Source organism: Apium graveolens, chromosome 4, assembly GCF_009905375.1.
Source record: "Apium graveolens cultivar Ventura chromosome 4, ASM990537v1, whole genome shotgun sequence".
In the NCBI taxonomy this organism is placed as follows: domain Eukaryota; kingdom Viridiplantae; phylum Streptophyta; class Magnoliopsida; order Apiales; family Apiaceae; genus Apium; species Apium graveolens.
Window position 1 is genome coordinate 107,167,459 of NC_133650.1, and position 72,089 is coordinate 107,239,547.

The 72,089-nt window shown below is 36.5% G+C and overlaps 4 protein-coding genes and 1 non-coding gene across 7 annotated transcripts; 3 read left to right on the top strand and 2 right to left on the bottom strand.

The window, feature by feature from the left end:
- The first annotated feature begins 22,223 nt into the window (after positions 1–22,223).
- LOC141718833 (receptor-like protein 54) lies at positions 22,224–24,881 on the top strand. Of its 3 annotated transcripts, none has more exons than XM_074521212.1 (2): positions 22,224–24,237; positions 24,448–24,881. In XM_074521212.1, the coding sequence occupies exons 1-2, from the start codon at positions 22,266–22,268 to the stop codon at positions 24,792–24,794; spliced, it is 2,319 nt and encodes a 772-aa protein (XP_074377313.1). In that variant the 5' UTR covers positions 22,224–22,265; the 3' UTR covers positions 24,795–24,881. The 3 variants fall into 3 exon arrangements, with proteins under 3 accessions (XP_074377313.1, XP_074377314.1, XP_074377312.1); XM_074521213.1 differs by having other exon boundaries at positions 22,224–23,459; positions 24,021–24,881; XM_074521211.1 differs by having other exon boundaries at positions 22,224–22,527; positions 22,633–24,881.
- Positions 24,882–28,936: 4,055 nt separating this feature from the next.
- Positions 28,937–31,393, top strand: LOC141718834 (serine/threonine receptor-like kinase NFP). The gene is made up of 2 exons (XM_074521214.1): positions 28,937–29,073; positions 29,168–31,393. The coding sequence occupies exon 2, from the start codon at positions 29,181–29,183 to the stop codon at positions 30,537–30,539; it is 1,359 nt and encodes a 452-aa protein (XP_074377315.1). The 5' UTR covers positions 28,937–29,073; positions 29,168–29,180; the 3' UTR covers positions 30,540–31,393.
- LOC141718829 (lysM domain receptor-like kinase 4) lies at positions 30,842–32,674 on the bottom strand. The gene has a single exon (XM_074521207.1). It carries the CDS (start codon positions 32,672–32,674, stop codon positions 30,842–30,844), a length of 1,833 nt encoding a protein of 610 aa, XP_074377308.1.
- Positions 32,675–48,849: 16,175 nt separating this feature from the next.
- LOC141718836 (lysM domain receptor-like kinase 4) lies at positions 48,850–51,120 on the bottom strand. The gene has a single exon (XM_074521216.1). It carries the CDS (start codon positions 50,979–50,981, stop codon positions 49,065–49,067), a length of 1,917 nt encoding a protein of 638 aa, XP_074377317.1. The 5' UTR covers positions 50,982–51,120; the 3' UTR covers positions 48,850–49,064.
- Positions 51,121–65,775: 14,655 nt separating this feature from the next.
- LOC141722888 (small nucleolar RNA R71) lies at positions 65,776–65,882 on the top strand. The gene has a single exon (XR_012575886.1). It is a non-coding gene; the product is annotated as a small nucleolar RNA R71 (small nucleolar RNA).
- The last annotated feature ends 6,207 nt before the right edge of the window (positions 65,883–72,089 follow it).

The window sequence follows — 72,089 nt, forward strand, 5'->3', positions numbered from 1 at the left end:
TATATCTAACCTTGTCTCAACGTTTTTCTGAGAATCTTTGTCATGCATAAGACAATTATTAATTAGATATAAGTTTAAAAGATGAGGTTACCAAATACCCCAATATACTTATATCTTTCCCAAATACTACTTGAACTACCACCGTTCAAGTTATAATCAGTTTTAAGAAAACATCCCATAGATGAGACCACAAGTTAAGACTTGAATAGATTCAATCTTTGAAATATTATTGAATGAAAAGGTTATGAGATACTTTATTTAGCCCCGATATATATATATATATCCACATATATATATCCCTTTAAACATTTCCTGGAACCTCTGTTATGCAAAGTATGAACAGAGTTTGAAACATCCAATGAATTTTGGAAAGGAAAAGAATTTTGGCATAAACCCGATATCTCGCTGATCAGGCAAAGATACCAATAAGTAACCTTTTCTACTGTAGATGGATGAATTCCTCACCGGTCATCACCCTGGCCGCATTAGGACCTCGCGCTCGACCGTACCCCGGCCCCTCACGCGTTGATGGACTGCCACCCAGCCACTTACACAATAATAGACCGTACCCCGGCCTGTCGCTTATGCCGACTCAATCAAATGGACTTACTTCCCGAACATTGGGCAAGTAATCAAATTGTTTTCTCAAAACAGCAACCTCGTTGTGAATATAAAATACACCACAGAGCCGGATTCCCCAGGTTTTGAGCGAGTATTTAAATCCCCTTAAAAGGAAGATCTTAAATATAAAAAAAAAGAGTTTTGGGATCCGCTCTGACTTTTAAAAATCATTTTGAAGACTCGAAAACACTTTAAAGAGTGTTTGGAGTAAAGCTGATTTAATGAAATAAATCAGTCCCCAGAATATTTAGAAAATGACCGAATATTATTATTTAATTAATATTCCCATAAAGAATAATCTTTATAAAAATAATTGAAGTAGAAGTATTAAAACTTATACTTGAAACGAGTATTAAATAACCAAAGATATACTTATATGAAAGTATTATCTTTATTTGAATAATCGAAAATAAGTTTGATTATTAACACCTTATTCTTTAATAAAATACAGAATATATCTCAGCAAATAATCAGAGTCATAGATCCTCAAATGAATATTCAAATAATATTTATTAAATAATATAAACTGAGTCATAAGTCCTCGAATGAATATTCAAATAATATTCAATAAATAATATAAAAGGAGTCATAAGCCCTCGAATGAATATTCAAATAATATTCAGATAAATAAATAAAAGAGTCATAAGCCCTCGAATGAATATTCAAATAATATTCAGATAAATAAATAAAAGGAGTCATAAGTCCCCGAATGAATATTCAAAATAATATTCATTAATAAAATAAAGGAGTCATACATCCTCAAATGAATATCCAAGTAATATTCATTTAATATAAAGGAGTCATACACCTTCGAATAATATTCGAAATAATATTCAATAATAAAATAAAGTTAAAGTTATCGAATAAACCTTATTCGATTTATAGTTTTGAAAACTATGACCATATATATATATAAATATATATATATATATCCATATCCATATATATACAAAATCTACTCGGGATCCTCGACTCCCGGTTTTAGAAAATATTTTCACCTTTGGGTCCCTATACTAAGGGTATATGCAATTTACCGCTATCCTCTAGCATAGGTATTATCAACTGAACCAACAGATATATATTTCAAGAATATGAAACAGGCATGCATATATACCATATCACATGCTACAATATATCGCAAGAATTTGCTAAATAACCAACATGCATCTATCGCAAGATAATGCATATACAAGTGTATACATCACAACAACAGTATAACGGATAGAATACTTGCCTGAGTGCTCCCGGACAGACTTACGCTTAGAGTGGGTCCGATAACCTATGAACAACAACATAAGTCGGAATTAAACCCCGGTCGCTTAAGAAACTAGACTTTAACCATTTAGAGTCCTAATGTTCGCTTTCGCGCTTAACGGTTTACTTAAGTCGCTCGAGTACTCTCGGCTCCACCATTTTTAATAAATTAACCATTAAGGGTTTTATGGAGATTCTTTCGCGAGTACCTTACCAACTACCTAATCCACCTTACATAATTGTTTCATACTCCAATTAGTCCTTTAAGGTCTTTAACCAAGGTTTCAAAGTAAGGCGAGGGGAAATGTTTCGTTCGCGAAACGCCATTACTTAAAACGGTCGTTTCTCCTAAACCGTAAATCGGAATCGGACGAACTACATATCAAAACGAAGCTCGTAACATGAGCTATCTAAACATGGAAGTGGTCACAATCTAGCAGGGGGTTCTCGGGTTCTAATGCTATGCACAAAAACAGTCCAAAGAAAATCGGCCGTTACGACGGCTATGTTTACGCGATTTCCAATTTTTTAAACCATCCACAATCAACCCAAATCAACCTCAAATCCAACATACAACCATCCTCCATCCTTATCACATCATAACCACCCCAACCAATTCAATTTAATCTTTCATACTTATGCTTAAACTTAACTTTAATCATTCTTAAGTTTCTTTAAATCAAAACCACAAAATTACCATTCCATTACACTACCATTCCAAATCTCAAACTCTAAATCATAACAACAACTACAACATCAACCCACTACTCAAAATCACCTTATAATATATATGAACCTAGGGTTTGGAAATGGTATACCTTCCTTGAAGTGGTGGGTGGAGCTAGGAAGCCTTAAGAAGCTTTGAGAAGCCTTAGGAAAGCTTGGATCTTCAAGAAAAACAAGAAAAAGTTCAAGTTAAAAACTTGAAAACACTATTCATTGTCTTCTTCCTTGATTAAATGAAGAAGTTAGAGAAAGAATTAATGGCTTAAACTCATGATATAGCCATAACTAAGCATAAAGATGATTAGGGAATTTTCTTACCAATTTAGGATGCTTGGATCTTGATTTTGAAAATTCTATGCCTTGAAAATGTGTAAAAGCCGTGAGCAAGATGAACTCATGCCTTGGTTGTTTTGATTTTTTTGATGGAAATGATTTTTACTTGGCTTGGTTGACTTGATTTGTATTTGATTTAGCAAATTACTACCTTGCCCTTGAATTTGTGTGGTTCTTATTCAACCACACCTCCTTCCTTCCCATGTCATGCTTACCTCATCCTCATGATGTCATCCTTCCTTCCTTGTCTTCTTTCTATTGGTTGGATGACATCATTCCCATTAATCCCTTTGATTAACTTCCTAATCGTTGCCTAATGACCGCTGATCTGTTATACGGTTCGCTTAACTTTCGCTTTCATTTATCGTTTGAAGGATCATACCCGGGATCTTATTACTTAGGTTCCCTTAACCTTTCTCAATACATTGTATTCCTTTTATGATCCTCTCTTATAATCCTTTAATTTAAATCCTTTTTATCCTGTTACCTTATACTCAATTCTCTCCGTATATTGTGGATTTCCGGGAAAAATCAAAGTGTTCGGAATTGGATTCTGACGATCTTTACATACACTTATATACCACATAGAGTACTAATAATATCCCATAAGATCAATAACAGAACCCCTACATAGCGTGGCATGAAAAGTTTTCTCATTCAGCAAAAACACTATTCATAAGGGTTTCAAAAATTTCCAAAAATTGGGGTTATTACAGTCTCCCCTCCTTAAAAGGATTCCGTCCCGGAATCAGATAGAAAGCAAATGGGAATACTTGCTTAGCATTACACTTTCTAACTCTCGAGTCAATTTTCCCACATTGTGGTTCTACCACCAAACTCTGCCTAGTTTGATAATCCTTCTCCTAAGCACTTGTTCCTTTTTCACTCTATAACCCTTCCTGGTTGCTCCATATAGGTTACGTCGGGTTGCATATCTATGCGCTCATATGCCTCTATTTATCTGGCATCTGAATTACACTTCCTTAACATTGATACGTGAAACACGTTACGGCCTGCTACATGTTCGGGGTTAGGGCTAGCTCATATGCTAACTTCCCAAACATCTTAATATATCCAAGGGTCCAACAATTTGTGGACTTAGCTTCCCTTTCTTTCCGAACCTCATCCTTCCTTTCCAAGGGAATACCTATAACAACACTAGGTCCCCCACTTCCTATTCCTTGTCCTTTCGTGTCAAATCAACATACTTATCATGTCCATCTTGGGCTACTACCAGCCGTCCTCTGATTAGATCTATCATATCCTTGGTCCTTTGGACTACTGCGGGTCCGAGCATCTTGCGCTCTACAACTTCATCCTAACATAAGGGAGATCAACATTGTCTTCCCTCAAGGATCTCATAAGGCGACATCTCGATAATGACATATGATCTATTGTCGTAAGATAACTCAATCCGAATTAAGTGATCATTCCAAATTCTTTCAAGTCTATTACACAGACTCTCATTATTGCTTTTAGCATTAGAGCTTCTGCTTCTCAATACCCATTCTTTTCCAGTTCGTAATCGCTAATACCTTCCGTTCCTAATATTATACTGGTTATACTTTTGCTCGTTAGCGTTCTATAACCTTTTAATAACCACGTCAACCTTAGTATCACGAATGTGTTCCCATTCCGCATACTACCACCACTTTATTACTCCTTTTTCAGTTGTTTCTATTTTCCAAAATTTGATCAATCAAATAGAAGTAAAGGAATTTGTTGAGAGATCACTACGATCATGAACACTTGTTATATCGCATAGTTAGTACAGAAGGTGGCCAGCCTTTAGTACTTGACAAGCAATTAAACAATAGATGGTATCCTACTAGGCTTCTATCACGCAGATAGATAGTCATTCGGCAATACCTCCCCTTATGGAAGGGTTGTTCTTCTCAGCTTACATGAAATGAAAAGAAGAGAAAAGAACAAATTGAAGAGAATTGTATAAAAAAAAAATATATACTGCCACAAAATATCTGGCTTGGAACCTACCTCTGGATTATAGAGGTTTGTCATAGGAGAACAAAACATAAATGTATTTATATCAGCATCAAGTATTATAGCATCGTATTTCCCATGCCTAAATATTTCTATTCCGTCCATCATTCTATGGACCCATGCTCTTCCTCGAGTTTAAACACAATCACCTTTGAAACTCCCTCGACATCGAAAATCGAATGTGGGATCTCATTCTATACATCATCGCTACTAGAATTCTATGCTTGCACCGCAACCTTCCTCGTATAATAATACGACTCTCTATTGATAAGAAAGAATAATAATTCACTAGGTAGATACTCTACTTAATTAGTCTATCAATGATAACTTATACCCTACCACGACCCGATTAGTGGTACTCAATCTCAACACCCATTCCAATACAACTCTCATGGTTGTAATCAGCTCACTACTCGCAGAATCATTGCTGCCTTACTATGGTCCACCACTGACCCACTGTAGTCATTCATTTTTCCATAAAATCTTAATATCTAACCATACGGAGTCTATACATGTTGTATCAAATTCTCCTAAGGAGTTAACATAACCACCAATCACAATTCATGAAGAACACTCCAAACTCTGACGTACTTTCATGACATGAAGTAGATAAAATTGCAAAAGAGTTTCGCTCAAAGCAACGATAGCAGGTTAATACCATTCTTAATCATATGCCTTCAATTGAAGACTTAACTCAAAGGTTCGTTTAGTCCTTTTTGAAACATGGTCCAGGCTCATTCTCAAGATAGGATCTTCTAAGATAGATAGCCCGTTTATGGCGATTACACGAATTAAACCTTTACCAACTACTATTACGGTTGGGTATTGCACAGTCATCAGAAGGAATGTCAATCTTCCAAACCATAATTCAACCTTCACATTTTTAACCATCAACACTGTATTCTTTTGGCACACGCGCCTATAATTATCCACTCACCTTTAAAGTGTCGGCCACCTCTTTGGCCTTTCCTGATAGTAAAATTTCCTTACAGTCAATGTCACATTAACCACCTCCAAATAAATTTCTACCTTATTTCAATCACAGCTTATGTGAAAATGCTTTCCTTAAAATCTGATGAGTAAAAAAAAAATCACTATTTTTCCATAAGTTATTGCCTCAGTCTTTTAGAGATTAATCACTGTCATGACTGACTCTCAATCATAATTAGAACATCTTTTATCTTAAGTCCTAATTGCCCTGAATAATTCCGACCATTACTGGTTCGATCCATACTTTCTCGTGGTTTAACACGTGCCCCACTTGGCAACATTATAATTACGTCATATTTCCTTTATCAACATTTCTATTCTTGAGAATTTTGAATATTACCTTTTTCCTTATAAAACCTCTAAGGTTATCCTTCAATCGTTCCTCCTGTATTCCCTAGATACAGGGCATATCACCATACCATTTACTAATAGTAGAACCATTGTCTATATACTTCTGCAAAATTTCTCCACTGATTCTTAAAGGTTGTTGTTACCTTAACCCTTTCCCAATCATACTGTCAAAACTCATACTGTCCCTATTAAGGGTGACATGCCAACCTTTATGCAGTCCCCTAGGATTCATTTTAAGTTACCAATGTTCTATCCTTAATTCCACCTTTAAAAGGTACCTGCATCCTTCCACGAATAAATCAAGTCATATTTCCTTGATAGATTATCATATTCATCATTCCCACCTCGATAGTCTATACCTAACTTCATAATAGCATCCTTATTCAAATTGAGGTCAATTCATATGGCCTCCAAAAGATAACAACGGTTATCCGCTTGTCTTGCCTAATTTGGTAACGATAACAAGGATGTTCTGGAAGATATTGGTCGTGTTCAACGTGAACTTCTTCTTAATAATTCCTTATTTACTTTTGTTGTTTATCTCAACAGTCATCTCAATGTTGGGATATCTTTCATATCTGGCGTCTCCCTTTCTGGGTATCATGCCACCGGTCTTACACTTTACCTTCTTGAAGGTCACTTCCTTCACCCAATTTTCTTAATTTCTTACTTTCTTGTCTCCTCAGTCTATCCGCGTCTCATTATTTATCCTTCGAATTATCTCAAGGTTTCCTCGAATCTTCCCAACTTACAGGGGATAAAATATATGTATCTCTTATACCTTCAACCATCAATTTAACTCATGGTGAATCACTCTCATCCGGAGGATTACCTACTTTTCTATTTCTATTTCTACGAGTCTTTAGGGTTTCCTCATACCCAACTCCCTTATCATTCCTCAAACTCTCTTGCCTTTATATTCCTTTCTCTTATCATTATTTCATGAACCATCACAACATAAGCATTGATTCCAAACATCCCGTCATTCTGGATTCGTGTCCTCAGAACGAATCTTGACAACTTTTACAACTTAGATTCATAATTTATCATACTCATCCACTTTTGTTCTAGCTCCAAAGCTTTTACACTATCTCCATAACCTTGGGAATTACTTTCCCGAAAACATTTGACTGAACTTTAAGCAGTTTATTCTAACCTCTGGCTCCGTGCCTTTCTTAGTCTTCACCAGCGAGTGGTCTCTCTCTTAGGAGGGTAAGTGACAAAAACAGTCTTTGGTGATTCGTCAATCATTTAGAATCTCCAATGATTCCTATATTTCCTTTAGCCAGGCTCTTGCCTCGACTGGGTCAACCTGTTCCTTGGAACTCTGAGAGCTTAGCGACTTAAAGGTCATGAAAGAATTTCCTACCGCATTGTTTCCTCAAGGTGGTGGTTGGGGATAATAGTCTAAGTTCTTTTTAGACAGGTCCATGAATTTCCGTATAGGAGTACCGTCTCGGGTCTCCTTATCTCGCTCGACTTTTGTTTTCTCAGTCTAAATATTTCTTCCTACTCCCCATACTTGGGGTTATCTTATACGTTAAAATCCTCATTTTCCACTTCATTATGTTATGGGTTCCTTCTATCTTGATGGCGTCCTCCCTGACTATCACATTCAGGGTTTGCTCTAAATCTTATTCCTCAAACTAGCTTTCATCTAAGATCTCATCTTTAAGCTCTTGAACATTTGGAACCCAAATTCTGTAGGAATACCTCATTATTCCCTTCTCATCTTTCTCGGTATTAACCTCTTATCTATTTGTTGGCTCTCTGCCTTCATTCATCACTCTTTCTGGCACAATGTGTTCTTTTCAGATAATTCAGACTGTATTGCAATCTCAAACAGCCTTTCGGTACCGGCTCCGGTTACCTTCACTACTATTTCCATTTTCTCAAAATCTCTTATAAACTCTCCAAAAGACATCATCATCTTGAGTCTCTCCTTTTTACTAAGGGCATCAGCCACCATATTGGCTTTCCCCGAATGATAAAGAATCTCCCAATCATAATTCTTGATTAGCTCTAACCGCCTCCTCTGGCGTATGTTGAGCTCTTTCTACGTAAAAATGTACTAGAGCACTTATGGCTTAGGTAATTCTCGCACTTCTCTCCATACAAGTAGTGCCTCCAATCTTTAGGGTAAACTATTGCCACGAGCCTAAGCTCATGAGCGGGGATATCGAATTTCATACTACCTTAATTGTCTTGACATGTACGCGATTACCTTACCGTGCTGCATAAGCACGCACCCTAAGCCCTTGTGCGAAGCGTCACTACACTTCACAAAATATCCTTTTCCATCCGGCAACGCCAGCATAGGGGCCATCACCAACCTCTGCTTCAGTTTTTGAAAGCTGTTCTCGCATTTCTCTGTCCATTCGAACTTCTCAGTCTTACGAGTAAGCCGCGTTAAAGGGGCTACTATCTTTACAACTTGAACGAACCTCCGGTAGTGACCGGCCAATCCTACCTCTGGTAGTCGACCAAACCATGGTCATCAATTCATCAGTGGTCCTTTATCCAATCCTGTCAGGATCCTCCATGGGATCCTCCTCAACAACTATCCCTTCTAGGACAACATCCTCAACCGCTAAATCCTCAATATCAACATCATCCGGTCCCGCATTAGGACACTCTATCGGATCCACAATCCGATCTCCAATTAGTAATAAAATATCATCGCGATGTTGCTCCTCAACCTCAGGGTTCGGAGTCCCGCTACCATATACGATAACGAACTACGCTCCTATCACGATATTTATAAGGGTTCCCATAAGGGTTTTAACTGTCAGTGCTACGTTAGGTAGCCCGACTATGAACTTGGCAAGAGTTCTTATTATCTTAGTTAACTTATTATCTTAACGTCCCATCATCTCTGAGGTTTATAACGCTAGGCTCTGATACCATTACTGTAACACCCCCAAATCCGGGGTCGGGGATCCGGGTTATCACGAGTTTCATTTCCCTTAATAACACCCAATCTTAATAATTACTCAACTACTCTGTACTGTGACCCCACAATAAACACACACACCACACGTTATAGTCTCAGAGATGAACATCCAAAAATAATCACAAGTCGTTTTATTCCACAATTATATGCCAATACACCTTAAACAGGTTTCTGAATAAATTTACATTTCTTTGCCATTATTACAATTCATAAATATACATAATCTGATACATCAAAAGTTGAAGCCTAGTCTATTGGTAGTTCCCTACCTCAGCTACAGTGACTTCAATGCCTATAGGAGGCTGCGGAACGCTTCCTATCCGCTCGCGAATTGGGAGCTTGGTCCTGTTCATCTTATCTATCTGATGTTGTGTGATGAAAGAAGAAAGCAAGGGTGAGCAGCAAGCCCACCAAAATAATATGTATAATGATTAACAATATATGAGTCTACTCATAATACTCATGAAAGTCTTGGTCAAAAGAAATGAACCAAGTTGATAACTTAATGCGATGAAGTCGCAAAATATTCAGTATATATATATATACATATATACTTTTCAAAATATTGGAAGTCCTCTTCCATGCATAATATACACAAAGTCCCAGTGTATAACTGTATATAAAAAATATCGTTGCAAGGTGATCTCATATATCTAACCTTGTCTCAATGTTTTTCTGAGAATCTTTGTCATGCATAAGACAATTATTAATTAGATATAAGTTTAAAAGATGAGGTTACCAAATACCCCAATATACTTATATCTTTCCCAAATACTACTTGAACTACCACCGTTCAAGTTATAATCAGTTTTAAGAAAACATCCCATAGATGAGACCACAAGTTAAGACTTGAATAGATTCAATCTTTGAAATATTATTGAATGAAAAGGTTATGAGATACTTTATTTAGCCCCGATATATATATATATCCACATATATATATCCCTTTAAACATTTCCTGGAACCTCTGTTATGCAAAGTATGAACAGAGTTTGAAACATCCAATGAATTTTGGAAAGGAAAAGAATTTTGGCATAAACCCGATATCTCGCTGATCAGGCAAAGATACCAATAAGTAACCTTTTCTACTGTAGATGGATGAATTCCTCACCGGTCATCACCCTGGCCGCATTAGGACCTCGCGCTCGACCGTACCCCGGCCCCTCACGCGTTGATGGACTGCCACCCAGCCACTTACACAATAATAGACCGTACCCCGGCCTATCGCTTATGCCGACTCAATCAAATGGACTTACTTCCCGAACATTGGGCAAGTAATCAAATTGTTTTCTCAAAACAGCAACCTCGTTGCGAATATAAAATACACCACAGAGCCGGATTCCCCAGGTTTTGAGCGAGTATTTAAATCCCCTTAAAAGGAAGATCTTAAATATAAAAAAAAAGAGTTTTGGGATCCGCTCTGACTTTTAAAAATCATTTTGAAGACTCGAAAACACTTTAAAGAGTGTTTGGAGTAAAGCTGATTTAATGAAGTAAATCAGTCCCCAGAATATTTAGAAAATGACCGAATATTATTATTTAATTAATATTCCCATAAAGAATAATCTTTATAAAAATAATTGAAGTAGAAGTATTAAAACTTATACTTGAAACGAGTATTAAATAACCAAAGATATACTTATATGAAAGTATTATCTTTATTTGAATAATCGAAAATAAGTTTGATTATTAACACCTTATTCTTTAATAAAATACAGAATATATCTCAGCAAATAATCGGAGTCATAGATCCTCAAATGAATATTCAAATAATATTCATTAAATAATATAAACTGAGTCATAAGTCCTCGAATGAATATTCAAATAATATTCAATAAATAATATAAAAGGAGTCATAAGCCCTCGAATGAATATTCAAATAATATTCAGATAAATAAATAAAAGAGTCATAAGCCCTCGAATGAATATTCAAATAATATTCAGATAAATAAATAAAAGGAGTCATAAGTCCCCGAATGAATATTCAAAATAATATTCATTAATAAAATAAAGGAGTCATACATCCTCAAATGAATATCCAAGTAATATTCATTTAATATAAAGGAGTCATACGCCTTCGAATAATATTCGAAATAATATTCAATAATAAAATAAAGTTAAAGTTATCGAATAAACCTTATTCGATTTATAGTTTTGAAAACTATGACCATATATATATATAAATATATATATATATATATCCATATCCATATATATACAAAATCTACTCGGGATCCTCGACTCCCGGTTTTAGAAAATATTTTCACCTTTGGGTCCCTATACTAAGGGTATATGCAATTTACCGCTATCCTCTAGCATAGGTATTATCAACTGAACCAACAGATATATATTTCAAGAATATGAAACAGGCATGCATATATACCATATCACATGCTACAATATATCGCAAGAATTTGCTAAATAACCAACATGCATCTATCGCAAGATAATGCATATACAAGTGTATACATCACAACAACAGTATAACGGATAGAATACTTGCCTGAGTGCTCCCGGACAGACTTACGCTTAGAGTGGGTCCGATAACCTATGAACAACAACATAAGTCGGAATTAAACCCCGGTCGCTTAAGAAACTAGACTTTAACCATTTAGAGTCCTAATGTTCGCTTTCGCGCTTAACGGTTTACTTAAGTCGCTCGAGTACTCTCGGCTCCACCATTTTTAATAAATTAACCATTAAGGGTTTTATGGAGATTCTTTCGCGAGTACCTTACCAACTACCTAATCCACCTTACATAATTGTTTCATACTCCAATTAGTCATTTAAGGTCTTTAACCAAGGTTTCAAAGTAAGGCGAGGGGAAATGTTTCGTTCGCGAAACGCCGTTACTTAAAACGGTCGTTTCTCCTAAACCGTAAATCGGAATCGGACGAACTACATATCAAAACGAAGCTCGTAACATGAGCTATCTAAACATGGCAGTGTTCACAATCTAGCAGGGGGTTCTCGGGTCCTAATGCTATGCACAAAAACAGTCCAAAGAAAATCGGCCGTTACGACGGCTATGTTTACGCGATTTCCAATTTTTTAAACCATCCACAATCAACCCAAATCAACCTCAAATCCAACATACAACCATCCTCCATCCTTATCACATCATAACCACCCCAACTAATTCAATTTAATCTTTCATACTTATGCTTAAACTTAACTTTAATCATTCTTAAGTTTCTTTAAATCAAAACCACAAAATTACCATTCCATTACACTACCATTCCAAATCTCAAACTCTAAATCATAACAACAACTAAAACATCGACCCACTACTCAAAATCACCTTATAATATATATGAACCTAGGGTTTGGAAATGGTATACCTTCCTTGAAGTGGTGGGTGGAGCTAGGAAGCCTTAAGAAGCTTTGAGAAGCCTTAGGAAAGCTTGGATCTTCAAGAAAAACAAGAAAAAGTTCAAGTTAAAAACTTGAAAACACTATTCATTGTCTTCTTCCTTGATTAAATGAAGAAGTTAGAGAAAGAATTAATGGCTTAAACTCATGATATATCCATAACTAAGCATAAAGATGATTAGGGAATTTTCTTACCAATTTAGGATGCTTGGATCTTGATTTTGAAAATTCTATGCCTTGAAAATGTGTAAAAGCCGTGAGCAAGATGAACTCATGCCTTGGTTGTTTTGATTTTTTTGATGGAAATGATTTTTACTTGGCTTGGTTGACTTGATTTGTATTTGATTTAGCAAATTACTACCTTGCCCTTGAATTTGTGTGGTTCTTATTCAACCACACCTCCTTCCTTCCCATGTCATGCTTACCTCATCCTCATGATGTCATCCTTCCTTCCTTGTCTTCTTTCTATTGGTTGGATGACATCATTCCCATTAATCCCTTTGATTAACTTCCTAATCGTTGCCTAATGACCGCTGATCTGTTATACGGTTCGCTTAACTTTCGCTTTCATTTATCGTTTGAAGGATCATACCCGGGATCTTATTACTTAGGTTCCCTTAACCTTTCTCAATACATTATATTCCTTTTATGATCCTCTCTTATAATCCTTTAATTTAAATCCTTTTTATCCTGTTACCTTATACTCAATTCTCTCCGTATATTGTGGATTTCCGGGAAAAATCAAAGTGTTCGGAATTGGATTCTGACGATCTTTACATACACTTATATACCACATAGAGTACTAATAATATCCCATAAGATCAATAACAGAACCCCTACATAGCGTGGCATGAAAAGTTTTCTCATTCAGCAAAAACACTATTCATAAGGGTTTCAAAAATTTCCAAAAATTGGGGTTATTACACACAGCTTCATCATCTCTTCATCAGCATCTACTTCAGGTAGACTTTTAGTTTCTGAATCATCATCATCAGAACTTGATGATTCTGAATCAGACTTTATGATGAAAGCCTTTCCTTTTCCTTTCTTTGAGACAGCCACTTTGGGGGATTCCTCCTCAGCATTAAGAGCAACTGTCCTTGACTTTCTCCCATGTCTCTTGCTTCTTTGATCCATCTCAAGTTCATAAGTCTTGAGCATTCCATAAATTTCATCAAGAGTAGTTTCATCAAGAGCATAGTTGTCTCTTATAATAGTAGCTTACAAATCCCAACTTTTAGGAAGAGCTAAAAGGAATTTTAGATTTGAATCTTCAATGTCATATTCCTTGTCCACCAGTGAAAGATCACTCAAGAGTTTGACAAACCTATCATATAAGTCAGTTAATGACTCATCACTTTTTGAGTCAAAGTGCTCATACTCTTGAGTGAGTATAGTCCTCCTGTTTTTCTTGATTGCATCAGTTCCCTGACAGCTTGTCTCTAAAGCATCCCATATCTCATTTGCAGTCTTGCATTGAATTACCCTATTTGACATGACATTATCAATGGCACTATGCAGCAAATGCCTTACCTTTACATCCTTGGCAATAGATGAGATATTTTCAGCTGTGTATTCACTTTTCTCCTTTGGTATGGTCTTTGCTGGTTGATCTACAACTACAACAGAGAGCTTGGTTTTATGCGGTCCTTCATAAATTCTGTCAAGGTATTCTGGATCTGTAGCTTCCAGAAATATAGCCATCTTCACTTTCCATATGGGATACTCAGAAGGTCTCAGCATGGGAACCCTGATAGTCTCATATCGACTATGAGTTTGAGTCTTTGGAGTTTCTTCAGTTTTGACGGGCTTGGTTGGATTTTCTGCTTCTTTAGACATGATTGTTTTGGATCTTTACTGTATGTGTGTTAACAGATAAGCTCTGATACCACTTATTAGGTCACACAACACTGTAGAAGGGGGTTGAATACAGTGTAAAATATAATCAAATCGATTTAAAGCACAAATAACGGAAAACAAATGTATTCGATATAATAAACTCTGTTACAATGGAACTGTTCTCTCTCAGTGATGAACAAATATCACGAGAGCTGCTAGGTTACAATGTATGATCTTCTCGATGATTATAACTCTTATAGAGTAAACCTATGTATGTGTTTATATAGACACACAGTTACAAGATAACTTCTAATTGATATGGAATATAATTCTGTCTCCTAAAATATATCAATCAGATATCTTATATAATTCTTCTAGTCATCTAACTCTTTCCATGCATATCTTCTTTTTGTATTAGTCTCGATCTTCTTTCCTGTAAATCAGCTTCCTTCCTTAACTGTTAGTCCTCCAGTACTTAAGTTCTGATATTATCTTCTGATAATCTAAGTCATGATATCCTTAAGTCCAAACTTCCATTAAGTCCTGATTCCAGTAAGAACTGATATTTCCTGTTAGTTAAGATCTGAAAACTAAACATGAAACATATTAGACATGGCATCTCAAATATATCCAACTGTTAGTTCTATTTAGAACTATACCCAACAATCTTAAAGAGATTATCTGTATTATATATTAATTAGCAAGATGGTTAACGAAACTGAAGTTCCTAAGACTGTTGAAACTGGTTCTGGTGATACTGTTTTTATTGATTGGACTACGTACCGTTTTCCCAGCCAATTGATTTATCGGGTATGCCTGATAAATTCGGTGGTGGAGTTTCTTTTTCTCGTTGGCAGAAAAAGATGAAGCTCTGGTTAATGGTTAAGGGTCTATGGCCAGTGGTACAGTATGATCCTCCTGTGTTGGATCAAGAGAAAGCTGAATCTGTTAAGGCTTATGTTTTATGGGCTAGGAAGGATAGGTGGCTAGGGCAGCCATTTTGGCAGCCTTGGAGAACACTTTGTTCGATGTTTATTCATCATATGCCTATACTGCTAAAGTCTTATGGGATAAGCAGGACCAAACCCATAATACTGACTCTCAAGGTCTTGAGAATTATTTTATGGCTAGGTTTCTTGATTTCAAATTGGTGGATGGGGGAAATCCATGACTGAACAGGTTCATGAGTTTGAGATGTTGGTTCATGCTTTGGGTGAGTCCGATATGGTCTTGCCTGAGAAGTTTCGAGTGATGTCTGTGATTGAAAAGCTCCGTAAGTCTTGGGAAGAGTTTGCTCTCTCCCTGAAAAGACAGAAAGGAGAGATAACATGGACTAACTTGATGTTGGACATCTCTGTACATGAGCAACACAATTCCAAACAGGGACATGTGTTGCCTGTGGAACATAGGATCTCGAAGGTGAATGTAGTGACTGTAGGAAAGAAAAGAAAGGTAGTCACTAAGAAGGCTAACACTAAACGTGACAAGAACAAGGCTAAGAAACCAAAGGTGAACAAACCATGTTGGTCTTGTGGACAGGTTGGTCATTGGAGCAAGGACTGTCCAAGTAAGAAAGCTAAGAAAGCTGGAGTGGTAGCTCAAGCAAATACTGTGCTTGGACTTGGAACCACGAGTGGGCCAGTAGCTAACATTGTCATTGGTGAGGTTGTTGCCTCTGGAAGCGATGACGGGTATGTTACTTACAACCCTGTACTACTTTCCACTTATCTGTCACATGAGTGGTTGATTGATATTGGAGCTAATGTACATATTTGTGTTGATACTAGCTTGTTTGTATCTTATCAACAGAGTCATGGAGTGAAAGTGACGATGGGGAATACTAGTGATGCACAAGTGCTTGGAATAGGAAACGTGGACCTGAAGTTTACTTCTGGGCGGATTCTATCTCTCACTAGAGTGCATCATGTTCCCTCTATTCGTAGAAATATTATAAGTGGAAGTTGTTTAGTTAAAAACCGCTTTGAACTTTCAAGTGTAATAAAGTAGTTATTACTCATACTGGTACATTCTTTGGCAAGGGTTACTTGTCTGATGGTTTATTTTTAATAAATGTTGAACCCGTTTTGGGTGGTTTTATTAATGATAGTGTTGCACCTTTTGTTAATTGTGTAGAATCATCTGATTTGTGGCACTTACGACTTGGTCATTTAAATTTTGGTGCTCTAAAGAATAAGATGAATTTAGAGTTGATTCCAAAGTACGCCATTGATAAGAAATCTAAGTGTCAAGTGTGTGTAACTGCTAAACAAACAAGGAAACCCTTTCATAATGTTGTTAGGGATTCAGACTTCTTAGATTTAATGCACTTAGAAATATGTGAATTTGGTGGTGTGTTGACTAAGGATCACTGTAGATATTTCATTACCTTTATAGATGATTGTAGTAGATATTGTTATGTTTATTTGCTTAAACATAAGGATGAAGCACTAGATAAATTCATTATGTATAAAAATGAAGCTGAAACACAAACTGACAAAGTACTTAAACGTTTGAGGTCTGATAGAGGTGGTGAGTATACGAGTACCTTGTTTAATGAATTTTGCGCAAGCAATGGTATAGTTTATGAGGCTACTCCACCATACACACCTGAATCTAATGGGTTGGCAGAACGAAAAACATAACTTTTAAAGAGATGATTAACAGTATGCTAATTAATTCTGGGTTGCCTAAGTACATGTGGGGAGAGGCTCTGAATACGGCTTTCCATATTCTGAATAAATTCCCTCTGAAACATATGGACAGGACACCATATGAATTATGGAGAAAGCGTAGGACAAGTTTGAGTTATCTTCGTGTATGGGGGTTCCTTGCTAAGGTGCTTGTCCCTGAACACAAGAGAAAGAAACTGGGTTCGAAAATTGTTGATTGTATCTTTCTGGGCTATCTTGAAACCACAACTGCTATGAGATTTTTAGTATTAAAATCTGACATAGATGGTATTGTGGTGAATACGATAGTTGAGTTTCGTGATGTAACTTTCTTTGAGGAAGTATTCCCAATGAAGACCGGTATACCTTTAGGTAGTTCTGAGGATGATCTCACTCACACATCGACTTCTATTCCTGATCATGTAGAAAAGATGACAAATGTGGGGGTGGATCCTGGTAGTAGCTCTACTCCTAACGAAGTAGAGGACTCTAGAAGGAGTAAACTTGCAAAGGTAGTCAAGGACTTTAAAAGTGACTTTTTCACTTACAATGTCGAGGATGAGCCTTTAACTTTCCGTCAAGCCATGGATTCTTTAGAGTCAAGGCATTGGAAAGGCGCTATAAAGAGTGAAATTGACTCAATTGTTTTAAACGGAACATAGGAGTTAGTTGATCTCCCTCCTGGGTGTTCTACTATTGGATGTAAATGGATCTTCAAGAGGAAGCTAAACCCTGATGGCTCAATAGATAAGTACAAGGCTAGGCTAGTTCCTAAGGGCTTTAGGCAAAAGAAAGGCATCGATTATTTTGATACATATTCTCCAGTTGCCTGAATGACAACAATCAGAATATTTATTGCATTGGCTTCTGTACGTGGTCTTATCATCCATCAAATGGATGTAAAGACAGCTTTTCTTCATGGTGACCTTGAAGAAGAGATTTATATGGATCAACCTGAGGGATTTGTTGCATCTGGTAATGAAAGGAAAGTATGTAGACTAGTCAAGTCCATCTATGGCCTTAAACAAGCACCTATAGACTGGCATAAAAAATTTGATGAAACTGTTTTAGACTTCGAGTTTTTAGTTAATGAAAGTGACAAGTGTGTCTACTATAAGGTTAGAGGTAATGATTGTGTGATCGTGTGCTTGTATGTAGATGATATCTTGTTGTTTGGAACCAATATTGGGATTATTAATGAGACAAAGAGTTTCTTGAAGAGGCACTTTGAGATGAAGGATATGAGTAAGGCTAGCGTGATTCTTGGGATCAAGTTGACTCAGTCAACTGATGGCATAACTTTGTCAAAGTCTCATTATATAGAAAAATCTATACTTGAGATGTACAGTTATTCAAATTGTAGAATCGCTAGTACACCATATGATTCAAAAGTTGCCTTAGTCAAGAATAGTTCAGGAGTTCCTGTATCTCAGTTAAGGTATTCTCAGATTATTGGGAGTTTGCAATATCTTGCTAATGTGACTAGGCCAGATATTTCTTATTCTGTGTCTAAGTTGGCTAGATATACAAGCTGTCCAAAAAAACTCATTGGGAGGTACTGGATAGAGTTCTTAGATATCTGAAGGGAACTATTTCCCTTGGCTTGCATTACCGGAGATTTTCGGGGGTACTCGAGGGGTACAGTGATGCAAGTTGGATAGCTAAGAAATATGATTTCAATGGAGTGACTGGATATGTGTTTACCCTTGCGGGTGGAGCAGTGTCCTGGAATTCTTCTAGACAGACTTTGATTACTCGGTCTACATTTGAGGCTGAGTTGTGTGCACTTGATGCCACGGGGACGGAGGCTGAATGGTTACATGGACTCATGAGTATGTTACCTGTAGTAAGCAAGCCGCTTCCTGCCATTTCTGTTCATTGTGATAGCCGTACAACTATCGACAAAGTCAGAAGTGTAAAGTATAATGCTAAAATAAAGAGACACATCCAAGTTAGACTAAAGTCTATAAGGGGTCTTGTGTCTGACAGGATTATTGCTATAGAGTTCATAGGAACTCAGGATAATATAGCTGATCCGTTGACTAAAGGGCTTGAGCATGTTGTAGTCCTTAAGTCGAGGTTGGGGATGGGACTAATAACCCATCATAATTCATCAACATCGGGAACCCAATACACCTGAGAGGAGATCCCTCGAAGTGTATTCAATGTGGTAATAACAAGTTGTAAGGATGAATTGGTTGTACCTCTACCATATACTTTTAGATACTTATATATCTGAGTTTATCCCCTGTAAACCTTAAGAGGTACTTGGACTGCTAGTTAGCAAGATTTTTAACAAACCGTGATTGTAACAGTTTTGGATCAGGATTTGATAAATTCTGATGGACAAAATACTGTGTCAGAATTTGTAAACTCTGAATGGGGTCATGTTGAAAGACGAGATGTTAACAGTACATCTTTGGAGATGCCCAGCTAAGCGAATGCAATTGTGTGGTCGCAATTAGAGGAATAGGTTATTCCTTGAAGCATTCGACGAACAGGATCGAGACAAGACCATAACGTCTCAAAGCCGTAGATCTGCACCATAGCCTTTTGACTTGTCGTCGTCTATGGAGTGTGGTTACACCAAACGGATAGAGATCCAAGGTGAAACATTCCATCTATATCCGGTAGCCATCGGAGTAGGGGACTTAGGAGGGTTCAAACTCGGAAGGGTACCGACTCTGAAAAATAAGTCATAATAAAATCTGATATGCATTTCTGTATAGATTTGTGGGAGATTGTTAGAAAATGGAAATTTGAGGACACATGTAATATGTCTTCTTGATGTAATTTCCGGTTAATAACAAGTGGAGGTTGTTCCTTGCTATAAGTACATAAACTTTCATATTTTGATCTAAGACATTTTTTTAGTAAAATCCATGTAGAAATAAGAGCAAGAATGCTTATTTGTATAAGAGTTGTTTCGGTTTTAGCTGAGAATCATATTGTGAAATTTATGCAATGTTCAGGACCTGAGGCTAGAGGTTCAGGGCCTGATGATGTGCTGAAATAAGTTTCTGTAATGTTCAGGGCCTGAGGTTGGAAGCTCAGGACCTGTGGTATGCTGAAAAAGTTTCTGCAATGTTCAGGGCCTGAGGCTAGATGTTCAGGTCCTGAGGTGCTAAAAAGTTTTGGTTTGTTTAAGTGTGTGAAAATCTGAGAGGGAGATAGATTGGGGAAAATAGATAGAAACCCTAAAACATCATCTCTCTGGCTCTCTCTCACATATACATACATATATTCATTGATTTTCTTGGTGAATTGAGGTGCTGATCGTTGTTGAGCCTTCTCGTATTTGTGAACGGATCGTTCTGTGCTGTTTTATCCTATAAGTGATATTGCGGCAACCCATCACAGCGTAAGTGGGGCAATAATCTCTTCAATAACAATCAAGTCTTCTCGAGGGCTTGGCGACAACTGATTCTCTAATTTTGATTAAGCTTCATAGAGCTAAGTGATTTTCTCTAATTTCTTGTCAGTTCGGTCTCTAATTATATATTGTTTGTGCCTTCATGTTTGTTTCGTTACTTGGTTGAATTTACCTCTTCTTGTTAATTTGTTATATATAACCGTCCCATTATTGCGCGTAGTGTTAGTTCTATTTAGAATTATACCCTGACAGTTTGAATGTCCAAAACTTGGCAATCTTGTACAGCTCTAAGAGATAGATGTCTTTTATGCCTTCATTTGCACAATCATTTATGGTTGCCACGAAAATTCAAAACTTTACATTGCTTTTGTAAGTACTCTTGTTCCATATATTTTTGGGATTGAACGTATTTTTGGTTTCAAGCCAATGCTTCGCTGATCAGAAATCTTTGTTGTTCCAGTTCAAGAGTAGTCTCATTTTTAACTCAATATTGTCAACCAATTAAGTTAGTTCATTTGAATCAAAGTACAGACTGTTGTAATTAGGAAGGTGTGACCTGCATCATAAGGAGTAACACAAGTCATGTTATTGGCCTGGATAAGAATTCTGAGTTATAACAATGGCTGTTTTCTAGTAGATCACACCTAGAAAGCAACGTTGTTAATAGAAAAATTGCATTAGCAGTACGAGATATCTGGAAACTTCCCAACAAACATTGCCCTAGAGTAAATTATCTGTTAAAAACTTTGAACTCTATAAAGCCATCTTTTCCAGTAATTGAACTAGAAAGACGCCTGAGGCACTGACGATGTTATGCAGTCATGTTTGTTCACATTGTATGTTTTCGCATATTCAAACAGTTTTTTAAGCTCATGCTTTCCTAATAGGCTGTTTCTTTTCAGTTGAAAATTCTGGTCTCCAGACATTTTCTCTGGGGGACAGAGTTATGACATTTTCCAATTTCATCAAAAATTTGAGGTGCAATGAGAATTTCGAGCTGAATTTTTTGACACCTAATTGTTATTTACGATATTCCTTCTATGAGAGGACAATCTTTTAAAACAGTATTTAAAAAAACATGCAGCAGGAGGTATTATGACAGTTTACCTGATAGTTTATATGTGTTAGGTATTGCCTATGCACAGCTAACAAGATCAAAGACAATTCTGTGCGATTCTCAGTTGAGTTATTAAAATGAGTACTAATCTTCACGGCAAGCATTATAAAACCTTTCTTTAGCACCATCTGACAAAAATATTGTAATATTTTTATCAGATGATTAGGATGAACGAGATACAAATGTATTTAGAAATCTTACACATCAAAATTTTTATAGTGAAATATGTGTAAAGAACATTTATTTGTTCATGAATTCTAATTTATATTAGAAATTATTTACAAAATGGTACGAAATTTACTTCTCAATCATATTCTTCCTAACATATATCTTCAAGACTCTTCTTTGATTCTCTATGGTGTATCTGGTCTGTGTTATGTTGCTGAGTTCAACTTATATGACCTCCAGTCTGTTTAGGTTCAACTGATGTGGAGTTGAATATTGACCTGGACCAGACTAAATGTTTATGCGCAGCACGTATAACACTGATGTGAGGTTCAGATTTAACATGGTGAGGTTAAAATGGACTAAACCAACTTTTAGTCTTTGAACCAGTCGTCAAGGACTCTAGTATATATGATTTTTAATATCTTATCTAGTATGAATATATAGATGAATATCATGCCTTTTTTCTTAGTTTGTTCCTTTCTACAAATATTTCCTGCCATGAAAGTTCAACTCATTACAATACTCTTAGCAGTACCATTGCTCAACATCTTACAGGGGTTAGGCATACTATCAGTTTCAAGCCACTGTCTTGTCGATCAGAAATCATTGTTGCTCCAGTTCAAAAATAATCTCAAGTTTAACTCAACCTTATCCTCCAAGCTAGTTCTTTGGAATCAAAGTACAGATTGCTGTACTTGGGAAGGTGTGACTTGCAGCACAAGCGGTAATTCAGGGCATGTTATTGGCCTAGATTTGAACAGTGAGTCGATCTCTGGTTGTCTACAAAATAGTACTCTGAGTAGCCTTTCTAATTTTCAGTATCTAGAGAGCCTGAATCTCGCTTTTAACAACTTCAGTTCTTCAGAGTTTCCTGCAGGTATATTCAGCCTCACCAGTTTGAAATATTTGAATTTGTCAACTTCCGGTTTCAGTGGAAAGATTCCAAGTTCGATTGCCAATCTTACTCAACTTGTTTATTTGGATTTCTGGACCAACAACTTTTCTGGTACAATTTCTTCCATTCACTTCGAAAATCTTGTCAATTTGGAATATATTGATCTTGGACTGAATTTATTGAGCGGGATTATTCCATCAAGTTTGTTTGCTCTGCCATCATTACGGAAACTTTTCCTCTCGTACAATAACTTTCACGGTTCACTGCCTAACTTTACAAACACACACTCTTCTCAGTTGGATACATTGTATTCAAGTTGGAACAATCTGAGTGGATCAGTTCCCAATTCTTTGTTTGAACTTCAGAGTTTTAGCCGTTTAACTCTGTCTCATAACAAACTTAGCGGTGAATTTAAGCTACAAAATCTCCATAGACTCGGTAATCTCACATATTTCAACCTCTCATTCAACAACTTGTCACTGGATTCAAGGCATAATAGTTCAAGCAAATTTTTGCCTCCTATGCTCAAAGAATTGAAATTGGCTTCATGCAGACTGCGGCAGTTTCCTGAGCTGAGGAACCTCCCTAGTCTTATCACTCTAGACCTTGCAGAGAACCAAATTCCTGGAGATATACCAAACTGGATCTGGAATGTAGGAAATGGAGGTCTACAATACTTAAATTTGTCTGTAAACCGGCTAGAGAAACTTGAAGAGCCTTATGTTATTCATAATCTATCATGGATTGACTTGCGCTCAAACCACCTACGTGGAAAACTTCCAATACCACCAAAAAAGGTTTACTTTTTGGACTACTCTAATAATTTCTTTAGTTCAGCAATCCCTACTAATATTAACCTCCCCGCTGCCATTTTCTTTTCTGTTTCAAGCAATAGACTTAGTGGTAATATTCCTGTGTCATTGTGTAGTGCCACTAACCTACAGCTTCTAGATTTGTCCAACAATCATCTGACCGGAAATCTACCATCATGTTTATTTACATTTAGCGATTCTCTAGGGGTACTGAAACTAGGAAATAACAGTCTCACTGGAAATATATCTGGAATATTTGAGAATGAATGTGCTTTACAAACAATAGATGTAAGTGGAAATCTCTTAAGAGGGACTGTTCCGGAATCTTTAGCAAAATGTGTCAATTTAGAGGTGTTAAACCTGGGGAACAATCAGCTAAATGATAGCTTTCCATGCTTTTTGAAAGACTCTCCACGATTGCACGTCCTCGTTCTGCACTCAAATGCATTCCATGGGGGCATCATGTGTAGAGAAAGAAATGGCAGCTGGGAGAATCTCCAAATTTATGATATAGCCTCTAATTACTTTACTGGAAATCTGTCACAGAATTTTGCAGTTTGGAAAGCTATGAAGGATGGTAGGAATGATGTCAATATCCTGGGTTTTCAGTTTTCTAGTTTCGGAAATTCACGCAAGACTTACCAAGATGCTGTGACAATTAACATCAAAGGGAAACAGTTGGAGCTGGTGAAGATCTTGAATATATTTACCTCCGTTGACATCTCAAACAATCATTTTGAAGGGAACATACCGCACACAATTGGTGAGCTTAAATCACTAGTCTCTCTCAACTTGTCACATAACACACTGTCAGGCTCAATCCCAAAATCCATTGGAACCCTGAAACTGCTTGAAACATTAGACCTTTCGATGAACAAGCTAACTGGAAAAATTCCGGCAGAACTAGGAGACATGTCATTCCTCGCGGTTTTAGACTTGTCAGATAATCAACTCACTGGAAAAATTCCTACAGGTAATCAAATTCAGACTTTTTCGGATGCTTCTTTTGAAAGAAACAAGGGATTATGCGGGGCTCCATTGCAGTTAAAATGCGGTGGTGTTCCAGTTATAACAGTAAATTATGATGAAGAGGATCCTGGTGAGAACATAAAGTGGGAGTTCGTTGCCCCCGAAGTTGGCTTTGCTGTCGGCCTAGGCATTGTCATACTGCCCCTTATATTGAATAAGAGATGGAGGTCTTTCTACTATGAACGCGTAGATCATATGCTTTTCAAGGTTTTTAGGATAAAACATCAAAAAAAGAATATTCATGGAAGAATAAAAAGTCGAGGCAGTAGAATTCAGAGAGCAAGGAACTAAGTTTGAAAATTAGAAACCACGGGTTTTTCAGCATCATTGTAGTTCGTGTTTCCTGTTTTCTCCTGAATAACATATGTATGTAGGAAATGTTTTAATGCGTAGTACATTATTTAACTTTCTGGTATCTGGGCAGACCTATGTTAAGAAAACAATCCCGAGGCAAATTGAAAGAAACCATCAAAATAATACATTATTTATAAGCTTTTGTTCAGTAAAGCTATTAAACTAGGAGTTGTGCATCAAAAAACTAAAGTGGCCTCAACCTTGGCATAGTCTGGCCTTTCTCCGTGACAACCTTAGCAAGAATGTAGCCTGTGTTTCACTCAGAGTCTAAAAGTCCATTTCTTTGACCTGTTCAGTGATGGCACGGCATCTGAAATCAATGACCTTGAGGTTTCAATAATCATCGAGGACGAGATTCTCAGGTTTCAATTAATACTAGGCAACAATAAAAGTATTCATTTTCCAGTTCTGTTAGATCTTTTCTGCCTGACACTAAGTTTTCCTCCCCGCATATGATTTGGAAGCTCTAACGGAGTAAGCTCTAGTTAATTTGTTAGAGTTTGAATGTTGATTACTTAATTGTGATACAGAAACATACAATGCATACAATTTGATCAAGTATGTGTCTCAGAAGACAATTGTGGATCTCTGGTTCTTCTTTCACTTTCTTCTTTTACATTAAGTGCAACTGCACTTTTGCTTGCACATTGGTTATAGGTTTTGATTTCCAAAATACAGAACAGACTTCTTCTAAGTCAACTCACTTCGAGGACATCGAGAGGGACCAGGCTGGCCACAATATGCTGACTTTGACTGTTCCAATTTAATAGAATAAGCCAATAAGGTTTTATTTACACATTTTTAAAGATTCCCAGGCTGTGAAGAATAATATAAGTTAGAAATTGAGATGGACTTTAAAGGTTCAAATACACTCAAATGTCAGAGCAATTTTATTTTATTTTTTTATAATAAGGATGTCAAGTTTACATGCATATAAGAAACTCTTTTAGAAATTCCTAGTTACTTGATTGATTACAAAAAAAAAATGCATGCCATGAAAAATCAACTCTTTGCGCTGCTACTATTGGTGGTAACCTTGTTAGACATCGTACTGGTTTCTTGGCAATGTCTCAATGATCAGAAAAGTTTGTTACTTCAATTCAAGAATAGTCTGAAGTTCAACTTAACATCATCAACCAAGTTGGTTTCCTGGAATCAAAGTACAGACTGCTGTACTGGGGAAGGTGTGACTTGCAACTTAAGTAGTAATACAGGTATGTTGCTGCCTTAGACATAAACTCAGAGTCCATCTATGGATGTCTACTCAACAGTACTTCAAGTAGTCTTTCTGGTTTTCAGTATCTTGAGAGTTTGAACCTCGCTTTTAACAACTTTAATTCCTCAATATTTCCTGCCGGGATATTCAGTCTCACTAATTTGAAATATTTAAATCTGTCAACTGCTGGTTTTCGTGGAAATTTTTCTGAGTTCCATTTCCAATCTTACTCAACTTGCTGACTTAGATTTTTGGGCCAACAATTTTTCTGGTATAATCTCTTCCACTCGGTTCCAAAATCTTGTTAATTTGAGATATATGGACCTAGGATCAAATTTATTGAATGGGACTATTGCTTCAAGTTTGTTTGCTCTCCCATCACTACTGACACTTTTCCTCTCTTACAACACCTTTCATGGTTCAGTGCCTAACTTTACAAACACACACTTCTCTCAGTTGGAAACACTCTACGCAAGTTGGAACAATCTGAGTGGATCAGTTCCCATTTCTCTATTTGATCTTAAATAATTAGCCGTTTCGCTCTGTCCCATAACAAACCTAGTGGTAAATAATAGTCTCATATTTTAGCCGTTCACCTCTGCCATATTTTAGCCGTTCACCTCTGCCATATTTTTTTCACTTTCAAGCAAAAGACTCAGTGGAGCTATCCCTGTTTCAGTGTGCAGTGGTATTAACCTAAAATTTCTTGATTTGTGTAACAATTATTTGATTGGTAATATACCATCATGTTTATCTTATTTAAGCAAAACTTTAGGGGTACTGAAACTTGGGATTAATAGTCTTACTGGAAATTTATCTCGAATATTTGGTAATGATTGTGGTTTAGAAACTCTAGATCTACGTGGAAATCTCTTAAAAGGAAGTGTTTCAGAATCTTTGGCAAACTGTGCCAAGCTAGAGGTGCTAAACCTTGGGGACAACCAGATAAATGATAGATTCCCATGCTTTTTGAAAGACTCTTTACATTTGCACGTCCTCGTTCTGCACTCCAACCTATTCCATGGGGGGATCACGTGTCAAGAGAGAAGTGGCAGCTGGAAAAATCTTCAAATTTATGATATAGGATCTAACCACTTCCCCCGGAATCTGTCACAAAGTTTCCCTCTTTGGAAAGCTATGAAGGATGGTAGGAATGATGTCAATATCCTAGGTTTCGAGTCTCTGAGGTTTGGCGGTCCACGGAAGAATTACCAAGATGCTGTGACAATTAGCATCAAAGGGAAACAGTTGGAGCTGGTGAAGATATTGAATATCTTCACTTCTATTGATGTCTCAAACAATCATTTTGAAGGGGATATACCACACACGATTGGTGAGCTTAAGACAATCAACTCACTGGAAGAATTCCTACAGGTAGTCAACTTCAGACATTTCCAGAGGCTTCTTTTAAAGGTAACAAAAAATTACCCGGGCCTCCATTGCATATAGATTGCAGCAGAACTCCACTTATAACAGCTGCTTATGGCAAAAGGGATCCTGGTGACAGCATAAAGTGGCAGTTTATTGGCCCCAAAGTTGGTTTTGTTGTCGGCCTGGGCATTGTCATACTTCCCCTTATCCTTTACACGAAATGGAGATCAGTCTACTATGAACGTGTAGATCATATTCTTTTTAAGGTTTTAAGTACGAAACACCAAAGGAAGAATATCCATGGAAGAATAAGACGTCTATACAGTACAATTCAGAGAGCCAGGAGCTAAGTTTGGGAAGATTTAATAAATACAAAAGACCTGGTGTAGTCTGTGTTTTCCTGTCTATCCTGATTCCTGGATAACTTGTGCATGTAAAAAATGTTTATTTGCATAGATTTATCTTTAAACATGACTGTTTTTTTTTTAAGTAAATCAAATCTACAAAGTTGTTAAAGTTCTCTAAACAAATCATATTGTGATGCTCTTTGCTTTCTTAGTTAAGAGAGAATGACACTCGACTTAAACTAAAGAGAGTTAAGATAAATGGAATAGGACACAATATGAAAAGAAGTCTATTGAGATTCTGTTTGCTGAAGGCCTTGATCAACACGCTGTAACATCTGTACATCCCTCACATGTTACACTTTGGCGAAGGTGCCATATCAGAGCAGTATTCTGATCACATACTTCGCCAGCTGGTTGTTGCTCTAAGATGCACCCGCCTTTCTCTGGCGATGGGATTAAGACAATTCCATTTTGAAGTGATTTTTCGCTGTGCAGCAAAAAGCTGAAATGGAGATAAATCAGGTGTAGGGTGGACGCTGGGACTTGGGAGTATGTAAACTTCTTTTTAAGGGAAAACCTTGATCACGTAACTAGAAACAACCAACAGGAGTAGGTTTCATGTAACAGTTATTGGTTAGTTTTATGTTAATTTAATATAAGTACACAGTATTAAGATCAAGACAATTCTTTGCCGTCCTTAATTAGTTTATTAAAACTGTCCTTTCTGCATTGGATTTCACGGCAGATATTACAGTAAATTCCAAGGAATAAAACACAAACCACTCAACTCTGGTCCAACCGAAAGAGTGGGCCTCCCTTATATTATTTAGTAGACCCTGGTGATTTAAATTAGAATGAATGTACCACTTGGACAACAACGCTGAAACCAGGCCTTCTTTACTGGCATTGACATATTGGCTGAGAGTTCGAGCTAAGCATTTTGAGATGGCTGCTTCTGTTTTCTCCTTGTTATATTTCTTCTTCGTGTTAAAACGTGTCTTTTCTCAGTCGACTGCTAATCCAGGTACAAACTTTTCATGCTTTTCTGAATCACCCGTTTTCTGTCAAACATATATTAGTTACAGAGCTAGGTCATCTGATTATATGAACATAGGAAATATATCAGATCTATTTGGAGTCAGCCGCTTGAGTATTGTCAAAGCGAATAACCTGTCTTCAGATGATGCAAAGCTAAAGCAGAATCAAATCTTACTCATACCAATTACCTGTAGTTGCAATGGCTCATCGTTCTTTTCTAACGTCACCTATCATATCAAGACAGGTGACAGCCTTTACTCAGCTTCAATTAACACATTCCAGAACCTCACAAATTATCATGATGTGCAAGAAATGAACCCTTTACTGAATCCTAATAGGTTGAAAATCGGCATGGAAGTTGTATTTCCTTTGCTCTGCAAATGTCCTAATAAAGCGCTTGAGGAGAAAGGAATCAAATATCTTATTACTTATGTATGGCAACCGGGGAATGGCATCTTGGCTGTAAGCTCTGCGTTTAATGCATCACCAGTTGATATTCTTACCGAAAATAACTACAGAAATTTTAGTGATGCAGTATGTCTTCCAGTTTTGATTCCAGTATCGAAAGTGCCAGTTGGTCTCTCTTCTTTGGGTGATCCCCACATGACCAAACTTGTGAATCTCATTATTGCTATTTTAGGCTCAGCAATAGCTTTTTTTATTTTGTCAGCCTTGGTTATCTACATTCATCGGTTATACGTGAAAAGGAAAATACTGAAAACAAATGTTTCATACACAGAATTTGTTCAATCGAAGAGCGGAAGTATTGAGCCTCAGATAATTAAGAGTAATCTACTGCTTAAGGTCTCAGGTTGTCTAGACAATCCAATAATATTTGATGAGAAGGTGATCAAGGAGGCAACGATGAACCTAAGTGATCAACATAGGATTGGGGGATCAGTGTACAAAGCAATGATCAACGGTGAGGTCTATGCTGTGAAAAAATTTAAAGATGCTACGGAAGAAATAAAAATATTACAGAGGTTAAATCATGCAAATCTGGTGAAGCTAATGGGTATATCATCTTGGAATGATGAAGATTGCTTTTTGGTTTACGAGTACGTTGAAAATGGATCACTTGATAATTGGTTATTTCCATCCTCACCATCTTCCTCAAACTTGCTTGCATTCCTTACCTGGACTCAGAGGTTAGATATAGCTCTAGACGTTGCCAATGGCCTACAATACATGCATGAACATTCGCAACCTAGCATAGTGCACATGGATATACGGACAAGTAACATACTTCTTAACTCCAATTTTAAGGCAAAAATCTCAAATTTCTACTCCGCCCAACCTGCTACTTGCTCAAAACAGCTTAAAGAAGATGTGTTTGCTTTTGGAGTTATTCTCTTTGAATTACTTTCGGGGAGGAAGGCCATAGAGAAAAGCAATAATGGTGAAACTCTGAAGGTATGGGATAAAATAAGAGGGGTTTTGGAAATTGAAGAGAAGAGAGCGGAGAAGCTAGAGAGGTGGATGGACGAAAAATTGCAGGGCTCGTACCCTATTGATACTGCTCTGAATTTAGTACATCTAGCTAATGCTTGCACGTTAGACATATATATAGCCAGACCAACTATGACAGAGATAGTCTTTAATCTCTCATTTCTCCGACAATCATCTCCTGAGATGTATGAAGGGTCTTGGATGTCAGGATCAGAGCCAGTAGAATCTTCTGAAGTCTTTAGTCCTATAATAGCTCGTTAAGTCATATTTCCTTGACAAAAACTCGTTTAGACCTTTTGTTTGCTTGTTTTTGTGTATAGTTTTCTTATGTGTAGAGATGTAAGAACATAATTTGTGAATATAGAAACCATTTCAAAGCGACCTTAGTGTTGGAGTGGTGATAACTTGTAAATGGATGATACAACTTCAATTTTTTAACATAATTAATCTTTTCAAACAACCATTAAAATGAGATTTACTCATGTGCAGATCACATCTATATATTCACAAATAATTGGAAATTCATACACAATATAAAGAGGCTCTGAAGTTTTGGAGAACTGCTACATGGATGAGAATTCTGGTCTCAGAGCATCCATCTGGATCTTCATCAGAGTTGAAACCACTTTAGACGCAGACAATCGTCTCGAGGGTTCCACTTGTAAACAGGCGACACTTAAGTTTATCATCCGCATCATCAAATCAGTTTGATCAATTATGTAACCAAGTGGATGCTCCATCTGCAGACAGGGGTCGATGAATTCCTGAAGCTTAGTTTCGGTATCTCCTTCATTCATAATTGCAAGTACTGCTTCAGACAGCAATATTTCTTCTCCATCCTGCTTCCAAACAACTTCTCTACCTGTAATCAATTCCAGCAGAACAACCCCGAATGCATAAATATCCACCTTGGGTGACACCATGTTAGCTTCTAAGTATTCGGGTGCCTTGTAGCCTTTTGTCTCCATAGAAAATTTAATGGAGGAGTTTCCATTTTCTCCTGTGTCCGCTGATCTTGCTAAGCTGAAGTTAGCAATTTTGGCTCTTAGATCTCTATTGAGTAATATATTGCTACTATTGATGTCCTTGTGCACATATGCTGGACTGGTGAAGTTATGCAGATACAAGAGTCCATTAGCTACATCCAGAGCAATACGAATTCTGCAATTCCAACTATGAATATTAGGGCTAGTCTTTTTCCTGAGCCATTCCTTCAAGCAACCATTTTCCATTAGCTCATAAACAAGATACAACATATTACCATGCTCACAGGCGCCATATAGTGCAATCAAGTTAAAGTGGTTGATCCTCTTGAGAATGTGAACCTCTCTAGAAATATCCCTGCTCATCCTTTTAACGGCTAACATCTTCCCACGAAGAACCCCGTGATAAACAGAAGTGCCCAATTTGTTCTCAGGGCTAAAATTTTCAGTGGCCTCCTCTAACTCATCAAAATCAAACACTTTTAAGCAATTTTGGTCAACATGATGAGCAACACCAGCTAAAAGATCTCGTGGTAATTCCCTTTTCTGCTTTGTATGATCATATGCTCTATGTTTGCTACGCGTATAGAATAGAAACAATACTAAACAGAAAACAGCGACAGAAATACCAGTTACAATTCCAGTGAGAACTACCTTCTTTGATTTTAAAGAGGAAGACTTAATTCTTGTTCGAGGGCCTACAGGCTCCTTTTCCAATGGAATCAGTATAGTTGTTTCCCCATAAAGAACTGATGCTTCTTCAGATAGCCCATTGGCATAAGTTACACCTGTTCTCTTTACTTTGAAACTGTCACTGATTTGTGTTACAGTTTCATCATCAATAACTCCATATGTCAGAAGAAAATTTATGCCATCAATTTGTTGTTTCTTTGTCGGACAGGCACATCTAAGAGGTATCTGCAATTTGGTGCCAATCTTCAACTCCAATGGATCATAAGGATTTTGACGACTAACAGAATCACAAGTTGTCAAGGCCTGAAAATTATTGGTAGACACTGTATAATAGGTGTCATGTTCAGCAAGAATATAGGAGGTGTCAGCCTGATAGTATTGACCAGAACATGAACAAGTAATAGGAACAATCACTTCTACGTTCGGTTTAAAGACTGCAAATTTAGAAACATTGTTAATTCGAGCAAGCTCTGACGGGTCTGAAGATGTGAGCTTGGATATGTTGGCCACTGAAGCATAAGGAGGTTGAGGTCTGAAGGTTAAAAAAGCCCGGCATGGTTTCTTTTCACCATTACACGTGTAAAGAAAAGCCGGAGATGGACCTGCTTCATCAGTGCTATTGCAGTCCCACACCGACGGACCTGAGTAATTTTGTTGGGCATATACACCTGAAATTAAAATCCCAACGAGTATGAACAAATTTAGAGAAAACTGATACATGTCAAACTACAATTCTTCAATATATCTAATAACAGACGAGTGTTTGTAATTATGAGAGCAGAAACTGTTTTTTTTTTTCTGTGAAGTATAAGGTAGGCTCCAAAAATGTTGTAGTTGCAATGTACTTGACTTTGATAAGCATGTATTTGCAAGTTCTTTATATGTCTAGAATCTAATATATCGGATGCAAACAAAAAACAACTTTTTAATATCAGTGTATTTGAATTATACAAAGGGAGTTTCTCCATCTTTACAAGCATGCCCTTTCGAATAACGACCAAACCCAAATGATTAACAAAGACCTCACATTTAATAGTAAGTGAAAGTGGAAACTATTGAGTTATATGATTAGTATATTTGCTCATGACACATTGACATGGACAACTAAACTAAATGGAGCGCAGCCAAGAATAATCAACGTATACGTTGTTGTCAGCTGGAAGTTGGAACACAAGAGGAAAATGTGATGATAGTAACTGTTTCTCTATACTATAGATGTAAACACTATGTTACAGCAGTTTAAAACATCATGAATCTGTTGATGACAGAATTGAAAAATAGAAATCATGGGTACGGCTCAGAATGGGCTAAACATGAGCGTGGTTGCTATTGTTCGTCGTGCTTTTATTTACTAGAATATGACTGCTTGATTGATGGGATCACTCAACCTCGGATTTAAAAAAGATTTACGAGAACATATTGAGTAGGAAGACGAATGCAGCGAGCAATTCTAGCTGCTTCACCTGTGTCTTAACTAAAAAGAAGAGTACAAGTGATCTGGTCATCCGGGTGACAAAGTCACCTCTGCCGAGTACGGGAAGTCTCTGTTAGGTGTGGTTGATAATACAATGTAAGGAATGAGAGAGAGTAATCTCATAACAAATTAGTTGTGCCTGCTTCTCAGTAGTTGACTTCAATGAGCGTGAATGTACAATGCATCACCTCAATTTTTTTAAAATCAACTTCTCCGCAACCAAACAAAAAACAGCTTTTAAAGACCAGATCTCTCAGTATAACATTAAATCTGAATTAATCAAAGGGTGTTGTACAGTTTACCATATCCACCGGCCAACCCAAATAATGAACGAAGTCTCACATAGAAGAAAAAAAAATGATTCTGTTGATTAATACTTGAGGTGAATGGTGGATGATATTGGATAGGTTGTACATAAATGATTCAAGACTCGAAGAAGCTAATAAGAAACATTCGTAACAAAATTAAGCCTCGTCTTCTTTCACTCCTCTCTGTTGTTACTTCTTCACATTATCCCTTTGTTATCATTATAAATCAGTCTCGTAACTTAACTAATCAACTTGTTTAGTTCACACGTACACAGCATCATACAAAATATGTCATTCTGTCGAATTAATGTATTCCTGCAAAGCGCACCCGCACTTGTATCCATGCTTCTTTGGGTAGAAGAGTTGGGACTCAACACAGCAATAAAATTATGATGGCATGTTAAAAGACTGATTATACGGAAAGATGTTCTGCTTTTGTTAAAATATGAGATTCAGACTCAAACAAAATAACGAACACAATACATCATGATAACAATCTTCATTACTGAATACAAGTTTTATATCTCCATACTAACTCACATGAAATGATCAGATTAATCAAAGAGATACAGCGAGATTGTGAGAGAGAGAAAAGAGAAGAGAGATCTACTGATTACATTCTCTAAATTGAAATGTTTGGGCTTAAGATTCTAACTAACTAACTGACTGTTCTTTCCTTGGTTTTATACTAATTCTGAACTTAAGCTTGAAATTACAAAAATGCCCTTTCACTAATTATCAATCAGTTGAGCTGAGCTGTCATTCTCCTCTGCATTGACCTCGTGACTTAATCTTGTGTCAATATTCTCAACAGCCTCCCTCAAACTAGGCTGACATTGACTCATGCCTAGTTTGGACAGATCTCACCAAAATGTTGAGAATGTAGTATTTTTGTAAACACATCAGCAATCTGATCATTAGTTGGTAGATATGCTATTTGTATTAATCCCTCTAAAACCTTGTCTCTTGTAAAATGCACATCTATTTCGATGTGTTTTGTTCTCTCATGCTGCACAGGGTTTTTAGCAATATGAATTGCACTTTGGTTATCACAGTGAAGTGTCACAGGTTTCAATCTCTTAATTCCAAGTTCATCCAGCAGTCTAACTAACCATGTTACTTCTGATGCAGCATTGGACATAGCTCTGTATTCAGCTTCAGAAGAGTTTTTAGATATGGTTCCCTGTTTTTTAGATTTCCAGCTCACGGGTGACTTTCCAAGTAACATCACATATCCAGATATAGATCTTCTACTATCTAAGCAAGCACCCCAATCAGAATCAGAGAAAGCCTGAAGTGTAAGCTGTTCTTCTGCTCTAAGTACTATCCCTTGTCCAGCAGTTGAACCTACATACTTTAAAGTATGACAGAGTGCTTGAAAATGAGACTCCCTTGGTTCTTGAAGAAACTGACTTAAATGCTGAACAGTATAAGACAAGTCAGGTCTTGTATTAGTGAGAAAATTCAATTTTCCCACTAAACATCTGTATAAAGTAGGATCTGCATACAATTCTCCTTCATCTGCTTTCAATTTCAGATTCAATGGCAAGGGTGTAACCACAGTCTTATCAATTACAATTCCAGCATCCCTTGCTTCTTGCAATAATTCTTTTGTAAACTTCTTCTGTGACATTGAGATTCCAGATTCAAGATATCCAATTTCTATTCCCAGAAAATAACTCAATCTTCCTAAGTCCTTAATACTAAAAGTATCATGAAGATGTTGTTTGACTCCCTAAATTTCAACAGCATCATTTCCAGTTATAATGATATCATCCACATAAACAGCTATAATTGTGATATAATGCAGTCTTTTCTTAATGAACAATGAATAGTCATTTTTGGATTGAATATAATCTTTGAACTGCAGTTCCCCCACTAACTTAGCAAACCATTGTCTGGAAACTTGTTTTAGACCATACAATGATTTGATAAGTTTGCAGACAAGATTTGGAGAAGTCTGAAATCTAGCTGGAGGTAACATATACACTTCTTCATGGAGATCTCCATGTAAGAAAGCATTGTTAATATCAAGCTGATGCAAATCCCAGTGTCTATAAGCTGCAATAGCCAATAAACATCTAACTGTGGTCATCTTTACAACTGGAGAAAATGTCTCCTGATAGTCTATCCCCCACTGTTGATTGTACCCTTTAGCCACCAATCTTGCTTTAAACCTTTCTATACTTCCATCTGCCTTAAGTTTAATCTTGTAAACCCATTTTGAACCTATTGGCTTTTTACCAGGAGGGAGAAGTACCATTACCCAGGTTTTGTTATCTTGGAGAGCCTAAATTTCCTTATTCATAGCTTCTACCCATCTATAGTCCTTAGAAGCTTCCTCATAGGTAGTGGGTTCTCTTAGATCCTCAGAAATGGCAATAAAAGCATGAGAAACAGGAGATAAGTATTGAAAGGATACCAAATTACACCAATGACTGTGTTCAGGGAAATCAGTTTTGTTATATGCATTATTGCAAACAAAATCATGTAAGTGAGATGGTGGTTTAATAATTCTGGTACTCTTTCTAGGTGGAGTAGGAGATTGTGATGGGATGGTAGAGTTCGATGTATCAATATCTGAAGTAGAAGACTCAGATTCAGCTGCTGCAGTATTTGGTGTAGGAGTTTGTAACATAGTTGGCAATAAATCTTGGTCGAAATAATAAGACTCTGTACTAGCTGGTAAGAAGAATGGAATCAAAGGTTGATGTGTAGATTTAGGTATGTTAAAGGGGAAATGTTGTTCATGAAAAACAACATCTCTAGAAACCTGTATTTTTCTTGTTTCTAAATTCAAGACTTTATAGCCCTTCTGATTTGGAGGGTATCCTATAAAGACATGTGGCTGGAGCAAACTTTGATCTATATTGTGTAGAAGTAGAGACAAAACAGAGACACCCAAACACTCTTAAGTAATCTAAGTCAGGGGCTTGGTGGTGAAATTTCTCATAAGGACTAATATTGGATAATGACTGAGAAGGCATTCTGTTTATCAAATGAGCAGCACATAAAACACAATCACCCCAATGTACAGAGGGTAACTGAGATTGAAAAAATAATGCTCTAGAAGTCTCTAATAAGTGCCTATGTTTTCTTTCTACTACACCATTCTGTTGTGGTGTGTTAACACAACTCCTTTGATGAAAAATTCTTTTCCTCAAATAAAACTGCTTCAATTCCCCATCACATAATTCATGAGCATTATCAGTTCTAATACTTTTAACTACCAAAGAAGGAAATTGTCTTTCAACAAAAGCAACAAAGTCAATAAGAACTTGGACCACATCAGATTTATAATGCAACAGAAAAACCCAAGTCATTCTTGTAAAATCATCCACTATTGTCAAGAAAAACTTACAACCATTATGAGTTTGTTCTCTATAAGGTCCCCAAACATCTATATGTAACAACTGAAGTGCAGCAGAAGTTTTAATAGAACTAGATTGAAAAGAATTTCTCACTTGTTTAGCTGCGGGACAAATTTGACAAATATGATCAATCGAGCAAGATGCAGAAAATTCTGATGTGAGAAGATGCAATGAAGATATGGGCATGTGCCCCATTCTGAGATGCCAAAGCTTGATTTTATTTGTGTCTTTAGAACTGTTGACAGCAGCACCAGCCATACTAAGTGAAGAATGCGGAATTTGTGTACTAGAATCTTCGAAATGATACAACCCAGCTTTGAATTTACCAAGAAGCATTCTCTGGATTGAAGTGGTCTGAAGAAAACAAGCATCATCAGTAAATGTAACTGTACCTTTTAGATCCTTGCAAAGCTTGGGAATAGAGATCAAGTTGTACTTGAATTCAGGAACATATAACACATCATACAGTGTAATGTGATTATCCAATTTAACTATCCCAGTTTGGCTTATTAAAACTTGCTTACCATTAGGAATCACAATATGATTTGATCCTTGAACTGGTTTGATATTTGTGAATAATGCAATATCACAACACATGTGATCAGTGGCACCACTATCCACTATCCAACTCTGAGAAAAAGAAGACAGGAAACACATTTTACCTGCTACATAAGCTGCTTTATTGTGTGCATTGTCTTCATTTGTATCCACATGTTTATTCTTTCTAAGTAGTTGTAACAATTGTTGATATTGAGTTGGAGTAAATCCCATGTTATTATCAGCATTGAGATTGTCATCCTTCTGTCCTTCACAAGCATTAGCAAATATTTTCCTTTCTTTGAAGTTTTGTGGATATCCATGTATTTTATAGCATCTTTGAATGCTATGTCCAGGGACTTTACAATGGTCACAATAGTATGAAATCCTGCCTTTTCCACTATCATAATTTCCCCCAATGTTCTGCCTATTATATCCATGTTGCTTGTATTTGTCAGGGAAATTTCTCCTATTAGCAGCAAAAGCCATTACTCCCTCGTGGGGATGAGAATTTTGATTGAGTTTCTTATGATTTTCCTCCTGAAGCAACAGCCTATAGGCATGAGAAATTGTAGGTAGAGGACTCATTACCAAGATACTACCCCTGATTACCTCAAAACCATCGCTCAATTTCATCAAGAACTCAACCAATCTCCTATCATCTTGAGATTTAACAAGTTTCTGAGTTATAGAACAAGCACACTGAGCACACTCACAACTTGGTATAGGATCAATTGAATCAAGTTGATCCCATATCATTTTTATCTTTGTATAATATGTTGAGATACTATCTTGACCTTGTCTGACTTCATGTAAAGCTTGTTGTAAAGAAAACAGTAAAGTGCCAAAAGTCTGTCCATACCTTTCTTCCAAATTCACCCAAATGTCCCTTGCACTCTTAAAGTACAACACACTTCTAGCTATACTCTGATCAAGCACTCCCAATAACCAAGAAATCAACATACTATTACATCTATCCCAAGCCTTATATGCATCATCATCCACATGAGGTTTTTCTATAGATCCATCTATAAAACCTGTTTTATTCTTTGCTGTCAAACTTAATAACATAGATCTCTTCCAATCAGTATATCCAGTACCATCAAACTGAGTTGAGACTAACTTCATACCAGGATTATCAGAAGGATGTATATAGTATGGTGATGTAGGATTCTGTGAAATATCAATTGTTGCAGCCATTTTCTATCGCTAATTCAAGAGTTTCAAGAATAATTTGATAACTCTAATTGTGAAATGATGTTAAGAAAGAAACAATGAACACTGGCAACAAATTTTACGATCTAAAACGTAATCGTACTAAAATCAATTCACAAGATATGTATCACTGATCAACAAGAACAATCAAGAAGACAAATAGGACTTATAAAAACAATCAACAACAATCAAGAAGAAACATCTTAACGAATCAATGATATGAATCTGAGTACTAAAATCGAAGATAACGCACTAGAATCGAAAAGAAAAAATAATCTTAGAACATATCACCAAAGAAAATACCTCAATTAAGTCGATTCTGAAGAAATTTTTGAGAAAAAAAAACAACGATCATATACTCATCGTCAACAATCTCAATTACCAATCCAAGATCGAGACCCACAGCTCTGATACCATGTTGAAATATGAGATTCAGACTCAAACAAAATAACGAACACAATACATCATGATAACAATCTTCATTACTGAATACAAGTTTTATATCTCCATACTAACTCACATGAAATGATCAGATTAATCAAAGAGATACAGCGAGATTGTGAGAGAGAGAAAAGAGAAGAGAGATCTACTGATTACATTCTCTAAATTGAAATGTTTGGGCTTAAGATTTTAACTAACTAACTGACTGTTCTTTCCTTGGTTTTATACTAATTCTGAACTTAAGCTTGAAATTACAAAAATGCCCTTTCACTAATTATCAATCAGTTGAGCTGAGCTGAGCTGTCATTCTCCTCTGCATTGACCTCGTGACTTAATCTTGTGTCAATATTCTCAACAGCTTTAAAACTGCTATCATATTTGTAATCTCGTGTGAACTTCTTCACCGAATTGAAGAAAAACAAAACCTCATTAACGGCATTGCTTTGTCTTTTCTCGTGTGTTTGATTCATATAGGTTTTTTTATTAGACTAAACACATAAAGCTTATTAATTAGACTTAACTATTGGACGCAGGACACAAGATAAAAATCCAAGATGACTTAATTTGAAAGCAGCCGTGGGATTTTCACTAAACTATAAATATAGAGCCACTAACTCATTTGTAGAGTTTGGATCATTGAATAAAGAAAAGATTTATTTTAATATTATTCTCGTATATTTGATAAATATTCGGGTACATTATTTGGCGCTAGAAGGAGTTTTATTCCTGAATGCCAACGAAACCATGATTGTAGAGGAGATCGATCCGCAAGAAACTAGACCGATACTACCAACAGATGTAACGGCGGAGATCCTCACCGTTCCTGAGTGCCACGACGATCAAGGATCGTCGAAGCAACCGGCGTTATAGCCGAGATGTTTGTTCCCTCTACCAGAGAGAACGACCACTTGGAAAACCCTATGGCTCGACCTCTTTGACTGTTTGTCCGACCCCCTATCATTTTTGAACACTTTAGATGGTCGAATGACATTTTTTGGACACTCCCAAATTGCCCTATGCCAATTCTTCTCCACGTGTTTGCAGGGCACGATACTCCATTGGTATAACAATCTACCCCCCGATCAATCGACTCTTGTTCCATCCTCAAAAGCAAATTCCAAGCTCGTTTTTCCAACAATTACAAGGGAAAAAAGGTCACGACATCCCTAATGAGCATGTACCAACGATCAAACGAGAGTCTCCGAAGTTTTTAACATGATTCAGAGAAGAAATTGCAGAAATCCCAGATTTCATAGTACATACGACCGTAAATTTTCTGACAGCGGGTATCGACAAGTCTTGACACAGCCTAATCCTTGAGGAAATTTTTGAGAAGCGTCCAAAACCTCTACAAGAGGCTTTCCAAATCATCGAATATCGTATGATACTACAAGAGGCGACGAGTTGTATATAGTCTCCACGATGTTCATCGAGATACGAGCGTTGTCGCAACTATAGTCCAAGATCTCTTACGAGAAAACGACGACAAGACCGCCGTCAGTCTCCGAAAAGTAGAGCAATCGAGTACCCCTTAAGAGACAGGAGAGAGAGATATTGGCAACCCCTCCCCCGTACAGACAAAGAGTTTACCACGCTTAATACAGAAACAGGAACAATTCTAGCCGTGCTAAAAATAGAGCCAGATTATCGCCCACCAAGGCCCATAAAACTCGGCCGACTCCCGAGCTCAAGTTATTGTGACTACCACGAGGATACCGGTCACACGACTGAACAATGCTTCCAGTTGAGTAACCCCATTGAGAGAAAATTTGTCGAGGATAGTTAGTCCACTATGCAAGCAAGAAGGCACGCATCGCCATGACCGGAGACATGCTGAAGATAGTCATTGATGTGATATTCGGAGGCATAGGCGCGTCTAATAACTCTCGTAAGATATATGCTCGTGTAGTGCTCAATATCAACCCCTCTCCGGCGAAACGCCCCTGTACGAACCCTTCCCTTGTCATATCATTTTCCCATGACGACTATTACCCAGCCTCATCGAAGATCATCAAGATGCTCTTGTAATAACCACTCGCGTGGGGACTAACATCATCAAAAAGATGCATATCGACAATGGAAGCTGGGTAGACATTTTGTACCATCACGCCTTTGCGCGCATGGACATCAGGGATTACAATCTTGAAAATTCTTGCACCTCACTGTACCATCGACATGCCAGTTCTATTCGGTTCTCCTATATGTCAGATTTGAAAGGTAGTGAAATTTCATGTGGTGAGCGCCTCGTCCAGTTTCAATGCCATCCTAGAAATGACAACAATAAAAGCTTTAATAGTAATCACATCTATCACCCACTTGAAAATGAAGTTTCCCACGGAATTTGGGGTCGGGAAAGTTATTAGAGATCAGGCCGTCGCTCGCTAATGTTACTTAACAATAATCTCCCTGAGAGCCAAGCAATACAATAAAATGGAAGTCAACCAAGTCCTCGACATCGACCCCGGAGAGATGATCGGCATCCCTGTAAGTAACTCGTGATCTTCGGTCGAGGAAATGGAGGAAATCGAGGTCGTTGAAGGAGTCCCCGATAAGGTGACTCGCCTAGGAAAAAATCTAACAAATCATCTTAAATTCAAAATAACGAATCTCATCCATGATTTTGCAGACATTTTTTCCTAGGATCCTAAAGACATGGCGGGTATTTACGAGATTTTAGCTCGACATTCGCTACATATTAGTAAAAACATAACCCCAATAAGGTAGAAACGACGCATATTCTCTGAAGAAAAAAAGTCGGTCATTGATCAAGAGATAGATAGACTCCTCTCAGCAGGCTTCATCGCACCTGTCAAGTTCCCTACGTGGATTTCCAATATTATTTTGGTCAAGAAAAGTAACAACAAGTGGAGAATGTGCATCAACTATTCTGACGTCAATAGGGCGTGTCCGAAGGACTTTTATCCTCTGTAGAACATCGATCAACTCATCAACGCCACATCAGGCAATAAACTCTTATCATTTATGGATGCCTTCTCAGGGTACAATCAGATAAAAATGGATAATCAAGATTGGGCACAAATAGATTTCATCACGCATAGAGGTGTCTTTGGGTACAGAGTCATACCCTCTGGTCTCATCAACGCCGGTGTTCTGTTCTAGTAAACCATGGACACTATTTTTGGAGCTTGGATTGGGAGGAACATGTTGATTTATGTTGACGATATGATCTCCAAGTCGATCAAAGCTTCAGACCACGTGAAAGACCTCCGTGAAACCTTTGAAAATTCGAGAACACACAATATGCGCCTAAATCCGGCCAAGTGTTCCTTCGGCCTCACAGCCGGAAAATTTATTGGATTCCTGGTCACCTAGAGGGGAATAGAAGTCGACCAGGCCAAAAAAAAGGCAATCCTGGAAATGGAAAGCCCAAAAGCTGTAAAAGATGTACAACGACTGAAAGGACATCGCCGCTTTAAGGTGTTTCATTCCCTAATCATCAAAGAAGTGTCTACCTTTCTTTTCGATAATAAAGCAAGCATCAAAGGCATCAAAATTTGAGTGGAACAACGATTGTCAAAACATCTTTGTGGAACTAAAGTCATTTTTCACTAATATTCCGAACCTCACAAGGCCAGCCTCAGCAAGGTGAACCCCTGAGGGTCTATCTTTCGGCCATCGATGAAACGGTAGCAGTTGTCCTCGTGCGGCTTGTAGACAGCAAAAAAGCCCTGACATACTAAATTAGCCACGCATTACGTGATGCCGAGACTAGGTATCCACATGTGGAGAAACTTCTATATGCTCTGATCATTGCAAGTCTAAAACTCCGTCATTACTTCCAAGAAAAGGAGATTCATGTCCTAACAAATCAAATGCTCAAATGAATCTTGCAAAAACATGATATGACCGGTAGGCTCGCTGCATGGACTATTGAGCTCAGTTAATTTTTTATCGAGTATAAACCGCGGACTTCGATTAAAGACCAGGTACTGTCAGACTTTGTCACTGAATGCCAGTTTACAAGCAAGTGATCGACACCCGATGGTGATGATTCGAGGGCGTGGTTATTGTTCGTTAATGGCTCATCCAAGGCTAACTCGGGCAGATCATGCATAATATTAATCATCCCTAAAGGTTTTAAGGTTCAACAGGCTCTTAAGTTCAAATTTCAAGTTACAAACAACGTGGAAGACTATGAGGCGTTCATCGCCCCTTAAAGCTTGAAATAGAACTCGAAGCGAAGATCATAGATATATTTGGTGATTCTAAGCTGGTAGCCAAACAAATGAATGGTGAATTTAAGACTCATAATGACAATATGGCATTATACTTAGCCTGAACTCAAGAAAAGCTATAAAACTTCTCTTACTGGAAGATATCGAATGTCGACAAAAATGATAATCAAGAGGGTTACTCCTTGTCGAAGCTTGCCTCTTCAAAACTTCCTATAAATCCCTGCCCAATATATGTCGAGGAGCTTCCATGCCACTCGATTGACTCGGAGTCGATAAACGAGACTCAGACTGACACGGTCTAGGAAAAACCCTTCCTAGAATATATACTGGATAACAAGCTGCCAGAAGTGAAAGCCGAGGCTTGATAAATCATGTTTAAGGCAAGAAATTACTGTGTAGAGGGGAAAAACGTGAAGGGCTTTAACAGAGCCCTTAATCCGATACATCGGCCCTGATGAAGCCAAAATTGCAATCATCGAGGTTCATACAAGCATTTGTGGTGAGCACCTCGAAGATAAAAACTTAGCGTTCAAAATCATGCGACAAGGTTTATTTTGGCTCACGATACGCAAATATTGTGAAAAATATGTCAAGAAGTGCAGGGCATGCCAAATGCACACCAAAGTTAGCCATCATCCCTCGACACAGTTGACCTCGATTCTCGCCCCATGCCCCTTCTTTCAGTGGGGAGTCGACATTGTGGAACCATTTCCAAAATCCAAGAACCAATGCAAGTACATCATGGTCGTTATTGACTATACAACAAAATGCATAGAAGCAAAGCCCTTAATAAAGATCAAGGAAAAGGAAATGATCAAATTCTTCATAGAACACGTGGTATTCCCTAAAATCTTTGTGTCTGATACTGGGACCCAGTTTATTGGAGCGAAGTTTGAGAAAGCATTGAAAGAGCTTAAAATTCAGCACATCAAGGCTTTTGTTGCCTACCCCCAGGCCAACAGGCTAGTTGAAGTGTCCAACAGAAAAATCCTTCAAGGGATAAAGAAACGCATCGAAGAGATTCCTCATTTTTGGATAGGCGAGCTTCCAAATGTGTTATGATCATATAGGACAACCCTCGCAATGCGACAGGCGAGACTCCCTTCCGCATGGCATATGGAGTCGATGCTGTCCTTCCAATCAAGGTAAACCTGATCTCCCCACGGGTCAAAGCCTTCAATCCTGCCCTTTCTGTTGAGGGCCTCAAATTTCACAAAGATTTACTTGAAGAGGTTAGGGAGGATTCAAAACTTCAGATGATAGCACAGCAATAAAAAACCGCCAAATATTTCAACAAGAAAGTGAAGGCTAAAGCGTTCAAGGTCAATGCCCTCGTACTTCGAGAAACTGCAGCCTCACAACCAACAATAACTGGGAAGCTCAAGCCCTCGTGGGAAGGCCTGTACACGACAATTAAGGTTGTAAGCTCGGCTACCTATAAGCTGGCACATCTCGATAATCGACCAATTAAGAATGCCTGGAATGGCATTCACCTCAAGAAATTCTACCAATAACTTTCCTTATTTATGTTAAATTGAAGCTTGTAAAACATTATCTATCATCTAATATCTTCCCTCGATGCAATGAGGGTCGTTATGAGGCCCCCGTCGAGGGTCAAATAAATTATTGATATAGAAGTTTCAACACTTAACCATTCTATATTTCTCATCAAAATTAAGCCATACACCGTTGATGTTCCACAAGACTATTTAAAGATAAATATCAATCACCGATGGTCGATACATTGAATGTTAATTTCAAAATAACAATCACACAAACATATTTCTCAAAAGAAGAGGGTTAAGTACTAGATTAAAGAAAAAATAGCTTCCGCATAACACACACCTGAGAATCGGCACCAAGGTTTCATAAAAGTCATAAAAATTAGTCATTCTCAAATATCAGACATCATCCAACCTGAATGGTTTGTTAGTCTTCTTCATATAATTTATCACTTAGATAGACCAACAATTAATGGTTCATATGAGAAAGGACTAAACACTAAAATAAGTTATAAAGTACTTTTTTGAACTCCCGAAAATAAAAGGGCCTAAAAGAATTTCATATATAGGAAACACTTTAAGCTTAGTTCATGTTCAAGTAAATAATTCTACACTTAAACATACGACTTTAAGCTTAGCTTATGATAAAGTAAAGAATTCTACTCTTAAACATACAGGGGCAAGGAGAATAAAAAAAGAATTTATAAAGAAAATACTTATAAATGCTCAAAAGAATAATCCGTTTAAAACAAAAGGGCATCAACGATACGTCACCTATGAATCCATAAAGATAATTAACCACCAACTTTCACAACCAAAGTACGAGAAAATAACCAAATCATCATCCAAGGAAAAACAGTAATTCCAACTTAAAAGTATTACAACGATCATGGGGCATACCCCGCCTTCACACATTGGTCTGTACTGGAGGATCTCAAGGTGCCGTGTTTGCTAATGCAAAATCTTGGACATATTCTTCAAAGGAGTGCCGAGTGACGTCTATGCCAGCCTGCGATAGCCTGGTTAAGCAACAACCATAACCGTTGCCCAACGCTTTAGCAATGTCTTCCACACTCCTCTAGAGATCGACTTCGGTCGTATCATTCTCCTCAACCAACGACTTGTTGGAGGTAAGCACGCGATCTAACTCGTCCTCCGCCCTTTCCTACTTCCCCTGCTCCTCGTCTCTCGACACGGTCATCTCCCTTAAGGCCTGCTCCAAACTCTCAATCTTTTTACCCATCACGTCTCGTCCTAGCTCCATTTCTCCCACCTGTTTATTAAGATTTGAATTAGTTGTCGACAATTCACCAACTCGATGCTCGACATTCACATATTGGTCTTCAAATTTCTTCTTCTCTCTCGCTATAACAGCAAGGTCAGCGGTGAGACGCGAAACACTCTCTCCCTCCGCATCATTCTTAAATTCATCCAAAATATAGGTAAAATCATAAAGAAACTGAAATAACACAGAAATGCACACAAGTTAAAACAAAAACTAATGAAAACTACTAGAAAAAAGTATGCGTATAAAAATGAAGAAGATGACATGTTTATAATAAAGTAAATAAGCGCATACTCGGCCAGCACGACTCATACATCGATCAACTAGGTCACTTATTTTCTTAGACGAATACGACACAACATCTTGTGGAAGATGAAAAGCCTTGAAATCTTGAACAAGGACGGTTGAGCCCCCGGTCCATCGCTCGTTGGGTTGAATCTTGACCTGCACGACCTCCCGCGACACGTTTGGGCCAAAAGTAGGATTCATGAAAACTCTCCCCCAACTATCGTTAGGGTCTTGTTCACAACATGACGACTCGCGTCCACCCTCGGGCCATCTGTTTCACCCTGATGCCGCTTACGAGTCACCATCTCAAAACCTTCACCAGCAGCCTCCTCTCGATCCTTGACCACCCGGTCTCCGTTATCATCAAGAAGCTCTAGCAAAAGAGATTTCCCAACCTTCGAAGGGCCGAGCTTAGAACCACCAGCCTTCGATGTGTCTACAGCCTCACTTGCCGCCTTTTAAACAAGAAACATCATAGCCTTGTCCATCTTTTTACCTCGAACCCCTTGTCAAGAACGTGCTTTAAAGTATCACCTGCGACTGCACAAAGGAAGTGAAAAAATTTAGCCTTCGCACATCAAACCAAAAAATAGGCATATATATATATAAAGTAAACAAACAACAAACAACAAAGTATGGAACATAGCCTTACGAGAATGCTCTTCTAAGAACTTATAATCTTTTAATTGCAAATGAGAATAAATAGACATGAACCCGTGAAAACCATCCAGGTAATCCGTGTCATACTTATCCAGCCTATTCAACGAATCGAGGGTATCCTGTTTAACCTTACGATAGGGTTGAATGAACTCCAATCGGGACCCCCAAAATACAACCACTTAGGATGATATCCCGAGTTCAGTAACAAACATTGACGATCTTCATCCTCTTATGATGAATATCGAAATAAACCTGTCCCTCATGATAACGTATTCCAGAAATAGAAAAAATTAATTGATTTATCGACACTCGACCTCTCTCATAGCATAACGCTATAAATCCATTAACCTGAGTAACGGAGTTCGGCGTCAACTGGCCCACACCACATCCAATAGCTTCGTAAAGCGCCAACTGGAAAGGATGCATCGGGAGTCGAAGCCCAGACTTAAACAAGATCACAGAAATCCCATGCATCCCATATTTAGGCATCATCCAAACTTGATCATCTGGACCCAGAAACTGATACCTATTCACATTGTCAAAATATACTCACTTCTTTAACTTCTCCAAATGTACCGCCTTATATACATAATGGCTAATATAATCCAAACTCAACTTATCGGCAAACTCCGCCCTCCTCGTCACCAAACTATCTGCTAATACTCGATCCCTAAAAGCTAGGGTCCTGGGACTCAACGGAACAGGGACTTAGGTTCGACGGGAACACCCTTCGACAACTCATCTTCATTCATGAAATCGAAAGAATTATATTGTGCTAAATTATCGAGAATTTCTAAATGGTTTAAATTCAGGGAAGACTCCCGATCACCCTCTTCGAGAGGCCTTTTCTCAGAATTTCGATCGGAGATGATCTTTATAGAAGAGGAAGAACTTACGATATTTATGATTCAAAATAAAGATGAAAGATTTACAAAGTGATACTACTAAATATATATAATAATGCAATCACAATAATATAAAGGTTACAACTTTACAAAAGAATGGAAAGAAAAGAGGAGAAAAAAAGTTACAGTTAGGAGATGGAAGAGTGGAAACAACCAGCGGAGAGACTTGAGCAAACAACAGGAGTACTGAACGGTTTTCACCACCCCAATAAAAAAGTCTTTAAAAATAAAAAAGAGAGGAGAGAAAAACACAATGAGAGCTTTTATACCCCCTCTCTTCCCTCCCTTTTTATTTGGTATCTTATCTTTTACTTCAAAAAAACAACAAACAAACAAACGGTAACGAAACATATCCTACTCTTGTTTTTATTTATTATTTTATTTTTTATTTTTACTTATTCACGAAATTTGATTATATTTATATTTTATCTTTCTTCAATTTTCAGAGCCCAAAATACCCAAAGCAAATATAAAGATGTTGCTCTAAAAAGGGACAAATGTTGGACCAATAACTAAGATAAGATAAAAGCCGAAAATGACTTAATTGTAATAATTAGATACTATTTAAATGAAGGCCTTTTTGTAAAGAGAAAGCCTCACCGGACTTCCTATAAATATAGAGTCACCAGCTAATTTGTCGAACAATAAAAAAAAAGACTTCTTTAAATATTATTATACTATCTTTGATAAATATTGGGGTACATCAATAAATATAAAGTGAATATATTAGTATATTATTGCAAAACTTATCCGCAGTATGTAAAGAAATTTGGCAAACAACATGATGATACCTCTATGGAAGAGCGATCACGGAAATTCTAATTATTAGTAACATACTCTGTATTACTAATTATCATACAAATTTATACAATACTGAAGATATAAATACAAATATCACAACACCAGATTAATTCTTGAACAAATGCTGCTATTCTGATATGCTAATTGACCTTTCCCATGCAAATGAAGTTTTCGATATTCTTAAGAGACTTTGCACTATTTCATTCATGTTGGGGCGACCTGATGGATCAGTCTTGATGCAATTAATAATCAGTCTCACCATAAAAATGGCAATATCAGCTGGATAGTTCCTCTGGAGAGAGGTATCGATGAAATTGCTTAGATTCTCCTTGCCATTTTCCTCATTTAAAATAGGTTCTAGGACATCCGATAAGTCCGTTTCTAGTTCATATAATGAAGCAACTTCTTTCCCAGTAAGCATTTCTAACATTAGAATCCCGAATGAATAGACATCAAGCTTTGTTGATATCATACCATTCTCCAAGTACTCAGGAGCCATGTGACCTTTTGTTCCAACTATATGCCTTGTCAAGACGAATTGACCTCCTTCCCCATCAGCTGATCTTGCTAGATCAAAATTAAATATTTTTGCTCGATAATCACCATCAAGTAGAATCGTGTCACTCTTAATATCCTTGTGAACATATGGAGGAAAAGCATAGCTATGAAGATAGTTCAACCCTGTGGCTACATCCAACGCAATCTGAATTCTCTGTGTCCAAGTCAAGAGCTTCTGATTGTTGTTGTTAATAATCCATTCGGTCAAAGGACCATTGACAGCGTACTCGTAAACAAGGTACCAATCTCCATTGTTGAAACAAACACCGGAAAGCCGAATAAGATTAAAGTGGTTAATCTTGTTCAATATACTGATTTCCTTTGATACATCTCCATTTATTTTCTTGATTGCAGCTAGATCCCCATTGAATGTACCGCGATAAACTGAACCCTTAATCCAACAACTAGGACTAAAATTCTGAGTTGCAGACTGAAGTTCTTCAAATTTATACACTTTTAGAGATTCTGCTATACTAGACACACTGTCAAAGAAATCAGAATATTCAACATCCTGCTTTTTATCTGTAGATTTCTCACGTGCCTCATAACTATCAGAGACGATTACAGGATCAAATTGCTTCTTACTTACGCGGAAAAATACACAGAAAACAATGGCTCCAACGATCAATAACAAAACAAGGCCTCCAACAACTCCAGCTACAACATATATCCATGCTTTGCTTGAGCCTTCACCTGGTGGAGTAGGCGGTGAACTTGGAGGAGGCGGTGGTGGTGATGTATTTGGTTCTGTAACTTGAGAACTTGTAGGTGGGTTTTGTAAAGGAATTAAAAGGGTAGTATAAAAATATATAGTCTCTTCTGGTAATAGCCCATTAGCTTCAAGAATCCTACTAGTTTCCACCCCAATTGTGTTACTTATTCTATCTACAGTTTCGCCAACAGTAACCAAATAAGTAAGCAAATACTTGAAACCAGCATCACTCTGATTCTGAGTTGGACAACCACACCGCAAAGGAACGCCAATTCTCATACCAACATCCAAGTCATTAGAACTCACACTATTTTGAGCCTGGATAGCTTGACATGTTGAGAGCCCTTTTAAAGTTTTGGTAGCAATATCGAAAAAACCATCATTTGGTCGGATAACATATGAAATGCTGGCTTGATAGTACTGACCTGAGGTAGAGCGAGAACAGTTTACAGGAACAAGAACTATCTTGTCTTGTACAAAGGTTTCATCCTCTGAAACTGAATTCAGCTGAGCAAGCTGAGATGCATCAACGGATAATAAATCCGAGATAGTGGAAATAGAGTTGTAAAGTGGAGGTTGAGACCTGAAAGTGAGATAAGCTTGGCAAGTTGGAGTGATACCATTGTAAATGTAACCAAGGTTTGTGGTTGAGTTATCGGAGACGGCACAATCTGTGGATTTTCGAATGTAAGGTTGTTGTGCCTCGATTAATGAAGAGAAAGACAGTAATAGAACAGTAGACAGAACATTGATGATCTTGAAATAAAAATCCATTACAAGTTAATTGTGAAACTTACACTTTTTTTGCTGCTGCAGCTGATGATAGTGCTAATGAGTTCAAGGTTTTGTGAGGTTGAAAAGATGAATGATCAATGCATGATTATTGATTTGGTCAGAAACACGGTATAGAAAAATCTAATGATTTGAATATGACTATTTCTGCTGAGTTTGACAACTTCTTGGTTTCTAGGCTGCCATGAGTCCGTGACAATTTCAACTAGAGATAGTGCAAAAAATTCGAAGTCCAAATCCGATCTGACCCGATCAGGAAAAAAGCCCGAAAAATCTGATCTGAAAAAAAACCCGGCCTGGTTCGGCCTGACCCGCGGGTCTTAAATGAGCCCTTTTTTTCTCGAAAATCCAGCCCGGTCCGAAGCACGAAAATCCCGGATAAAAGCCCGGATTGAAAAAAACCCGGATAAAAGTCGGGTTCGGCCCGGATAAAAGCCCAGACTTTTTGAAAAGCCCGATTAAAAAACCGATTTTTTATATAAAATTTGAAAATATACAATACTTTTTATGATTATTAAAATATTATTTTATAATATTAGAAGCAATTAAGGCATATATGATTATTTATATATTATATTAAAAATTATTTATTTATTTTGGTGTCTAAACTACTCTATCTGATATACCAAGATATTATTTTTTTCGATATTTAAACTACTTATAATTCCGTCAAAAAAAAAAAATTTGAGTTATAAAATATAAAACCGTTTTTTATATAAATAAAAAGTACAGATAAAGTCTGGTTCGGCCTCGATCCGGCCCGGCCCGACCTGATTTTTAAAAAAGACCGGCCCGATCCGTTTTAAAAAAAACGGGCTTTTTAAAGCCCGATAAATCCCGACCCAATGGACTTTTTGTCCATCTATAATTTCAACTGCTTTGGAATGTATACGTAGTCAATTGTTATACCACCGAATATTGTCGTTATACAGAAAAACTTTAGTCTTACTTTATTAATAAATAAAGATAAAGAATGATAATTTAAGTAGTCACTTAGATTATAAAATTACAAAAAGTAAGGGCCCCTTTGTTAACCCCGAACGTGTAACGCCCTCCAGACCCGGGGTATAAATCTGGGGGTTACTACCAAACCTGTAAAACCTGAATAACAATAATAAAGAAATATATCTAAACCCCTTCTACACTAACCAGGATCTTTTTAAGTTGAAATATGAAAACAAGAACCACTAACTACTTTATACAACCCAAATTTAAAATCTTACAAACTCTCTTTATTACAAATAGACATGGCAATTCGGATAATCGCTTCGGTTTCAGATTGGTTCAATTTCGGATCGGATCTATTTTCGGATTATGATATATTTGAAGACCATTCGGATCAGATGTGATTCGGTTCGGGTCTAATTCGGATTAAAATCGGATAAAATTCGGATTAAGATCGGACAAAATTTTGTTCGGATTAAATTCGGTTCGGATATTTTCGGATCATAACTTATTTATTTTTTCAAGATTTAAAAAATATCTTTTTATTTAATTTAGTATTTTTAATGTAATATAATGTACTTTTACAAAAGAATATGATTAAATAAGTATGTATCGTAAATATAAAATTGTTTAAAGTATTAATTTTGCTTATTTCGGGTCATATTCGGTTTGGATAATATATTATTCGGTTTTAATTGGTTCCAAGTTATAATTGAATCTTGTATTTCAGATCATTTTCGGTTAAATTTTCGGTTCGGGTATTTTTTTGATCGATTTAAATCGGTTTTCGGATAATTATCGGATTGTATAATTTGGATCTCGGATCGGATCTCGGTTTCATAAATTTCGGATCGGTTCTTCGGATCTAGACCCATTTTGCCAGGTCTAATTACAAAGCATTGTCTAACCAGTTTTAAACTAAGTTCATATTTATTCAAACACACACACTAACTATCTACACTCCACCTGTTCGGGCAATTCAAAGCTTTCTTCCTGGATTGGGATCAACACCTTGGGTATGAGAGGATCTTGCGGCTTGACCCGCTTCTTTACTACTCGAGTCCTGATAGGTTTCATATTCCTTCTTAACTGAAAACAATAAGGTGAATAACAACAAAAAGGGGTGAGCCAACAATTGCTCAACAAGTCCGTAAAATATAAACAGTGTTAAAGCAATTTAAATGAATCGGTAATCTAGGTACATTTACAAAGTCTTTCAGGATTGGTCGTTGTGTGTCACCACTATAACTCTGCGAGAATAGAAAGAAGACCATTTCTGAAAAATACCAAATGAACTAAACTGGACACAAGTTCGCATCTATGCCCTGCTAATCAGCCAGGATACAGTGCAGATCTATATCTCACTATATAGATCTAGTCGGGCACCCAGACTCTACGGCTTATCTCAAGGATCCGGTTATGTCCTAGCCCTTAGGATCAAGTAAAAATTAATCCCAAACATCACTATCCAGTCCATGAAGTAGCAACCAGAACAATCGGTATGCTTTGATATATTCTAATCTCCAGAATATACCAATGTGTATGTGTAACCATTTGAATATAAATAGAGAATTCAAAGGAAAAGGAGAAATCAAGAATCGAAATGAAATATGAACAAGAGAAATAGCAATTGTGTATCAGTGTTTGTGAATAAGAATCTAGAGAGTGCAAACATGATAAGAATTTGAAGAAACGTCACTATTCTGAAATTAGAATAGGGGAAAAACTTTCCTTCCACGCGATGTGCTTCAAATATGTCACCTTCCTCTATCACCGGCTCAACCTGCCTTGCTGTCTTGGCTTCTATCAAAGAAATAGACTGATTTAGTCATCTCGTATCTCAATTGCATCTCAAATCGACTTCACGTAGCTCCTATTGTCAACCCATACGCTTATTACTGACCCGTATATTATTTATTAACAAGCAAGACTCAATTAACCACATAATACACATAAGAACATAAGCCACATAATCATTTTTATGTTTAAAATAATTTTTAGAATCAAAATCGACTCGTTGTTCGCTTAACTGATCATTATCTAACTCGTTCCTATTTTTCGGAATTTATTGGACTCGTCTCTGCATGAGATTCGACTTTTAATCAAATAAATATCAAAGGTCAACTAGTTTCTAGAAGAAATTAGGTTTTAATATTATTTTTAATAAAAATAAATCAATTTTATGAATCAAAGAATTTTCGTTTCGCTCGAATCAGACAAGCGGTCTAATTAATATCAATTAAACACATATAAATCGATTTATTATTTAATATAAATAATTATTACTAACTATTAAACCCTAATAATATTTTTAAATAATTATTTGGGAAAAATCAAAATTAAAAATGATTTTTCTATAATTTTTGGAATTAAAAATGAATTTATTATGGTTTTTTGAAAAATATTTGGTTAATTATCAAAATAATTAATTATTTTTAAATAATTAATAAATAAATAATAAATATTTAAGAAAATAATTAAATCTGATTTTTAGAAAATATTTCAGAATTATTTATAATTTAAATCAATTAATTAAATAATTAATTAATCAATTTATAAAATAAATAAAACTGATTTTATAATTAAAATATAATAAAAATAAAAATAATTTCCAGAAACAGTTGTCAGAATTGGAATTCTGACAAAAACGGATGAAACACGGGTTTCCTGTTCGGGTCAAACGGGTTGATTTCCGGGTCATGAAGAACATGACCTGAATTTTTCCAGAATCCGGCCACCGGCCAGGATTCCGGCTAGCCAAAATCAGGCAAAAAACACAACTGTTTGATGTGTTTTTCACAGGGTTTCAGTTCCAAATCACCTTACTAATCTATCCCCGGCCAAATCATACCGTAAATATCCCTGAATAACAATCTCCGATCAAACCAACTTAAAACTCCGGCCAAATATCGAAATCACGCATCTGTACATAAAACTCTACGTTCTATAGTGAAAATTAAAGCTAAGAACACGTATAATCAAATATTCATAGAAATCACGAAGTTATGATTTGAAAATTAAGCATAAACCCTAATAATCGTGAATCACTATCCAGGAATCGTTTGTTCAATTAAACACCATGAATCGATTGCAAATAACATCAGGAAGCTATATTAATCCTCAAAACATCATAATAACCCTATAATCAAAAAGCCCTAATTCGAACATAAATCCTAGAAATCGAAAATCAAAAACGATGCATTAAAACGTGAAATTGATGATAAAAACAGAAAGAACAGATCAAAACCTTCGATTTGGATACTCGAACTGCTTGATTTGGTACACAAATCCGATCAAAATCAATGATTGAATCCTCAACCCGAATTTGTTCTACCCGACCCGACTGCAGAGAATTTTGTGTATTTTTCTGAATTTTAATTAATTAATTAATTAATAATTATGCTATTTATAGTAGTAAAATTAATACTCCTAATTAAAATTAAGGCTTTAATTCTACATCTTTTAAAATTAATTGGCCCCTAATTTTATAATTTTTGAGTATTAAAATTTAATTTATAAATATTTTATATATACAATATATATGCCAAAATTTCCCAAAAATTGTGAATAATGAAAAAATGCAAAGAAATGGTATAAATGAAAGTCCTATAATTTTATAAAAATAAAAATGTGATTTTTGTGGGGCTTTTAACACCCAATGAGGCCCGGAAAAGTAATTTTTCGCGAAACAAGAAAATTTGTACCTAGATGTTCGGGATAACGCGTTGGTACAAGCCGTTTGATGAAAAATAAATCCCATTATTTTATTTGAAATATCAGCCATAAAATCATGATTTGGGTCGTATAACTTTTGATAGGAAAGCTATAAAGACAAAATAAATTATCTGAAAATACCCGGATAACACAGAATGCACGTAACACGTAGCAGTTAGAGTTTTACTACTAATTACACATAAATGACACATAACACACATCATTTATTATAATTATGATATAATATAAGTGTAATTTTCCCAGACGTTACAAGATGGATCAAAATTGATAGGGAGTAAAATAAACCCTGATTGCATAATCAAGTATCGCATTAATTATGCCCGGTTTGGGCCGACAATAAAGCCCATTATTAAGGGCCCAAAACCCTAGATATTAATTAATTTCGTAATTAACTAATAAGGGATAAGTCAGCTGATAAATAAAGTCCAAATAAGGACACAATTCCTTGGAGATTAACCTCCAAGGAATCTCATAGGATAAGGAATCAATTTCCTACTTCCCAGGACTCCAAAGTCCATTCTAACTCAGAGACTTGCCCACCAAGTCTCCTGACCCTAGTCCAATTCAAGGACTCCCGACATCTATATAAGGGGTCTCACCCCACAAATCAGAACTACGTTTTTTGATTTGATCCTTGGCAATCAGCACACGAGACACAAGAGAAGTCAAATCGAGCCTCGAAGTTCACGAACCCTAGTAATAAATACAGGAATTGATATACCCCAGTTTTCAATCTATAACATTTGGCGCCGTCTGTGGGAAGCTTTACAACAACCATGGCGAGAACACGGAGTGGAAACAGCACCCCTGAAGGAACACCAGCTGGGATGACCCAAACGATTTCATCAACAATGGAGATACCTCCGTATTCGACCTATGCCGTCACCCAAGTAGGAGCCCAGGTAGGGGCAACTGAACCTCAGCCTCAAGGGACGATTCCCCTGAAAGAGATATGTCCTAAGTCCAATCACGTATGAGGATTTAGGAATAACTTTTATGTAATCTGTTTTGATTTCATTGATATTAATAAAAGACTTGTTTTGTTTTTATTACGGGCTCTATCTATTTAAGTGTTTAAATAAGATATACCATAGTTTAGAGTAAAGCTTTTTATGGATTATGATGAGATCATAATAGTGAGACCTAAAAGATGATAACTCTAAACTTGAATAGTTCCCGGTCATAGGATTACTAACTGGTAATTAATAATCCGCAAAGATTGGTACATACTATGCTTGCTCCCTTCAGGAGGATGTCTGTTCTCATAGGCATTTGTGTGGTGACACTATAGCTAGTATGTAGGTGCTTATTATAAAATAAGTTCACTGAACATGACTCGCACAACTGAACAACTGATGGAGTTCACTCACGTGTCAGCAGTTGTTCACATAGTGATATTTGTACAAGTATCCTTAGACTTGAGGTCATCATAGTCATCTTGTGTACACTGATCTATGCTTTGGTTTAGTTCTTAGTCTCCAGGGACAATTATTAGGGCTCTACTGGGTATAGGAATTTGTACACGAAGATAGTGTATGATCAATAAAGGATCTACCACTTCCAGTGAAGGAAGAGAATATTCTAAGCTGATCCACTTATGCTAGTTCAGGAATCTCTGACCAGAGTGAATGAAATTAGAAAGGAGTTTCTAATTTACATAGAACTGAGCATAGTGAATGGAAAAGTAAATGATTAAATTAGATAGACTTGACACAAGATCCATGCCTTGTATTTAATTAGGACATTGGTGGGTAGAAGGAGTTAATTGTACGGTAACTATTCACTGACAGGTTCTTGGTATTCTAAGCAGTGAATTCATATTATCCGGATAGTCGCGATATGTTGAGAAGCATCACTCACGATTAGAATAAATATAATTAATCAATTAATTATATTTAGTGAATTTTAATATTCATATAAATAATTAATAAAAAGTTTATTATTATTTATTTCTACTACCAGCATAATATTGAACCTACAGGGTCACACCATAAAAGAATATTTCCTTTGATGAATAATGAGAGAGAGAATTATTTTCTAAATAGTTTAGAAAAAGAAATAATGATTAAAATAGTTTTAATTATTATTAAAGCATTTTATGAAGATAAAATGTGGGGGATAAAATATATAAAGATATATTATAAAACCCTAAGAGAGTCCTATAAATAGAATGAGATGGATGGCTCATTTGACAAGACACACAACTTTGGTTTTGTGAAAACCCTAGCCTCCATCTTCTTCTTCTGTCTCTCTCTCCCAAAACTCCATTTTTATAAAAGCTTAGTTTTATAAAAAGGTTTATTGAAGAGGATCGTTCTTGGTGGATACCGGTAGAGTGCTTCACACACTGAGGAGCAACTGCTAGCACTCCAATTTTATAAAGCTTCGATTCACGAGGTATGGTTTCGATTCCTCAGTTTTTCCCTTTTATATGTTTTTCTATATGTGCGGTATATGGCTTTTACGGAATAATTGTTATCTCACGCTTCCGCTCATCCGTAAATTCCATCAATGGCATCAGAGCTAGGTTCTGCATATAGAGATTCATATAAAAAAAAATTCAGATTTTTTAATGCATGTATGGATTTATTATGATTTTTGCATGTTTATTTGGATTTAATTATAAATTAATTCGAAATAATTTTTGCATGAGATTTTGACTACTGATCTGGATTCTACAAGTGTTGTAGATCATCTAGGTATTTTTTTCATAATTTTGTGATGTGTAGATTATTTGTTATGAATTTTTAAAAATTGTTTTAATTAAAATTCATGAAATAATTATGCATGTGAATAATTATGATTAAAATTTGCACAAGGACCCATGGCTGATTTGGTATTTTTCTGCTACTCCCTGATTTGAGAAATCATATTATTTTGATTTTTATTAATTTATTAATTAAATGTTAATTAATTTATTAATAATAAAATTAAAATAATAAATTAATAAAGAGTTATTAATGAGGGAGTAAAGGGAAAGGGGGGTTACATCTCCTAAATTGTAACAGCAGCAGAAAGGCAACAGACATTAGTAGGGAAAAAAAACCTGCCATCGGTTGGCTGCTGCAGGCGCGTGCAGCACACGCGGGGCGGGGGGGGGGGGGGTGTTGCGCATTCCGTGAATGCGTTACACACTGTTGCGCATTTACGGAATGCGTTACACGCGTAAATGGCTCAACAGTGTTGTAACGCATTACGTACATGCGTTACAGCCCGTATGTCCACATTAAATTTGATTTTTTGGGAGTTTCGTAACTCCGTTTTGGGCGTGCAATATATCGTTGGATTCGTTTTTCCGAGACGGATCTAATGGAGTGGTCAAATATTTTTTATATAAAAGTTTTGAACTGTTTATATTCCCGAAAGTGTTTTAAAGCATGTTTTAATTGTTTTAATTGCTTTTAAATGCTATAATAAATCCATACATCATTATATCAATGTGTGACATGATATTACTTGCATGCTTACTTGTTTATTTATTTTTATATATGAGATATATGCCTGTGTTTACCATGCGATTATAGATTTAGGTGAACTTAAATCAATATAAGGCGTGCTCTAGAAAATCTAGAATAGGAATCGTTTCTTGCCTTGACAATAATATTATGAATACAATCATGAGATTCTTGTGTTTATGAAACACGTAATTAAATATGAATTTTCAATTTTGAGAGAAAAGATGATTCTGTCAACAACAGATTTCTATCTGTAAGAAAGGGTTATTAAGTGACGCCTCTTGACAATGCTCCACCCGATCTGGGAATCATCTGATTATCGATTATTGATTTGAAATATTTAATTTTAAAGGAAGAATCTCTTTATAATATGATTATGATTGTAACGTAATATAATCCCTCTAAAATTAAATAATATCAAGTAGTAATTGGCCAATGACACAACGGGCTTGTGTCGGTCATAGCCTTCCAACATGATAGAAAGTGGTTCTTATATTTTAAATCATTTTCGTTTCGTGCTACAGCCGAGGGCTTTGATTTCGAAATAAGAAATACTTGTCTATTACATAGAGATATGTACATTGAATTAGAATCTAAAGGTAGTTACGTGCCACAGCCGTGGGCCGTTGGAGACTGATTCAATTGTACGGAATGTTGGGTTAGACTTGACTTAGAATATTGAGTTTGTCGTGCCACAGTCGTGACTCAAGTATTCAAGAGGCTAAAGTTTGATTAGGGAATAACATAAGATGTAATTGACAAGAGTTGTCTGCCTATTGAATATTACATGGCGGTTCGTGCCACAACCGAGGTTGTGTGATGGAATGTAGGATCCCTATTCCCACTAGCATTATGAATGTTTAATTTTTCACGTAGGGGGTTGAATAAATTAGATGAACTAGTGGGAGCCACTTATGAATAAAGACCCGATTCATATAGTGTTTTTGAAATGAAATTGAATATTTGCTAAGTATTGTTATGTGTTTATCATTCACAGATTTACTATATTCGTTATGTCTTCTGCACTATCACTCCGGAGTATACTAGATGCTCACAAGTTGACTGGTCCTAATTAGATGAACTTGAGAATTGTTCTCATGAGTATTGTACAGGGAGCAAAAGAGTCCTTGAGAGACTATCTGAATCGTTTCACTAAGGAAACTTTGAAGGTCCCTGACCTTGATGACAAGGTAGCTATGATAGCACTGCAACATGGAACAAGGGACGAGTTTTTCAAGATGTCATTAGCCAAACGCCCCCTGAAAGCATGTTGCAGCTCCAAGATAGGGTCGGGAAATACATTAAAGTAGAAGAGAGCATGAGGAAGATGGTAGTGAATAACGAGCCCGCTGGTGGCAAGAAACAAAAAACTGATCTGAAGTAGATTGTTAAGGACAAGTATCCTAGAACCGAGCAAAAAAATGATTCAACACCGAAGAAGGGAGGACCTGGGCAAAAGTTCACTAAATATGCTAAGTTGAATGCTCCTAGAAGTCAGATCTTGATGGAAATTGAGAAGGATAGAGATGTTTGTTGGCCTAAGCCTCTGAAAGCTGATCCTACCAAGCTAGATAAGAGCAAATATTGCAGATTTCATAAGGATGCTGGTCATGACATCGATGAGTGTAGACAATTGAAGGATGAAATAGAGTTCCTCATTCGAAAAGGAAGGTTGTGCAAGTATACTGGAGATGGAGGTGTTAGGGCGAAACACGCGCTAAAATTTACACAAGTATACACGTTCGCAAGTAGTATAAGATATAAATCAGATTCGTTCCCATAGAGACTGGTTTAGGTTAAGTTCAATTTATGCACCTATGCAACAATGTATGGTTATCGCTCAATGCTATGACAATTACAAATTGGGATTTTTATAACTAAGAATTAAACTAAAAATTATAACTAAGAGAACAAGAATGGTTGAATTAATATATATGACAAACTTGGGATCCTAACTTCATTAAATACTTCATTCAATAGCCTTTTTCTTCTTAACCTTAGCATGTAATGGTGATGACACTAATCAGATAACACGAAACTAGTAAATGCCAACTTTCGTTGCACGAATACCCTACTACCAAGCATCAACAAAAGAGATAAAAGTTGAATAGACACCAATTATGCTTAGTCCTTATATGTCTATAAGAATTGAAAACATAACGATTTAATGCGCAAGTTATCTATCATGATTACATAGGGCAAGTAAGATGGTTAAAATTACCTGCGAATCATGCATAACAAATACATGAACCTATGCTAGCATGGCAAGTTCTAAACCTCTATATTCACTGTCGCTTCAATAGAGATTAACACGCTATCTTATATGTTAGCTACGCACATAAGACAAATAAGCACAACCAATACTAGGATATTAATCAATCACCACACACCAAGATATCGAACAAATTAACTATAGAAATCCATAAGTAAATCCGCTAGAACCCCACAATAACGATTAGTTCATAATCAAACTCATCATCACCATGGGTTCCAATTAAAGCATGATAATAAATAATATAAGAGTACTAGGGTTCAAAGACAAATCGAAAACGAGCATCCAAGTATCGCCTAAATCAAAGAAAACAAAAGTCTTCTTCTACGTGGCCGTCTCGTGCTCTCTAGGTCTTCTTATTGCTCTCCCAGGTCTCCTTGTTGTTAAAAATGTATTTTTATTGATATATATAGGCTTTTGGTTATTCTGGGCTTCCAGACTCTCAAAATCAGACTGAAATCAGGATTCTGTGAAAACGACCTGGCGTGGTCACGCTATCCGAGCGCGGGTGCGCTCTGTTTCTATGATTCCAGCGCGGCCGCCCCGCATACAGTGGGCGCGTTCTGTTTCTGGAAGTCTGGCGCGGCCGCCCCGCATACCAGCACGGGCGCACCGTGCTACTGTAGTTGGAATTTTGAATTTTCTTCTTTTTGCTGTAACTTTTGCTCCAATCGTCAGAATTTGATGAATAAGCAGTCCACACGAAGCTCTCGAGATCCTCTACAATTTGGGAATGGCCTTGAGTTCAGATTTTTGGCTCTTTTAAGCATATTTATTTGAAAAGCTTCTTTCTTCCTCCAACTACTACCTGCGATGTAATAACACAAAAACACATCAAAAATACCAATAACTTGAGTCCAAAACACCCACTTAAGCCTGTAATGAAGCGTTCCAAGTAGATATAAAATCCACTTATCACACCCCCAAACTTGAATCGATGCTTGTCCTCAAGTATAAACATACTCAAAACTACAAAACAAACCTAATGCATGAATGCAACTAAATGACAATACAATCGATCCCCTCAGAATAACCATAACCCAATGAATAAGCCAATGTCTCTAAGAATATAATGACTCAAAACATAGCTTGAATAAATCCCACAAACCAACTCAAAAACCCGAAACGTGCATGTGTGGGATGCTTAACAGATATACTCTCGACACTGGATCAATATTTATAACTTATCTATCATCGAAACAATCACAAGTTTATAAATACAACAGATGATAAACGCATAATGACTCGCAACACCTCCTTTCTACTAGAGTTATCCAAGGATTCATGATATTATTGAACACATAACAAATATGCTTATTTGATCGTGCAATGAATGAGTTCCCAAAAGACTATACAATAATACCCATGTAGCGAGCGTTAGGTTAGCGGATCCCAGACTATGAAAAACCTTAGGTCACTAGGCACAAAGCCCCCTAAGAACTTAATAACTCGAGTATTAAAGAGCTCACTCTTGATCAATTATGCATAACCACATACCTTTTTTTCCTTTTTTTCTTTTTTTTCAACAATTTCTGAATGAGTGCGTTTCGCTCCATCTCATTCAACCCTAGACTACTCATAAAAAATATGAGCCGACTACTAGACATTTGAAGCCTAGCCTTATTCACAAAAAGCAATGAAATCCAAGTTTTTCTCCAGTTTAAAATTTCAGTGTTCTTTTTGTCATTATGAGAATATCACAAATTCTAAATATAAACAAGTCATTAAATCTCAACAACAAACAAGTAGGATTATGATCTAGCTCTAATGCAATCCTATAAGACTTTGTGATTTTTTTTTGTTTCTGGGCATGCAAATCAATTCATTAGACTTAATCAACCCTCTATTCGTTATCACCACACTCAAATCAATATTAACTTATCAAATAGCATAGTTCGTCTTAAGGGATCATGCTAAATATGCATGCAAATGCAACTATATGAAATCACATAAAAAAACAAACAAATATGTCATGTATGAACAATCATGCAACACCACAAATGAAATACAACTATATGCAACATGAATCTATATGAACTATATGGACACACACAAACTAATCCTTACATTATCACCCCCAAACTTAAAATTTTCAATGTCCTAATTGAAGTTAATAATAAGGATTTCAGGAATACCTAGTTGTCGGAAAGATCACCCTCTTCTGGTGGAGGATCAGGTGGCCAATCAACCTCGACACTAGTGGCTCGAAAAATAGTTCCCAAAGCCTGTGTCAAATCTGCAGCAAAACGACGGTGAATGTCGTGCATGGCCTCCATACACCTAGTTATTCGCCTGTACTGCTCATCACCAACACCAGTCCTATCAACTACCTGGTACACATGAGAAGAACCCTCTGTAGGCACTGGAGGATTCATTCGGCTACCCTTTACATCATTAAAAATATATTCCTAGCCCTTATCATGGGGTGCACCCAAGAATGCGTAACTCAAGTGATCTGGTAGTGGGTAAAGATAGAGTGTGGAAACATCTTCAATAGATGGCTCGAGACGTTCCTGAGAAATTTTTAGCTCTTCTAACCCAAGAGAATCGAATGGCATATCAAACTTCCTCTTCCACGGAGGAGCATCCAAAACCTGCAGTTGCTCTGCTCCTTCTTCCTTTTCAATAACTGATTCCCCTATTAAGGATCTCTCTAAGGTATCTGACTTTGGAAATTGCTCGAGCTCTGAATTCATGTTAGAGTCGACCCACTCTACTTTAAAGCACTCCTCTTTAGCTGTGGGTAACTTTATTGCCTTGAACACATTAAAAGTGACCTTTTGATCGTGAACCTTCATCATAAGCTCTCCTTTTTGCACAACGATCATAGTTCGGCCAGTAGCTAAGAATGGTCTCCCCAAATAATGGAAATCTTCTTATCCTCCTCAAAGTCAAGAATTACAAAATCAGCAGGGAAGACGAGTTTATCCACCTTGACCAAGACATCCTCCACTATACCTCATAAATAAGCGATTGAACAATCAGCTAGTTGCAATGACATGTATGTTTGTTTCGGATCTGGTAGACCAAGCTTCTTGAAGATAGATAAGGGCATCAGATTGATGCTAGCTCCTAAATCACATAAACACTTGTCGAACGATAAGTTTCTGATGGTGCAAGGAATAGTGAAGCTTCTAGGATCTTTAAGCTTCGGAGGCAACTTTTGTTGCAGCACAACACTGCATTCCTCCGTTAGAGCAACGGTCTCTAAGTCATCGAGCTTCAATTTCCGAGAAAGAATACCTTTCATAAATTTTGCATAGCTAGGCATCTGTTCAAGAGCTTAAGCAAAAGGTATGTTGATGTGAAGTTTCTTGAACACCTCTAGAAACTTAGCAAATTGCTTATCCAACTTCTACTTCTGCAGCCTCTTAGGAAAATGAGGTGGAGGATAGACCTGTTTCCCCCCTGTATTACCCTCAGGAGGAGTGTGTTCCACAATTTTCTTCATTGATTCCACCTCGGCATCCTTCTGCACCAGTTTTTCAGCCACAACTGCATTTTCTGAAACTCGAGATTTTTCAGGCTCTTCATCTTGCTAAATTTGGGGGCTTGTGACCTTTCCAGACCTCAAGGTGATGGCGTTCACTGTTCTTCAACTTCCCTCTTTCCTGGATTGGCTTTTGTATTACTAGAAAGCATTCTTGGTGGTCAATTCAATAAGGCATTAACAATTTTCCCTATTTGGTTCTCCAGATTCTTGATAGAAACAACCTGGCTTTGGCATATAAGAGCCTGGTTTTTGCACATAAGCCGCAACTCCTCTAATTCAGATTTTTCATTAGCAGATTGACTGACACTTCCATGCGGGTAGTGTTGAAGTTGGAGTTGTTATATTGGTGCATACTATTGCTGAAAACCAGGAGGATTGAATTGATTGGATCCAAACCGCTGATAAGGCTGTTGCACCGCATTCTGATTGTTGCTCCAGCTGAAGTTAGGATGATTTCAGTTGTCAAGATGATAAACGTCTGGAACTGGTTGCTGCGATATCTGAAAGTTGCTCACAAACTGAGATGATTCACTAGATATAGCGCATTGTTCTGTCGCACGCGAACCTGCACACAGCTCATAAACTTTCGTCCTCTAATGAACTCCATAGTTAGCCACCGAATCGATCTTCATAGATAACGCCTTTAGTTGAACAGTGATAGCCGTAGCTGTATCCACTTCAAGAATTCCTTCTACCTTGCTCAGTGGCAATCTCTGGGTTGGATACTGATATTCATTAGTAGCCATTAGTTCAATTAGATCATAAGCTTCATCGTAGCTCTTAGCCCATAAGGCTCAACCTGATGCTGCATCGAGCATGGGTCTGGACTGTGCTCCCAAACCATTATAAAAATAATTGATGATCATCCAATCAGGCATTTCATGATGAGGACACTTTCTAAGAATCTCCTTGTAACGCTCCCAAGCTTCATATAAAGATTCTCCTGATTGTTGCGCAAATTGAGTAAGAACATTCCTGATTGTAGCTATCTTTGCCATAGGGAAGAATTTAGTGAGAAACTTTTGAGCAAGATCTGCCCAAGTAGTAATCGAACCAGCTGGTAGAGAGTGTAACCAGCTCTTAGCCTTGTCCCTCAGAGAGAATGGGAATAGTCTTAGCTTCACAGCATCTTCAGAATCACCGTTGAACTTGAAGGTGTCGCAGAACTCAATAAAATCCCTAATGTGCATATTGGGATCTTCCGTTGGAGAACCCCTAAACTGGATTGAATTCTACACCCATTGAATTATGCCAGGCTTGATCTTAAGGGTATTAGCTGTGATAGCTAGCCTGACAATGCTAGATTGGATGTCATTGATCTTGGGTTGAGAAAAATCCATCAAGACTTTCGTTTGTGCTGCTGGATCTCCCATTGTAACGAGTACCTGAAACACAAACAAATAAACCGTGAAAGTAAAAGAATCCGAGTTAAGAAACTTTAAGACCACTGATGACAAGCACATAAACTAAAAATTAACAACATCGAGTCCCCGGCAACGGCGCAAAAAACTTGTTAGGGCGAAACACGCGCTATAATTCACGCAAGTATACGCGTTCACAAGTAGTATAAGATATAAATCAGATTCGTTCCCACAGAGACTGGTTTAGGTTAAGTTCAATTTATGCACCTATGTAACAATGTATGGTTAACGCTCAATGCTAAGACAATAACAAATTGGGATTGTTTATAACTAAGAATTAAACTAACAATTATAACTAAGAGAACAAGAATGGTTGAATTAATATATATGACAAACATGGGATCCTAACTTCATTAAATACTTCATTCAATAGCCTTTTTGTAACGCCCCCAAATCCGGGGTCAGAGGATTTGGTCGTCATTATAAAACCTCAATCCAAATTAACCTGTTACATCAATACATAAATGCGAGTGGAAGATATTTTTCATCTATGACCCCAATTAATCCAAGATCTTTTAAGGTTATAGTTCTAGAAATAAGAATTCCAAATTCCACCAATAAATTTTCACTTTCTTTCAAAACTGTTTTCAACAAATTCCAGATTCAAATCTAAACCCCCTAGTATAACTTCGAAAAGAAGTATACTAGGCCCAACTATAAAATACACAGCTATAATATAATATAATATAAACAACTTTATACAATAAAACTTACACTAGTGCGCAAACCCTGGACCAACCACCTTTCAAAAGCTTCTTCTTTGCTTCCTCAAATTTCTTTGCTAAACAGTGCAAGTTAATCCTCATCGGAGGTTAAATTTAAAAACAGGAAAGTATGAGCGAAAGAAATGCTCAGCAAGATCACAGTAATATATATATGGTCATTTTGATATTAAACTAACATCCGCAATAGCGCAGAACATTTTAAAATCATAATTACTGAAACATAAATTTATTAAAGAATCGGATAATTATTTCCCACTGTATTCAAAATTCTTTTTGATATTTTCGAGCGAAATGCTTTAGCAATACTTTAAAGCTTGATGAGAATAAAACTCGTAAAACCGTGTTTACGGAAATATCGTAAACAACATTAACAGGAAACAATGATTATGGAATGAATCATAAACTTTATTCAAAACCGAACTCTTGATATTAATACTCATTTTGTTGTCATATCAAATTAGATATCAATACGAACTTTGATGCTCACAACATCCCATACCGAAGTCAACATCAATCATCTGCATTAATACCACCTTTGACATTTAACAACAAACTAAATATCCACATCAAGAAGAAACTGAATCAAAACTGCATTTCACCTTTTATTCAAAACCAAAACACTTGATAAATCATTTATTCTATAAATATCAAAACAATATAATAATTTAGATTGGAATTCTCGAACAACGGTGTGTTACCGCCGGTGATTAGCCGCGGAGCAACACCAGTATGCCAAAGCATATCCAACTAAATAAATGGGACACCCAATGCACATATCGGCCTAAAGGTATTATATCCTGTATAATACCTAAATCTCGGCTGGACCGCCGCCACGGACTCTTACGCAATTTATGATCATCCAATCTTAAAACATTTTATTGAGAGGGGTCATAATACTCAACACCCTTATAAATTTTTATTACACCATTTACTTGGGCAGGAATACTCGCAAAACCAACTCATTTTTCTCAAAACCCAAAACATTTATAAATCCATTCATTTGATAAGTAAAATCACTTAGCTATTCTGAACATAGAATAGCAGAAGAGTACTTGCATAAACATAATCATTTAATTTAGCAATATGTAAAACATTTATCTATCTTGAACTGAGAATAGGGAAAGCAATACTTGCATAAGAGGATTTGAAATAAATTTTACTTGAATAATAAGTGATGATAGGGATACTTGCCTTTGGTTTTTAGAAGTTAGTCACACCCGTAATAACACACTTATCTCAGTCTGATATCTTATGACCTCACTGTCCTTCTATTTTGACAACTCACTAATATGTTGCTTCTGCGATTGCTAGAAGCCAGATATCCAGTATCATTCCATCTGGTCCTGATCATCTTCAAAAACTCGTATCTATAATTAGAAAATAATATTTTAATCGTCTAAACGATAATTACTCGACGAACTGCGCGTCAAAATCCTATCGTCTACCCATACGATAGCTCACACATAAAGAAGAAAGCCAAATACAAGACTATTAACCCACGTATGCACGTAATTCACATAGCATATAAACACATAACTCACGTATCACATAATTCATATAACACATGACTTGGTTTGTCAAAAGGTTCGACTCGGTACGTTTAACACTGAAATTGGGTCAAAAATATGATTTTTATGGGTAAACACGCGACTCAGAATTAACTTGCAAAACAAACGACCTTTCGAAACAAAAGGATTTGGGACTCGAAAGTATTTTTAATGAAAGTGAAATATTTTTCTGAGTCTATACGCGTTCGTTTCGTATTAAACGGACGAACGGTTTATTTATTATGAATAAAATAAGAATAAATAAATTAATAATAATATTAATTGATTTTAAATACCAAAATATAAATTTTAAAAGCTCAAAATAATTTTTAAATCATTATCTAGGAAATATCAAAATGAAAATGATTTTTCCATAATTTTTGGAATTACAATCAAATTAATACAAATTATATAAATAAACTGATTAATTATAAAAATAATTAATCAATTTAAATAAATAATAAATAAAATTTTGGATTTTTTTGAAAAATAATATAAGGAAATAATTTTTGGAATTTAAAATAATTTAGTTAATTAAAATAATTAACTAAATGAATTTTAGAATTAAAATAAATGATTGTTGAAAATGGAGATTGAATTTTGAATTAAATAAATTATTAAAAACACAGAAACAAACTTGTGGTTTTGGGGTGCAGCAGAAATGGATCAAAGGCGGGTTATATCCCGTGTCAGAAATCGGGTCGTGGATCCACTGAGAACAGGCGAAGAACTCGCCGGAAATAATGGCCGAATCCGGAGACTTCCCGACCGATTCCGGCATCCCGAACCCTGGAAAAACACCGCCTTTGAGTCCAGATTTTCACACCAACACGATCCTTATCGCTTCTACAGCCCAACAGAGACCAGAATCACGTCGTAATCAACTCGGAATCGCAGTTCCGATCTAAACGACGAAGAACACGACCATATTCCGGCCAACACCAAAACCTTAACCAAAATTAACGATTAATAGCTTAAATTAAAGCCCTGGATGTGTAAAATCTATCCACGCAAACCTAACTAACAACGTATTCATAGATAACCCAGAAAATTGAAAATAAAAATGGAAAAAATCAAAAATTCGATTTACACTATTCTGAACTGAAATAACCATGATTTAGAAGCAAAAAGATTCTAATAATCACGAAGAACATATTCATATAGTAAAAAATAATCAACAACCATTAAATAAAAACCCCCAAAATCGATTCAAGAACACTAAAAATCGAGTTTACCAGAAACTCAACCTCAGATTGCGATGTTGATATCAACAGAAAGGGCTTGAAACAAGGATTAATTCAGTATATAGAACGTTTGATTTGGTTTCCAGGATAGCCCAAAATCATCAATCAAAGTTCGGTTTAAGAATTATACCCCAAAAGTTGTTCTTGGTTCCTTTTTATTTTCTGATTTTTTTATGAAAATAAATAAATAAAATGAAAAATTCTACAGCTATTTATATTTACAGAATTTATATCCCCAAAATAATTTAAGGGTTCTTTTATCCCCGTATTTAAAATAATTAAGCCCCAAAATCATAATTACGGGGAATGATTTTAAAAGTAATAAAATATAAAATTCATATCAAAACTCCCCGAAAATTACGAATAATTCAAAAATGCAAAAATAATGGTTATTTGAAATACGAATAATTTTATAAGAATAAAAACAAGAATTTTTGTTCAATTTTACGTCCCGGTGGGGTCCCGGTCCGTTTATTTTTGAAAAACAGAAACGATTCTCAAATTAGCAGAAAATCCCGAAATCACATAAAATCCATTGAAACACACATAAAACGAGATAAAACGAGTAACTCAATAAAGACGCAAATAAGCACGCATCCAAATTACGGATCGATTCATTTAAAACATATAACCAGTATCCTATTGGATCATATCGGATCCGAAAATAGATTACTTAGCCGTTAAGTAACTATAAAAATGATACAATTTATACCAGATTTGGATGATTGTCAAAACCGAGCTTCTTATAAAACACCATATGAGAAAATAATGTAAAAAAATTCCGTCTTCCGATAATACGGGTTTTGTTGTTTTTTCAAAACCATTATCATATCGAAAATTTTACGCCGGGACGCGCACGGGTCAAACCGTACTCCGGGTTGAAAAAGTTAAAATACGGAAAATATCTGGAATTACCAGATTAGGTTATAAAGGAGTTTTCGGAAGAGTTTCGGGATGTAAAAACGCAAAAACGGTTGAAGTTGGACGATTCCCGACTTTATAAAATAGTTTTATAATTATTCAGAAATTAATTAATAAATCCATAAATTATTATAAAATCATACAACAGTCCAAAAATTACCAGAAAAATATCAAAATTATTTATATTTTATTTTGGACATATAAAAATTAGAATACTCAAAGAATATCATATATAAACATCCAAAACATCAACTCCAGTTACCAGATAATTCACTAAAATTCACAAAAAATTCACATAAATAATTCCAAATAATAATAATAATATTTGAAAATATGGGATATTACAATCTACCCCCCTTATAAGGATTCCGTCCTCGGAATCAGCAGAAGAAAACACTAAGGGTTTTGCTACCAACTTCCCAATCTTGCATATATAACTTCTCTCAAAATTCCAAATACCACTGAAATTCCTTATGCCACACAGTTATCACGGAAGCTTCACTCTGCACCTTGTTCCATTCACATCCTTTGACCAATTTCTCAATAGAATCACTTTTACTGATTGCGAGAAAGAAGAATAGAGAGAAAGATAGAGAGAAAGAAAAAGAAAGAGAGACAAAGAGAGAAATAAAAAAATAGACTGACTTTATTATATGCCACTGATATCTTAATCGCATTGCAATCCACTGTTGCTAGTGGTAATCCCATCACATAGCCTTATTTTGACTTGACCAAGATAACTCAGCTCAACTTGATTGGCATACCTTCGAATATTTCAGATGATAAAATCATGGAATTTCAAAGAGAAAAGAATTTTATAGCAAAACAGGACCAAAATCTGAATTTGTGAAAAAGTATTGTTGAAATAAAAGAATAACTGAGAGATCAATATGATCAAATGAACTTGGTATTGCGTGTCCAGATTAAGACACTACTACAGGTTGCTAACCTTCTTATAGTCACAACACACACAAGTGATACCGTCCCATCCAACTCCTATCACACAGACAGGTATACCTTGTGTCCCCTATAGTTAGGGTTGTTCATCTCAGTCAGAGTAAAGGAATATCAAAGGAATCTAAAATCAAATGAATAAAACAGAAAAGATTTCAAAGCTGATATTTCTGAAGGAAATGAAATCCAGAGAACAAAATTCTGGCATAAAATGACTAAACGAGTGTTAGGGAATATATCCTCTAATAGATACCCCTTTTGAGAGAGGTCAAAAGAAGTTATAGAAAGAGAAAGTATTGCCAAAGTCTCAATACTTATCTTCTATTTGAACTCTTCTGTTGACTCGTCACCCAATTCTAGACACTTCTTCATATTCCA

Bases quoted from the DNA above. Each gene is read 5' to 3' on its own strand.
- LOC141718833 (XM_074521211.1), top strand. From the start codon at position 22,266: ATGAAAGTTCAACTCATTACAATACTCTTAGCAGTACCATTGCTCAAC. The intron at 22,528-22,632 runs GTGAGTCGATCT...TCAGTTCTTCAG, and splicing joins TATTGGCCTAGATTTGAACA to AGTTTCCTGCAGGTATATTC.
- LOC141718836 (XM_074521216.1), bottom strand. From the start codon at position 50,981: ATGGATTTTTATTTCAAGATCATCAATGTTCTGTCTACTGTTCTATTA.
- LOC141718834 (XM_074521214.1), top strand. From the start codon at position 29,181: ATGGAAGTTGTATTTCCTTTGCTCTGCAAATGTCCTAATAAAGCGCTT.
- LOC141718829 (XM_074521207.1), bottom strand. From the start codon at position 32,674: ATGTATCAGTTTTCTCTAAATTTGTTCATACTCGTTGGGATTTTAATT.